We start from the raw sequence: 67883 nt of genomic DNA on the forward strand, positions 1-67883 counted from the left end.
CTACAACAGGTCTGTACAGAGCTAGCTAGTAAATATTTTTGGTTTTGTTGGCCATAAGGCTTCATAGCCATGACTCACCTATACTATTTATAGCCAGAATACACCAGAGTGCTGATGTTAACAAATGGAGGTGGCTCTATGCCAATAAAACTTTTATTTACCCATGCACAAATGTGAATGTCATATAATTTTTACGTGTTGTAAAAGTCTTCTCCCCCACAACTATTTAAAAATGTAAAAACCATTCTAAGCTGTACCAAAACAACAGCAGAGGGATGGGATCTGAAGGCTGATGACAAGTCGGCAACATTTGAATGTTTTGCTCAAACGTGTCACCGTTCTAATCAGAAAGTATATATATTAGGGCGCCTGAGTGGCTCAGTTGGTTGGGCGACTGCCTTCGGCTCAGGTCATGATCCTGGAGTCCCGGGATCGAGTCCCACGTCGGGCTCCCTGCTCAGCAGGGAGTCTGCTTCTCCCTCTGACCCTCCCCCCTCTCATGTACTCTATCTCATTCTCTCTCTCAAATAAATAAATAAAATATTAAAAAAAGAAGTATATATATATTATATACGTATACACAGTATTTTAAGACTGGAGTCAGAGGGGTACCTGGGTGGCTCAGTCGTTAAGCGTCTGCCTTCAGCTCAGGTCATGGTCCCAGGGTCCTGGGATTGAGCCCCACATCGGGCTCCCTGCTCCGCGGGAAGCCTGCTTCTCCCTCTCCCACTCCCCCTGCTTGTGTTCCCTCTCTTGCTGTGTCTCTGTCAAATAAATAAATAAAATCTTAAAAAAAAAAAAGACTGGAGTCAGATACATCCCTCCCGGTATCCTCTCTGCTGTGACTTGCTGTGCACCCTCAAGTCACTTTCCCTCTCTGATTCCAGGTTGTGACGTGCAGAAGTCGCAGCACACACTCGGGCCTCTCACAAAGAGTGGACACAAGGAAAGACCACGTGTCACTCATTCACCAACAGGAGCAGTGGTTAGTCCATTTGGGAGAAGAGGAAGCTGAAGCTGGAACAGAAACTGTTTGGCTAAGTTGCCAGCCAGACGGTACTGTGCCCATGGCTACTTTCTGGGATGCAGTCCAAGTTGCGTGTAGGTGACTGCTGGGAGGTCCCTTATGCCAGGGGACACTGAAACCACAGGGGAGGCTCTGAGCTGACCGCCCCCTCACTGCTTTCGCTGGGATCTGTGTGGGCAGCCACCTCTGAGAGTTCCCCAGCGTCTCCGCTTTCTGCTCTTCCTGGCTCTGTGAGATCCCTGCCCTCGTGTGCCTGGCCATGGTGAAGGGATGTCGCTTCTGTGATCAGGTCTCAAACAATTCTGACATTGCAGACTCTCTTGCTGGCTCTGATGAAGCATGCTGTCACGTTGGGGAGGGCCCTCCCGCCAACGGTCCCAAAGGAACTGGGTGCCACCAACAGCCAGTGAATGGGCTTGGAAGCAGATCCTTCCCTAGAGGAACCCTCAAAGGCACCCCCATAACTGGCTGGCCTCCTGACAGTGGCATTCTGTCAGGAGAGAGGGCGTGAAACAGGACCCAGCTAAGGGATAAGAAACGTGTGTTGTCTGAAGTGGCCACCTTTGGGGTCACTTGTTAGACAGCAATAGCTAACAAATATAACCTGCCTTCTGTCTCAGGCAGGGCATTCCGGGGTATCGCTTAAATTGGGTGACATTTAGCGAGTGCCATCTGCATAGGCTGCACCGGGCGCCTTCCGCGCGGCGGCCGCTAGAGGCCCCCGGGTCCACCGCGCAGTCAGCCCCCGGGACCGCCCCTCCGGCCTGCGGCCAGCCCCGCCCCCGGCCCCGCCCCCGGCCCCACCCCCGGCCCAGAAGGCCTCGCAGGGACAAGGCCCGCGCGTCGCGAGCCGAGTCCCGGCGCGCGTTACAGCCGCAGCATGAGCGCCCCCGCCGCGCCCCCCATCTTCGCCCCCGGCGAGAACTGCAGCCCCGCGTGGCAGGCGGCGCCCGCGGCCTACGACGCGGCGGACATGCACCTGCAGATCCTCGGCAAGCCGGTGATGGAACGCTGGGAGACCCCCTACATGCACGCGTTGGCGGCCGCCGCCTCCTCCAAAGGTAGCCGGGCGCGCAGGGGTAAACTGAGGCCGAAGGTCGCTCAGATCCGGGGTCCAGCCCGCTCTCCAGCTGAGGTGCACCCGAGCCTCCCGTGCCTCTGTTTTCCCGCCTGCAAAATGAGGCTAGCGGGGGGCAACGGGGAAATAAAAGTGGGTGCTGCAGGCAGGGGCTTGCACACAGCATGCGCCTCAAGTATCGGAACTTCCTATCCAGGGGTAACGGGCCCCCACCCCGCAGATGGGGACAGGCTCTCCGACGATGACCTCGCGTGGAGCTCGACCGCTATCCCCGCATGAGGCCGGGGAGGTGGTGTCGGCCCGAGCGGGGGGCGCTGCCCAGGCACACGCGGGAAATGTTCCTGCCCCGGAGTCCCCGGAAGCCCCGCCCGGGCTAAGAATAGCTCCGGGAAAGCTGAGGCTGGGAAACAGCTGTAGGGGTGGCCCTGTGCCTAGGTCAGAGCCTGCGGGGTGCCCCAGGGGCGGGGCGGAGGTCCTCCCGGCGGCCGAGTTTCTACCTGGCCAATGAGCGTACCCAGCGTCCCTGCATAGTTGAGGTGTCCCCCTCGCCTGTCTTTGGGCCAGTGGGAACCCACCTCCTTCCCAGGTGTTCCAGGCCCCAGGCCTCAAACCCACCCCCCGTTTCACTGTAGCAAGGAGGGTAGAGAAAAGTAACCAACTCAAGAGATAAGCACCACCAGGACTCAAAGTCCAGGGTCTGACCTCCCCACCGGGGCCAGGCCTCAGATCAGCTGCCCGCACGTCCCTGGCCAGAGCCCACGCCGTTCCTGCTCAGGGCTCCTGTGTTCCAAACCACCCTCCGCCCCCGCCCCACTTGTGGCCTCCCGGCCTTGTGGCAAACGTTTCTCTCTGCAAAGGCCCTGTCCCTTGCGCTTCCTCCTCCAGGCAGCTTCCCAGCCCCAGCCTGGCGTGTGATACTGGGTTCTTTGTGTGACCAGGGGGCCGGGTGCTGGAGGTGGGCTTTGGCATGGCGATCGCGGCCTCCAAGGTGCAGGAGGCCCCCATTGATGAGCACTGGATCATTGAGTGCAATGACAGCGTCTTCCAGAGGCTCCAGGACTGGGCCCAGCGGCAGCCACACAAGGTGCCCACCTCTGCCTGCCCTGCCCTCCGGGGGCGGGGCTGGAGCCACCAAGATGGAGGAAGTGGTCTTCTCCCCTGGGAACTCCTCTGCCCTCTCCCTTACAGCAGGTGGGGAGAGCCTGGACACCTGGGACCCTCAACCTTCTCTTTTCTCCCGGGCCCCTAGGTGGTTCCCTTGAAAGGCCTGTGGGAGGACGTAACACCTACCCTGCCAGATGGCCACTTTGATGGTGAGGGGGGCGCTGGGAGCTGGGGGAGGGGGAGCCTCTGCCTGAGTTTCCACCACTAGCTCCCGTCCTTGGCTTGCAGAGGGACCTTGTAGGGAACACACAGCAGTGCTGCACTGGGGGGGCGTGGCAGACCCCGGAGGAACAGATGTGGGGGATGCTTCGCTGCTGTCCCCGGAGGAGGCAGCATGCTATGAGCTCTGGGCAGGGCCCGTCTCCACGTGCACACACCGCTGAGCTCCAGCCCCCACCCCGCTTCCTGTGCAGGGATCCTGTATGACACGTACCCGCTGTCCGAGGAGACCTGGCACACACACCAGTTCAACTTCATCAGGGTAGGACCTGCTTGGGGGGACGGTCACCCCCAGGGGTGAGTGCAGGTGGCTGCCATCCACACATGGAGCACCTCTCCTTCCTGTTTCTCCGTCCTGCTGGGGGGTGGGAGGCCCCCTGGGCAGTGGCTTCTGTCCATACCCCAGACCTCTGTCCTGACCACTGTCCCTGCCCAGGGCCATGCCTTTCGCCTGCTGAAGCCTGGAGGCATCCTCACCTACTGCAACCTCACGTCCTGGGGGGAGCTGATGAAGTCCAAGTACTCAGACATCACCACCATGTTCGAGGTGTGGCAGCCCGGGAGCTCCCTGTGGGTCCCACGCCCCAGCCCCAAGCCAGGAAGCAACTTTGGGGCAGAGGCAGGAGTAGCCTGTGACCTGGGGAGGGTCCCTGGCCTCAGGAGCTGGTCTCCTGGGTGGACTGTGAGTCTCCACTTACAAGTCAGGTAAGGTCTCTCGGCTCAACGGCCTTCCGTGGCTCCCCGGTGCCCTCAGGACACAGGGATCCAGTCCAGGCTCTGCACCCAGGCATCCCGCCTCACTCTGCCCTCCTCCACCAAACAGGTCTATAGGTTTAGGCATGCCGTCCCTGCTGCTGGATGTGCGGTGGGCAGCCTACTGGTGCCCCGCGAGAGTCTGGACATTGCTACCTGAGTTTAGACACCTGGAGGATGCCCACCCCAACTCGGGCTTCCTGGTTCTGTCAGTCAGCAGTCGGGCTGCCGTGTCCAGCTCCCAGGGGCCTTGGCAATTGTGAATGCCATTCTACGAAGGGTGGGCGCTGTGGGTGTCTCGTGAGGCCCCAGGGCCCTGCAAGCGACCTGGCGCTCCCCCCCCCTCCCCCAGGAGACACAGGTGCCAGCCCTGCTGGAGGCGGGCTTCAGGCGGGAGAACATCCGCATGGAGTTGATGGAGCTGGTCCCCCCTGCTGAGTGCCGCTACTACGCCTTCCCGCGGATGATCACGCCCCTGGTCACCAAGCACTGAGCCCACCCAGGCCTCTGGCTCAACTACTGATGTCCCTGTGCCCCCACTCAGTGCCTCTGCAGCCGGGAGTGCAGGCTCTGGGCTCTCAGCCCTGGGTTCGAGTCCGGCCACACCCACAGTGGGACAGAGGGTAAACGTCCCCAACCGTCCCTGCAATGGGAATACCATGACCTCCCTGTCCCCATCCTTGAGGACAAAATAAATGCTGACCCTGGGCTTGCCCAATTAGCAGGACCGTGTGCTTTCACTGACTTCTGCTCCTCCAAAAAGTAAAAAAAACAAAACACTATCTGTTAAACGGGCCCCCGGGAGACAGGGGGCCACTCCGCACCACTAGCTCTGAGCTGGCACGTGACCCCACACGCGATCCGCCCTGTGCCCACAGCAGACCCACAGGGCCAGTGGATCATAGCGGACAACTCGTCAACCTCCTCCCTCAGCTGGCTGCTGGGGTACAGAGAGGGTGGCGCTCGTCAGGGCCACATGGCCACTGAGTCTCTGGTCCCACCCGGTCAGGTCAGGCTGAGAGCCTTGAAACAAAGCAAAACCTTTAAACCCAGCCGTGCTCCGCAGGACCCCCGCCTCACCCCTGGACATGGTGTTGCTCTTCTCACCACAGGCTCTTGGGCCCGTCCACTCCCCTCCTTCAGGGCCTCAGTGTCTCCGTGCACAAAAGAAAGGGCTGGGCCTGCCCAGGACAGCACTGACCTCTCACACCCCCAGAGCCCCACTACCCACCGGTCGCGCAGGGAGGGGGACGGGGAGGCCAGCTGGGTCTATCAGTTTATTGACCATCCTGAGGGGTGCTGCAGGGGCCGGAGGGGGCCGGCACTACCTGCGGTACCAGATCCTCAGCTTCTTCTCCCGCTTGATCTTCTTCTGCAGCTGCAGGATGCCGTACAGCAGGGCCTCGGCTGTGGGTGGGCAGCCTGTGGGTGGGACTGTGCCTCAGTTTCCCTGCTGGCAGGGAGGGGGCGGAGCTCCTCCCGGACCCTGGGAGGGCAGCCAAGGCCCCCCCAGATTCTGGGACCTGTGCCTGTCCTCCCTGCTGGGGCCACGGACCGACCCCCTGCCACTTGGCAAAGGGTGCCTTGGTCAGGATGGTCAAAGGGCGCAGCTAGGCGCAGCAGCTGGAGGCCAGATGGGGCCCTGGGACGAGGAGGGGGCAGCAGCGCCACGTCTGCTGCGGGCCCCTCTCCAGCACCTCTAGCTTGTACTGCCCAGGCTGGGGGTTTGGCTCATCACAGGGAAGGAGCCGCCGAGTTCCTGACCCCGGCAGTCAAGCCTCGGGCACGGGGAGGACTAGGCTGCCCATCCTGGGCCCAGCTGCCCTGTCCGCTACCCCCAATGACCTGGCTCAGGACCTCCGGAGGACAAGGGCGCGTGGCCCTTGTGGCGGTGGGCCCTTGGAAAGCAGGGAGGGAGGGGGGAGTTGAGGGGGCAGAGCAGCCAGGCTGGGCAGGGAGGCCCACATGGCCACGGGAGGGGAAGCCCTGGAGAAATGCTCCCCTACAGTCCCCGTCCCCACCACCCTGCCAGAAGAAGTAGACAGACAGGTCACCACCCAGGGGACCTGCCCAGGACCCGAGGGGCCTGGAAGAGCAACCACAAGCACGTGCGGCCCTGGGCCCAGCACCCAGCAGTACCGCCCCAGTACCGCCCCAGTACCGCCCCGGTACCGCCCCAGTACCACCCCAGCACCCGGCAGTACTGCCCCAGCACCGCCCCAGCACCCGGCAGCACCACCCCAGCACCCGGCAGCACCGCCCCAGCACCGCCCCAGCACCGCCCCAGCACCCGACAGTACCGCCCCAGCACCGCCCCAGCACCCGACAGTATCGCCTCAGCACCGCCCCAGTACCGCCCCAGCACCCGGCAGTACCGCCCCAGCACCGCCCCAGCACCCGGCAGCACCGCCCCAGCACCGCCCCAGCACCCGGCAGTACCGCCCCAGCACCGCCCCAGCACCGCCCCAGCACCCGGCAGTACCACCCCAGCAACCGGCAGCACCGCCCCAGTACCGCCCCAGCAACCAGCAGCACCGCCCCAGTACCGCCCCAGCACCGCCCCAGCACCCGGCAGTACCGCCCCAGCACCGCGCCAGCACCGCGCCAGCACCGCCCCAGCACCCAACAGTACCGCCCCAGCACCGCCCCAGTATCGCCCCAGCACCCGGCAGCACCGCCCCAGCACCGCCCCAGCACCGCCCCAGCACCCGACAGTATCGCCCCAGCACCGCCCCAGTACCGCCCCAGCACCCGGCAGCACCGCCCCAGCACCGCCCCAGCACCCGGCAGCACCGCCCCAGCACCGCCCCAGCACCCGGCAGTACCGCCCCAGCACCGCCCCAGCACCCGGCAGTACCGCCCCAGCACCCGGCAGTACCGCCCCAGTACCGCCCCAGCACCGCCCCAGCACCCGGCAGTACCGCCCCAGCACCGCCCCAGCACCGCGCCAGCACCGCCCCAGCACCCGGCAGTACCGCCCCAGCACCGCCCCAGCACTGCCCCAGCACCCGGCAGTACCGCCCCAGCACCGCCCCAGCACCCGGCAGTACCGCCCCAGCACCGCCCCAGCACTGCCCCAGCACCCGGCAGCACCACCCCAGCACCCGGCAGCACCGCCCCGGCACCGCCTCGGCACCGCCCCGGCACCACCCCGGTACCGCCTGATGGAGGGGCCGGGGCCCTGCGGAGATCTGCCCCCCGGGGGCACACACCCCGAAGGCAGCTGAGCAGGGCCTGGTCTCACTCTGCAGGGTGGAGTCCCAGGTGCCCTCCCGGACCAGGGCCCTGGCCCCCCACAGCGGGGATGGGCCTGTGGCCTGGCGGTGTCTAAGGCCCTCAGGAAATATCCGTAGAACGCTAAACAAATCACCACCATCCAATGTCCTTTTGAAGGGCACCAGAACGTGACCTAAACTTTCCTGGGCAACCTGGACTCAGGGTCTTGAGTGTCCTCTGCTCTCCGGGCCTCAGGTTGGGCTTTCCACGGGGCACTGAGAGCCCAAGAACATGGGGCCTTCATCTGCAGGCTAAGCACCACCCGCTGACCCCTGACCTCTGACACAGTGTGGGCAGAGGCCCTGGGGCCCGAGGGTGGCCAGCCGAACACGGGCTTCAGACAGACGATCGGTACTTATCCAGTATGAACGGGTCGCAAACATTCCTTGCTTTCCGGACAGAAGTAACTGGGGACCCTGCATTTTTATTTGCACAGTCTGACCACCCTGGTGATCTGGGGTCCAAGGCAGGCCCCGTGCACACCGGTCCTGGTCTCCAAGAACCAGTCTGTTTTTTAACTGTGTTGTGTGGGTTTTGTGTCTATTAGGTGGAACCCTGTGAAGCGTGGTTTAAAGAAAGCCGAGGACCCGCAGCCCCATGCAGCTCAGGCTAAGCCTTCGGCACCAGCCTGGGCCCACGTCTGCATAAAACCCAAGACTCTTCAGCAGGGGAGACCTTCAGGGGACAAGGGAGGAGGAGGCTGGGGCTTCACTCTTCTGCTTGGACCTACATCTGTTCATCCTGAGAAGGGGGGGAGCCCACCGCCTCTGTGGGGCGCGGGGGCCTGCGACATGGGAGGGGCGGGCTCACCTGGGACGTAGATGTCCACGGGCACGATGCGGTCACAGCCCCTCACGACAGAGTACGAGTAGTGGTAATAACCTCCTCCGTTGGCACAGCTGGGGGGGGGAGCATGTGAGGGCCACACTGGCCACCCCCAGCCCTGCCCCCAACGCACACCTGCCTTCAGGTTCAAACAGGTGCCAGGAATGGGCAGGAATGGGACGTGGAGTCCCAGAGAAGAGAACGAGGGCTTCTGTGGGATCAGGGAGAGCGGAACCAAATGGACGGACCCCGAGCCCACGACACTCAGATACTCGGGGAGGGAGCCAGACACAGAAGGCCACACGGGGTGTGAGTCCACGTGGATGACACTCCCAGAACAGGCTCATCCGCGGACGGGAAGGGGGCTCTCGGGGGCAGGGGCTTGGGGGAGGGTGACAGCTGATCGGGGCAGGGTTTTCTTGGAGGGTGATGGAATGTTCTGGGACTACGGGCTACAGCTGACAGCACCGTGACTACATGGACCATCACGGAACTGCACACTTGAACAGGGTGGACTCTGTGGCCCGAGTTCTACCTCAGAACAGTGAGGTGAGGAAGCAGCTGCTGGTGGCGTGGGGAAGGGACTGGGCGCCGGGAGGCCGAGGAGCGTGCAGACAGCCCACAGAGCAGGGCACCACTTACATCCATGAAGCAGGAACAGGGACAGAACAGGGGCGACGCTGAGTGGCACGGGGGGGTGACCTGGGGGAGGTGCCGCCCTGGGGAGGGGCCGCAGGGTGTCCTGAGGGCACAGATGCCCCCTGTGACCGCGGCAGAGGGAGCGGAGGTGGGCAGGAGGCGCGCCAGCGTGTCGCGGGCACTCACCTCCCCATGGACACAACATAGCGCGGCTCTGGCATCTGGTCATACACCTGGAAGAGACGGCGGGGTCTGGGTGCGGCTCGAGGCTGGGGGCGGGTGGCGGGTCTCGGGGCCGGGCCTACCTTGCGGAGCGCCGGGGCCATCTTGTTGGTGAGCGTGCCGGCCACGATCATCACGTCGGACTGGCGCGGGCTGGCGCGGAAGACCACGCCAAAGCGGTCCATGTCATAGCGGGGCGCGGCCATGTGCATCATTTCCACAGCACAACACGCCAGGCCAAAGGTCATGGGCCACAGGGAGCTCTGCGGGGGCAGGGTGCTCAGCCCGGGGGGGATGGTATCTGCCCCAGCTCAAAGCCCATCAGTCAGGCCTTCCCACGGCAGCCAAACCACTTCCAGGCCCCGAAGGGCCCTCAGATGGTGTCACGGCCCAGTGTGCTCAACAGGAAGGTAAAGCAAGCTACACCTGTGGGTCAACACTTCCCAGCAGCCACGTTACCAAAAAAGTAAAGAACCCAGGCCCAGGTGAAATGAGCTTTACTGACATCGTTCACATAACCCAGCATGTCCTAGATCCCATCCTTCAGACACAGGCACGTGCCGCTCCCAGTGCCTGGAAAGCCACATGTGGTACAGGTTTAGACCCTGGGGCTCAGCCCCTGCAAGGGGCTCCTTCCCAACACTTCCTAATGTCCAGGGACTCCCAATGCCTATTCCTCCAGGAAGGCCTCCTGGATGCCTCTGGCTGCCCTCTGACCACTGCCTCCATCCATCCAGTGGCTCCTTTCTCCTGCTGAACGCCTCTGCCAGAGCCTTCTCTGCTCTCTCTCTCCGCCTAGTCGGGGACCTGGAATGGGTCCTGCCTGCCCCACGTTGTGCTAATGCGGGCCACCGGGCTTGGGCTACACAGGGGGCTGACCCTGACAGCCTCTCAGATGTGCAGTTAGGACCACCACTGCAGGGGACACCCGGCGGGACGCTCGCCATGGCCCCATCAGTTACAGAGACACACAGGAACGGCCTGCTCCTGGGCACCCCCAGCACACCAAGAGGAGCCACTGCCCTGTGAATCGGGGGGAGACAGACGTGCACACAACACACAGACCGTCCCCAGTGAGCACTGGGGGTGGGGGAGTGTGTTCGGGTTTTTCCCAGGAAGGAGCCACTGTTCTAGGTACACACTACTTTCCCAGTTAAAATCACTTCTGCATCAAAAGAGAATAAACAGACACAGGAGATCCGCAGAGGGGAGGCAGGGCATCTTCCCTGGGGGTGGAGGGAGAGACCAGGAAGCACGGCACGGGCACGGAGAGGGCATCAGGGCCAGCAGCGGACAGGGGCAGGTGTGCACGTGTGTGAGCATGTGTGAGCATGCGGCAGGAGGCCTGAATGACGCGGGAGGGGTCAGGGGCTCACCCGGCGGGCCCAGTTGATGAGGTCATCCAGCTTGGCCACCACATACTCGCCTCGGCTGCTGGGAAGTGCGGAGGATTTGGGGGCCAGGGCTCCAGCCGTGGACGCAGCGGGCTGGGTGCTGGTAAGAACACATGGCAAGGGGAGGGGGGGCATTAGCCAGGCAGGCACCTCAACACCCCCCACCGCACGTCTGAGCCCAGAGCCCCCTCTCAGAGGGCAGCAGCAAGCTGCGGCATGAGCTGCTCTGAGGAAGCACTGGTAGGAGCTGGGCTGCCAGGGTCAGAACAAGAATGAACTTTTGACGGCTGCCCTGCTGTGGCCCCAGCTGGCCTCTGTCCCCGAGGAAACTTGGCCTCCCCATGCGGAAAGCAGGAGCTCTGCTGAGACACTATCAACGGCCCTTCTGGTCTAGGGACGTGCAGCCGTTGCCTTGGACATGCAGGAGGGGGCTGGGCAAAGCTCCGAGGGCAGGGACCCATGCTGCATCACCCTGATGGCGGAGGGAGGGCCCTGGAGTCACCGGGGCTGCTGCGGTGCCAAAGGGAGGCTTTAGGGTGCGCAGGATCCCAGGAAGGCTGGCCTCACCTGCTGGGGCTGTCAGCAGCCACGCCTGAGTGGACGCCACGCACCTGTGTAGCCACGGCCACGCCGGAGCTGCAGGGGGAGGGGGTGCAGGTGAAGAGGAGCCTGGGGTGCCCTGACACGTTGTGACAGAGGCTACACTGGAGCAGGGATGGGGAAATTTCACCCAGGGGGCCAAATCTGGCCCTCTGCCTGTTGTTGTAAATAAAGTTTTATTGACATGCAACCACATCCACCCGTTTCTGCCTATCTCAGCTGTTTTCACAAAGGCAGAGCTGAGTAGTCTCCACAGAGCCAATCTGGCCCTTCACGGAAGGTCTGCTGAGCCCTGTCCAGAAGGAGTCTGGTTTTCATCTAGTTCTCTCATTTCGCCTTTATTTTACAGTGACTGCGTTTGATTCCTAGAGAAAAGGTCTTCTCAAAACGAGGCAGAGTCAGTCCAAACCCAAGCGCTCCCCGAAGCCTCCCATCTCCCCTCCATCAGGAAGACCCTCTCCTGAGCTCTGCCATGTCCTCATGACGCTGGAGATTTCATTTCTGGGCTCTGTCCACTGAGAGGGCACGGTGACTACCTGCCTCCCTGTCCTGAGGAGGCCTACTTGAGGCCGCCACCTGAGCAAAGGCACCAACCGCCTTCCTGCAACACGTGAGTGAGTTGTGAGGGAAGGAGGGCAGGCAGGCATGGTCTGAACGCAGGCTTTACCACCGCCTGGACCGTCCCCGCGGGGAGGCCTGACCACCACCTGCAAGACTGCTGGACTATGTGACCTTCAGCAGGCGGGCCCCCGCCTAATGCTGCTGAAGGGCTCCCCAGCTCCGCGGTGCTCTGATGCACCCCCACCCCGCACCGAGCCCTCCCCGGCAGGGCCGTGTGGTGGGGGAGACGCAGACGCTCACCGCAGAGCAAGGATCCGGAAGAGCAGGCCCGGAGCTGCTGAGAGAACCACACGGTGCAGGCAGTGAGTTGCAGGCGACAAACCCTGGTGGGGCCCAGCCCCCAGGAGTTTGCCCATGAGCCCTACGCCTGGCACGTCCTTCCGCTTACCCTTGGTCTATCTAAATTCCACTTAACCTGGTAAAAAGGGGTCTTTCAGGATGTGCCCCACACAGTGTCCCTACCCTGCTTAATATCCCACACCCTGAAAAAAAGGCCACACCACACCCGGGCCATCCTCCCTTTCCTCCTGCATGTCAGGGTCGCTCCTGCCTCAGGGCCTTTGCACTCGCAGTCCCCGCTGCCTGGAGCACCCTGCCCCACGCGGGCACATGCCAGCCCTTCTTACGGGCAGGTTTCGGTCAGTACCACCCATCCCCCGGGCTCTCTGGATGCGGTCACCCGGCTGCACCTCCATCTCTGTGCTGTGCGGTGCCTGTCTCTCCCAAGATGCTAGGGCCTCGCTGGGGTCCCCGGGGTCCTCTGCTGTGCCTGGCGCGCTCCCGGCCCTGGGCTGGCGTTGACAACCAAGTTCCCGGCCGGGCCCCGCTCCGGTGCGCGCCGCCCGTCCCTCCCGGTGCCTCGGGCGGAAATCCAGGTCTGGGGGTGCGCTCGCTGCACAGTCAGCGCCCTTCCCCTCGGACGAGCCGCTGGGTCTCGCCGCCCCGGACCCCGACGGCGGTCCCCCCCAGCACCCCCAGCACCCCCAGCCCTCGTACTCCGTGCGTTTAACCGCGCATCGGCGACGGCAGGTCGCCGCCGCACGCCGCGCTGGGAGCCCCGGAGGCCTCAGTTTCCCCGCCGCGGCCGCCCCGCTCACCCGCCGGCGCCGCCATGTCCGCCTCGGCCTTCAAACAACCTCTGCGGTCCGTCCGCCTCAGCGCTCCGGGTCCCCAGGCCCGGCTGCCAAAGCGGCTCGGCTGCTGCGCGGAGCCCGGGCCCCGGCCCTGGGACGTTCCGCCTCGGTGGACTGCCCGCTGCCGCGCGCCCCCGGACACCCCCTCCCCGGGGCGCGCTGGCCTGGGGGTGCGCGCGGAGCGTCCCGGCATGAAGCGGGGGCGCCCGGGGGCGCCCGGGGGCGCCGCTCGCCCCCTCCTTACCTCAGGAACAAAAGTTCAAAACAGCGTCCCTGGGTGGGCTCGAACCACCAACCTTTCGGTTAACAGCCGAACGCGCTAACCGATTGCGCCACAGAGACGGCGCTGCCGCTCGGCGCCCCCTGAGCTTCTATGAGGCGTGCGCCGCCGAGAGGCCAGGCGCAAGCTGCGGCGGCGCGCGGGCGGCGCGGCCCGAGCCGGACTCGGGGCGACGGCAGCCCCCTGCCGCCCAGCCGAAATAGCTCAGTTGGGAGAGCGTTAGACTGAAGATCTAAAGGTCCCTGGTTCGATCCCGGGTTTCGGCAGCTGTTTTGGCGCTCCGGCTCCCGGCCTTTCCTTCCCCAGCATGCCACCCACTCCGCAGACGAGGGGCGGGGCCGCTGACTCAGGCCCACGTCGGGGAGGAACGGAGCCCTCAAACCCCTGTCTCCACCCCCAGACCGTGATTCCGGCCCCAACGTGGACTCCAGCCCGATTCCCACTACTTCTTACGCGGTAGGATTAGAACAAGCGCTAATTGTTAAGAGTTCGCAAGAACACCTGCCGCTTGTAGGCCCCCTCATTCTTGCAATCCTGCTGGATTTTACACTTGGGGGAAACTGAGGCTCACACAGGCAAGCGCAGGCGAGCGGCAGGCCGGCCTCCTGGCAGGACCACTCCGGCCCCTGAACCCCTGCACAGCCCACCTGGTCTCGCTCCCGGGGATCTCCAGGTCCCGGGTGGGAGGTGAGGGGCCCCTTCCCCTTTCCTTCCCGCTCCCCGCTAGCCTGTGGAGCTGGATTTTGTAACTTACTTAACTAAACTTTGCATTTTCACAGAAAAGTTGCCGACATAGTAGAGTTCCTGTGTGCCCAGCACCCAGTTCCCTACTGTTAGCAGCTTACACGGCTGGGCACGTTTGTTGCAATTCATGAACCAAAGTGGATGTTACTGAAGTCTGAGCTTTATGCAAGTTTTCTGTTCGCCCATAAGGTCCTTGCCCTGTGAGTGAGGGACCCTGGACTGAGACCCCAGCCCCAGCTGAACTTTCAGATGACGCAGCCCTGGTGACATTCGACTGGCACCTCATGAGACCTGAGTCACCCAGCCGGGCTGCTCAGTGACTTTCCAATCCCACCAGAACCACGAGAGAGCGTCTTCTCCAGCTGCTAGGTCACAAGAGAGAACGCTGCGAGGGGCCAATGGGCCCGGTCAAGGCTGCTTGACCGAGGGGAGGGGAGGTGGACGGCGAGGTCAGGGAGGTCTGAGCCAGCCTCCTGGGAGAGCCCTGCAGTGGGAGGCCGGCTGGGGGAGTGAGCCCGGGAGCGGAGCAGAGGGTTGGGGAGGGAGTGGGGAGGGGAGCAGAGTAGGGAGGAAGGACAGCATGCACCAGGCACCCGGCTCAGGAACCAGGCCAGTGGGGGCCGTGATTCAGGAACTGGGGGTGGGAGGGATGGACTATTTCTTGTGCAGGTGTGCTTCCCTGAGGTTTCAGATTCTTACCATATAGTGAATTACTTTTTTTTTTTAACGATTTTATTTGAGAGAGCGAGCACACGTGTGCGGGCATGGGGGTGGCACGGAGGGAGAAGCAGACTCCCCATTGAGCAGGGGCCCGACTGGGAACTCCATCCCAGGACCCCGAGATCACGACCTGAGCCAAAGTCAGACGGCCAACCGAGTCACCCACATATCCTGTGAATTGTTTTTTTTTTCTTTAAAGATTTTATTTTTTAAAGATTTTATTTGGCAGAGATCAAGCGAGCACAAGCAGCCCAACTGGAGGCTCAATCCCAGGACCCCGGGATCATGACCAAAGCCAGAGGCAGATGCTTCACTGAGCCACCCAAGCACCCCTAGATTTTATTTTTAAAACAATTCTATGTCCAACATGGGGCTCTTACAACCCCAAGATCAAGAGTCAAACGGTTCACCAACTGAGCCAGCCAGGCACCACCCCTACCCCCCCCACCCCTGCCCTGTGACTTTTTTAAAAATCAGTTTTTTAGATAAGCAATAGGGCTTGAAGAGGGGCCAAGGCGTGTGCAATGACAATCCCCCTCTCGGACAGCGGGGCTGCTGTGTGGTGACCACAGGTACAAGGGGTGGGACCCTTCCTTTGCGTCGGCGTCGGGCTGGAGTGAGAAAAGCAAACCAACTTGACGAGCAGCTTCTGCAGGGCCTTGGGGTCTGGATGGGCAGCAGTTCTGAGAAGGGGTGGGCTGGGGGCGGTGGGAGGAGGGGAGGGCAGAGGGTCAAGGGGTCAGCAGGGAGGCCACACGGAGGCCAGCGAGCTAGAGCCCAGAGGGAAGGGGCAGAGGTGGGGCAGGGGAAGGAGGCAAGATGGTCATGGATTTGGGGGGGGCTCCTGGCATTGAGGGGTGGGGTCCAGGATGCTGTCCGACCCCCTGCAGCACCCAGGACGGCCGTCGGAGAATGACCCGGCCTGGCGTCTGCAGCGCCGAGGGGGAGACTGGAGCAGGGGTGAGGGGTGAGGGCTGACAGAAGCCTCGCGGTGGAGAACAGGACGCTCTGCTGGGGGCAGTCTGTGTCTCAGAGGCTTGTGCGGTGCGTGCCTCTCCACGGGCCCCCATGGGGCCGCCAGCTGCCGGGCCCCGCGCCCCTCACACCTGCCCGGCGGCCTTAGGACGAGCACCCTCAGGATCCCCCCAACAGGGGGGGCAGGCCCGGTTGCAGGTGGGGCTCCGGCGGGCATTTAACACGGGTCTGGACAGGCTGACTGCCGGCGGCCCACCTCAGCCACCGCATCGAGCACGTCCAGGGGTGGACGGAGCCATCAGGCTCTCCCAGAAAGGGGCACGGCCTGCTTTGGAGACAATGTCGGGCTGTTCTCTGTGGGGGAAGCGACCAAGCGGCCTGGCCTCAGGCTCCATGGTGGATGGGAACCACAGACCGTCTGTGGTTCCAGCCCCGTGGTCCCAGGCCAGGCTCGCCCCCCTCTCCACCAGGAGGATTCTGGGGCCATCTCCCGACCTCTCCCGCTGCACACCTGACCCGTGGTTTTGTGTACGGCCTGGGCCTCTGCCTGCTCAGACGGCCCCTTCTCAGGGCCCGAGCCCGCCCGCCTCCCAACAGGCTCTCCGTCTAAGCCCCCGATGTAAGGGTTGCTGACCCCGCCCAGGGCCTCGAGCTGAACCTCCTGACCGTGTACCCACACTGCGCACTCTCCCAGCAGCTTAGGATGAAGAGTTCATTTGAGCATGGCTTTGGCAGGCCACAGAATTTCTGTGACTGGGTCAGGACAGGCCACGGCAGGTCTCCCAAGGCCAGGGCTCGTGCTGGGAACCCTCCGGCACCAGGGTGACCCACCAGCTGCCTCCTTTTCTGGGCCTGGGCAGGAACGTGAGCCCGGCCTCCAGGCAAAGGCCTTGCTCCTGCAGGAGCCGGTCCCCACCGCCACCCCACGGCCGCACACACAGTGACTGAGGTGGCCACGGGTGGGGGGTCCTGCCCTCCGGGGAGACCGCGCTCAGCACTGGTCCAGATGCGGCCACACGTGAACATCCACACGGGACCAGGGGGTGGGTGGGAAGCGGTCGCTGGAGGGTCCCGCCGCACGTGTTCTCCGGCATGGGGAAGGTCAGCAGAGCTGAAACGCGAGGAAACGAGTGCGGCACCGTGGCCTCAAGAGGAGGGAAACGCGGAAACACACGCGTGTTCTGGAGGAATGCATTCACAGAGGCTTTCTTAAAACTCCTGTTTAATATTGGATACAATGCTTTTTAACATAAAAAAACAGATGTGCACCTTTTATTAAACAATACAGTCACAAGTAATGATATGCAATAAAATAAAACACATTTTCGTTTCAAAATCAGGAACTCTACCTTCCACAAAAGCCAGGAAAGGAGCACCCACAGATGAGAAGGAGCACATTCCGGGCCCCCGTCCTGCAGACTGCACTCGCCCCAGCCACGGGACCCGCGGCGGCCCCTCCAGCATCAGCACCGCTGACTCCTCTCTTCTAGGAGCTGGTTATCAAATATTTCTTTTTCCCTTCAGAAAGCAAAAGGAGAGAACCTCATTTAGTAATTCATCTTGTCTTAGAATATGAAACAGACAAGTCCGTGCTTCGTGAGGACAGAGTCTCCGTGTGGGGAGATGGGACCTTCTGGAGACGGAGGGTGGGGGTGGCCGCAGGGCCATGCGAGTGTGCCTCATGCCACTGAGCTGCGCACTTAGAGACGATTACGATAGGACATTTTACATCATGTGCATTTTACCACAATTTATAAAAAAAATTTAACAACTTTTTAAGGAGTGTGAACTTTCAAATCGTCCTCATTAAGCGACTCCTTGACGATAAGAATTACATTAACGGGTGTTTGGGGCACCCCCCTCCCCAGCGTTGACGACAGTAACAAAGAACACAGACTGGGACAGCAGATAGCTCAGGCGAACACGAGGCCACTTGGCGGGTACCCCCAACACGTCACCACAAGCTGAGGGCAGGGGCCGGCCGGCTGGCACTCAATTAGAGGCCAGGTCCCTGGAGTCCAGAGCAGGTGGCCCGTGCCATCATTGGCACAGCCATCATGCCCACAGGGCACCCGACGCGTCCATGGCTGGTCAAGAGCAGCGGCAGTGCGTGAAGACAGACAATCGTCCTCACAGGCACAGGCCAGCCCCTCGGACGTGGAGGAGGAAATCGCTGGTGGGGAGACAGGTACCGGCTCCGACCCTGCTCCCCCAACACTATTCTGTACTTGTGTCGAGGGCACCGCACTGGACCACCCAGATCCAGGGACAGAAACACCAAGTCTCCCTGCTGCCAAGGCCCCTCATGCTCTACTGACCCATCTGGGCCAACACTCCTGCACACAGAGCCAGACGGGCTCTTCTGTGGCCAGCTTGGCAGCCGGCCGCCCCACCCCAAGGCCTGGCCTCCCGGCATGCCGCGGGGCACCCCCGGGGACGGAGTGCGGCCTCCTGGGAGCCGTCTTCGCTGTCCGGCGTCCGTGACAGTGGGCCTGGGCGGCCCTGGACAGAGACCCTGGCCTGTGACTCTAGTTGAGTCTTCAGCCTGTCACTGCCACGCGGGCCCAGCCTGTTCCCAGCAAGCCTGGCAGCAAGCCCAGAGACGGGATTAGGGGCTCTGGGGCCAAAAATCCCAGGGCGGCTAACCTCACCAACGGAAGAGAAACATCTTGATCACGGCATTCTTCTGACCAGCTAGGAAAGGCCCGGGCGACTGCTGCCGTGTAATCTTACTGTGTTTTTTCAAACGGCCACTGCACTGGGGCAAGGGGAGAAAGCTTGAAATGCAAACAGGAGCCCATGCGAAACGCAATTAGGCACAGCAGGCCCGGCACGCGCCCAGGGAGCAGCCCCGGTGGACTGCCTGGGGGCTGTGGCACAGGCCGGGCTGGGGGCCAGCTCCACCTGCTCAGACCGGCTCAGGGACGCGCCTGAGGACAACGTCCACTGCTGGCTTCACTGGGTCCCTCTGACAACTCCTGGCCAAGGGCTAATGTGCACTTCCAACCGTAGGCACTTCATTCACCTGGCGGACACCTGGACCAGCGTGTCGGCAAGAGGGGCCTTGAGCCCCAGCCACCAGCACGAGGGAGCGTGAGCCCTTCTAGACACACTTCTGCTGGTTGGGGAGCAGCGCCCTGAGCAGCCTACCGGTAGCTGAGGGACGGTCCTCTGAGGTACTTCTCCTCAGCCGTCTTGTAATCCACAGCATCCACTGCCGCGATGGCGCAGATGATGGCCTGCAAGAGGACAGAGGGCGCTCAGCCGCAGGCTGCGGGCCCGTGCCGCCCGTGGAGCGGGAGGGGTGCACGTGGGGCCCGGTGCAGCTTCCGAACAGCCTCCACAAACACGCACGGATCCGTGAGATCTCTGCAGCGACACTCCCGCATCACGTGAAGGACACGGTCTTTTGGACGAGACACGAGAGTTCGTGTCACTAAAGGCAGAGAATGAGGCAGGACCAAAACCAACAAACCCATCTGTGAAAATTTGTAAGTTTACTGTTCAAACAACAGGAAAAAATAACAGCGATCATCCAAGCACACGGCGTGTCTGACGTTGAGAAATCCTTCTCCGTTTCTTTAGAAGAAATAGCAGAACAGTGGTTACAAGAAAAGTATTTTATTTTTTTATTTTTTATTTATTTTTTTTAAAGATTTTATTTATTTATTTGAGAGAGAGAATGAGAGATAGAGAGCACGAGAGGGGAGAGGGTCAGAGGGAGAAGCAGACTCCCCGCCGAGCAGGGAGCCCGATGCGGGACTCGATCCCGCGACTCCAGGATCCTGACCTGAGCCGAGGGCAGTCGCTTAGCCAACTGAGCCACCCAGGCGCCCCGAAAAGTGTTTTATTTTTTTAGAAAGTATTCATTTGAGGGGGAGGAGGGGCAGAGGGAGAGGAAGCAGCAGACTCCCCGAGGAGCAGGGAGCACAATGCGGGGCTCCATCCCAGGACCCCGGGATCATGACCTGAGCCGAAGGCAGATGCTTCACCGACAGTGGCCCAGGCGCCCCTGGAAACTGTTTTTAAAGAGCCTGTGTGGGGCGCGTGGCCGGCTCGGTTGGGAGCGCTTGCGACTCTTGGTCCCACGCTGGGGATAGAGATTACTTAAAAATAAAATCCTAAAAATCGAACAAACAGAGCCTTTATGGTCTAGAACAGGGCTCCCCCAACCCCCCTGGGCACTGCTGACATCGGGAAGGTCACTCTCGGGGAGGCACCCAGGCACTGTGGGGGTCCAGCGTCATCCTGACACCTCCCCCCATGAGAACCACAGCCGTCTCCACACGGGGACCAGAACCACCCCTTCCTTAAAGACACACACTGGAGTACTTAAGCATAAAAAAAAGTTTGGGGAACCCCCCCATAGTTACTTGCAGGGAGGGAGCTAGAGGTACAAACAGAGCGAAGTCACTGTTCCAACTGGGTGTTGGGCACACAGCTCCCTGACGCTATTTTCACTTCGTACGTATTTGAAAGCTTCCAGGTATAAAGCTAAAAATCTTTGAGCTTGGCAACTTTTCCCACACATGCTCACACGTGCCCAGCAGAGCCCCCTCTGACCTTCAAAACGAGTGTGCTCCTGCCCAGCCAAACCCCAGCGGGCGCGTCCAGGACAATTACAGCTCCCTTCCACAAGCAACGTCTACTCTGGAAACGCGTTCATGTGCACAGGGGGATAAAGCACGTGGCTCTCATCCCCTGGCACTGGCCATGGGGTCTACACATCGTCCCAGGGTGGGCACCGGGCTCCATGCTGTTGTGGCCTCCTGGGCAGACTTCTGGAGAATGCCATCCCAACACCAAATCCCAGCCCCGCGTGGCTGGTAGTCCGGTTCCTGGGCCGTGGCCACAGACCCCCCACCCGTCAGCGTGCACGAGGGCCCTGGCATCCACTCACTTCAGGCAGAAGAACGTCCAGGATGAAGCGGATCCGGTCGCCGTTGACCCGCGCCAGCGTCCTGCTGCCCATCTCCTGGTACACCCCCTGTAAGTACTTCACCACCAGGTCCAGCTGCTCCTCGTCCTCCAGGTACGTCTCCACGCATGTCATGTACTGACCCGAATTCAGAAACGTCTTCAGCCACCGCGACGGCTTCCTGTTCTTCAGGATGGCCCGCAGGTGGCCCTCGGCGCCCCTCGCTTTCACGATGTACTCCACCAGCTTCTGGTTGGCCCGGTCCCGGGCAGCCCGGGACCGGTCAGGGAGGACCTTCCTGTAGGGCCGCCTCCTCCCCTGGGGGCCCCCCGCCACAGGTTCCTCGGGGTCCCCCGTGCTCAACTGCGGGAACCTGGTCCCCAAGACGTCCTGCTGGATGGACTTGCGGACGGGATAACCTGCAGACGAACGACACGTCCGTGGGACCGCCGGCCTGTGTGGCACGGCTCCCTCCTCCTCCCTTCACTGTGCTGTCTGGGGGCTCTGCGGGAGAGGCCCCCCCCCCCGGGGCCCCCAGGCACAACCGCCCCGGTCCCAAGGGCTCCTCCTCTGATGGGACCCGTCTCTTCCCAGCTCAGCCCGATGCCAGCGTAGCCCCAATGAGCAGAGCCCCTGGGGTACGGTGGGACTCTCCGTTCACCCCAAACTCGGGCACCAGGGAAGGCAGGAGGAGAGGCCAGGTGCCCGGTGGACAACGGGGGCAGGCGGCTGTTCCTGGCAATCTAGGGTCAGGCTCGGGACAGGGCGCAGCCTCCACCCAGACGCATCCCCTCCCGAGCTTCAGACACAGAAGACGGCTGCTTCACGCCTCTGAAGAGGAGTCGGCGGGCTTACTTATATCGGCGGCGTAATACTCCAGGAAAGAGCCCGCGAAAGAACCACAGCCTGCAGAGGCGGCAGAACAAGAGCCACATCATACCATCAGAGGCAGCGCTCGGGAGCAGCCCGAGGGACACGGGGTCAGCCCTGCCCGGACCCCAACACCAGCGCTGCCGGCAGGGTGCCACCGCCCCGGGGGCACCCAGAAAGGCTACCGTCTGAAGATTCCCAACGGCCAGACGTCGGGTGGACAGAGACCAACTCTCTGATTCAGAGCAAACCCCGCATTCCATTCACACCCAGGCTTCGCCCCGTGTCTGCCCACCTGCCCTCGTTGGGCACAAGACTGCCATGGCCCCAGGCCGGGCAGCCATAGGAAACAGGCCTGCACTCTGCCCCCAGCTCAGTCCCTTTGTCCAAGGGCGTGCAGGCCCACGTACCAAGCCGGACCCTGTAGTCGGTGATCAGGGAGACGCACCAGCCAATGGCCTGGTCGAAGTCCTCCTTGGCTTCGTTCTGCAACGAGACCCAGGCAGCAGCTTCAGCAGGAGACCACAGGCGCTCTGCCACCCCTCTCTGTGTCCGCAGCTCCCGCATCCACAATGCAGAGCCAGCAGATGCCCCCGCGCAGGGCTGCTGAGGCCGCATGGGGAAACACACACGGAGGCCCAGGTCTGGGGCCAGGGCTGCTCAGGAAGTGGGTCATGGGAGAGCTGAGCACTCTGGGAGAGGAGAGCTGGGGGCTCTAAGCAGAGGAAGGTGCCAAGCACCCCAACATGCGGCTGATGTCGCCCAAACGAGATTTGACAGTCGTACAAATCCTTTTAAGAGTCGTCCCTGCACCCTTGGCTTAGAATGGTGTCGGCTCAGTCGGGAGGAAGGACACTTAGCCACCCGTGGGGATGCTCACCGAGGCCTCAAGGTCCTTATTTGCAAACCGAGGACAATGCCCCCCCACCCCCACGAGGACGCCTGAGCTGGGACGATGGCCCACTACCCGAGGTCCACGTCCTGTTACCGCCATCTCAGCCTGGCCCTCTCCCCACGGCTGCCGCACGTAGCAGGCGTGAGAAGGGACAGCAGGTGGTGCTGCTCCTTGCTCAGGAAAGCAGAGCTCAAGACCACGACCGCGACACCAGGGCCGGTCCATCAACACAGCCCGCGACAGTCCAAACTAGCTCCAGGAGGCTGTGCTCCTGCCACCTATACAGCCCCTCCGTGACCCCGTGCACCCCACTTCACAAGCGGGCCTGGCTTTGCTCTGGGAGCAGGAAGATGGGCAACAGGCATCGTCTCAGCGTCTGGATTACATGAGGCCATGCATCGTCTTTGCCACAAAACACAAGTCTGCGTTTGCGGTACATAGACCTCAAAGCAAGATTCCTGCTCCCCTTTTTGACACTGCCCCCCATTTTGGGAAAACTATCTGGATCCCCGAGAGTGGCCCTGGGATCAGAGCTGGCCCCTGGCCTGGAAGGTGGGGCACCCGGCTCCCCGCACTCGTGGGCTTATGCTTCAGGGAGTGTGGAAGCTCCTGAGGCCGTGGCCGGCCCTCTTCCAGAACCGGGCCCCGCCAACGGGCACCCTGACGGAGACTGGGCGCCCAGAGAAGGCCACTCTCAGAAGCTGTGGTGACCACACTCACCACAGGAAGGAGCACGACTACGTCGCGGGGACACACACGAGTGGAAGGAAGAGAAGGCTGGGGTCCGGTGTGGGCGCTCCCCTTCCCAACCCCCGCCCCCACCGCAGCCTGGGCTGCCTGCACTCAGGGGGACAGCGAAGGGCAGAAGGCTCCCCGGGGCCTCCCCTCCGAGCTCCCTGGCAGTCCACGCAGACAGGAAGCCTGGGACATGGAGCCAGGAACCTGCTCACCAGGCTGGGACAGGAACCGCACTGGGGTGGGGGGGGCTGACGGACCCCCCCCCCTCAGCTGGGTTTGTGTTGGGGTAGCTGGTGTCACACACACAGCACCGCAGGGCGGACAGACTGTGTGTGGAACGGATAAGTGCCTCACGGCTCGTGGGCTCGGTGTACAATCAAGAACTGATGATAACACTTTGTGGGGCTCAGCCACTGGCAAGGCCAGGAAGCCCCGTGGGGCGCCACCACAGCCGAGCCCTCGAGCCCCCCACGCACACGCGCAGGGACAGCCTCTGAACCAACGCCTGCGTCAGGACGCTGGCCTCGCACCCGGGCACACCGTCCTCTTTGCTGGACAACGGGGGGACGGCCAGCAACCTCCCAGGGCGGTGGTGGTCCCCGCCAGAACGGCCAGAGCTGGGCCCAGCAGACCACCGTCACACGGGAGCGCACTGCTCCCCATGCACGGCGGCTGCTTCCGGGGCACGAGAGCACAGTCCGCCTACCAGAAGCGCCTGTTTCTCTTTGCAGTCAAAGTGCTTCAGTCTCTTGAGAGATACCGTGATCCTGGAAGCAGAGAGACGAAAGTTAACAGGGAGCTCCATCTCCTGAGTCAGGACAACAGTTCCCTCTCCTCCGATGGAACTAGCGGGGACCGTGGGGGCCCCCTCCAGCACCAGCTGCCCAAGGAAGCCCCAGACGCAGGCCCTAGGGGACGTGGCTGGGGCCGCCATGCAGGACGCTCACCCCCCGGCCACCCGTGGGAGGTGGAGGCAGGGTCGCTGCCCACAGCACCTGCAACGACTGGAGTATAGTTTGTGGGGAACGGGCAGGATCGGCCAAGTGTCTAACTGGCTGCCCTTCAAAGCCGGCAATCAGAGCTTGGGACACCGGACTGTCTGAGCAGTCCCTTTCAACACAGCTTCCATCTGGATTCATCTTCTGGGGAGCTGGAGTGCAGGGGCATGAGACCATCCCAGCCCTGGACCCCAGCCCCCTCCCCACCATCCTGGCACCCCCGAGCCGGCAGGCCTTCACCCAGGAAGCATTTGCAGAGAGCAGACAGCTGGGTTACCCTCTCCCTTTGGGGTCCATGTGCCCCTCGATAAAGAGCACACTGGCTTTCTTATCTCTTCGCCGGACACTCTTGACCTGTTGGCAAATCCAAGAAAATAAAGCATCAAGAACCCAAAAGAGGCCATGGGTTTGAATTACCTTCCTGACCTCTTTTAACCATGCAGGTTGGCACATGGCTGGCGTGTGACAAGGAACGCCGCTGGCCGGGGGGACCAAGGCCAAGCCCCCAGTCGGAGGCTCAGACACCACCCCGTCTGCTGCATGCACTACTCAGTGCTCACAGATGAGCAGGACCAGGCAGCACTTTGCTCTGTTCTCCTAACACAAAGACCCAAGCCTACACTACCTGCCACCTCTGCAGACGGCCACACGATTCTCTCCTGACTCAGCAGGACAGGCTCATTCTCGTTTTCGGGATGAGCAAAGTGAGCTCAGGCGGGTTGGGACCTGCTGAGGACACAGAGGTGGTGGTGCCTCCTCCCTGCCCAGTGCCTGTCTGTGTCCCCAGCTCAGCCGTAAACCAAGAGCTCACCCCAGGAACCTGTGACCTTGGAGATCCATGACCCAGCAAGGTCCCCAGGGACCTGGTGAAAATGAGGAGAGGTCCAGGAAAAGGGTACCAGTTGCGTGGGGGGGGGGGGGGGCGTCACACGAGCGTCTGCCACAAAGCAAATATTGAAGAGAGGCCGAGGGGCCCTGATAAACGACCCCCAACAATGGTGCAGAGACACTGCGTGGAGACCCCCCATTTCATCTGCATATCTGTTCAAGCTCCCCTTCTGCCCAGCAAACGCTGCACGGATGTCAACCCTACTGTTCCTACAACCGGTCCACCCCACGCACGGAGACCATGCTGCCCGCTGGAGGTCAGCCTCACAGCAACAACAGGAGTGTCTCCAGCTCCTGCAAACACCTTTCCAGGTTCAACGTCACCGTTTCTCACTACAAGTTAAAGCCCTAGAGCTGGAGCCGTCGGAATGCCGTCTACACTGGACGGGGAGGAAGGACACCGGATAAAGGCGGGGGAGCCGGCATGCTGCCCTGACCTAAAAAGTAAACGCACACCCTGCACCGTCCAGGCTCAGCGCACGGAGAAAGCAGAGCCAGGAATTTCACTGCGCTGAGGCCCATCCACCGCATATGCACAGCCGATCTGTACCCTGAAATCTGAGCAATTTAAAAGCTCCAAACGAGAAACTCTCAAGCGCACGGCATTTGAAATCAGCAAGTTGCCGATTTTTTTACGCAGCTTTTCAGGTTTTCCTGAGCCTGCTCGGTCAAGACTGGACCCAGGACCCTCACGCTCAACTGTGCCAAAATGATCATGTTCCCCTTACTCAGGTAACCATCTCCAGCAACCCTGCTTAGATTCGTTAAGGCCATCGGCTTCTCCCAATAAAGAAATCTCCAGAGGTCCAGCCGACATGAATGGGGGGCAAGGGAGAAGCGGGGGGTTTCAGCGGGGTGCCCCCAATGCTTACCACTGCTGGCCAGAAGGGGTATTTCTGGTGTTTAAGCCAGACCAGCATTCCTACTTCAAATGAGCGTGGTTCTAAAATTAGAAAGATAAAGAGATAAACAGTAAGAGCCACATCAGGCACCAAATGCAACTGAAAAAAAAATGCGTCTGTTGGAGGTCGCTTAAACCTGATGCTCCAACTCTCGTCAGAGATCCCCACGGTTTGCAAGGTAGTCTCACAACAATGCCTGAGTGCAGGGGACGCACGCGCTGCTGAGCGGGGACAAGCTGGGGCCGACTCTGTACCGCCTTGGCTGCTACTCTGTAATCTCAAATTATTCCAGATTCAAACATCTTTTTAAAAAGAGTGTGGCTCAGAAACCCCAACAAAAGCAGCAAATCCCTAGGAAGCTCATCAGTCTGAAAAACTGAGCTTTATCTTCAAAGGGAGAAAAAAAATGAACCAAAATCATCATCCAGTGACCACACAATTACCTCTAAACAAAATTTAACAAGACTTCCAACCAAACACAAAACTCCAGAACGGAAAATGTAAATGTTGAAACAGTGAGGTAAGGAAAGCTTGCAGACGCGAGAGGCGGCCAAGCGCAGCCACGAGGCAAGGTCTGCGGGCAGGCAAAGGGCTGTCATCCAACTGGCGAGAAGCGTTTGGTTTTTAAGAGAACCGTCAGGGCCCCGGGAGGACAAATAGGTCTCGGGAAACACCCAGACAGACATCAGGCTGCGGGGGGCTGGGGACAAGACAAAATCAAACAGAAGCCAAAACCAGGGGGTTTCTCTGGGCTGTGGTGACCTGGCCCCCTGCTGGCAGCAGTGGATGAAAATGGCCTTCTGGAAGAATCTGAAAGAATCTGGAAGAAGGTGCGTGGTCCCTACTCTGGCCGAGTTCCGCTCCCAGGAGCGAAGCTGACAGAGCTCTTTCCCAGAGGCACACACCAGGCACAGCTTAGCCCCCAGGCGTGGAACCATCTAGGCACCTGAGGGTGGGGGTAGGGCTTGGTAAGGAACAAGCGTGGCTGCGAAGAGTCGTCAGAAGACCACGAGCAAGCGTAAGGTGTGTCTGAATTACCATCAGCACAGATAGGGAGAAGCGCACTGCGGCGTGGCCGACAGGAGCCGAGTCCAAGGGCATGCCCTGCCCGCCGCGCCGGTGTTCGCCTCCCCAGGCGCAGGGTGTCGCCCTTGGAGTAGAGGTTCCCCCCCGCCCCCCTCCACGTATTATTTTTCCAACATCTCGTGAATCTATAGTTCCTTCATAACGAGAAGGCTAAAAAACACCAGGATACGTTAAAACTAACGAATGGATAAATCTAAAAACGAAATTCATTCTAAATGATTTACTCCACAGAACAGACTAAACTGCTGTTGGTTGTCGGTTTGGGATCTTGGGTCTCTATTTCAGGTCCTTCCACAAAGAAGGCCAAGGGCACGCATCTGCGCCTGTTTGCTCCGGTGCGGCCAGCACATGCGGTGGGAGGGGGTCCCGGGGCCCCCGCTGCCTCGGGCCAGAGACCCTGCCTCTCTGGACAGAAAGCAATCGCTGTCCCCAAAGGCCTAGGAGGCAGCGCCAGGCCACACCCGCACGGTGGCGACGGGACCCGGCTGCCCACGGAGCGGACACAAAGGAGAGATGTGCTGGCAGGGTCGCCCTCTTCCCTTAGGACCGCCGCAGAAAACACGCTCTCGGCACGCCGCCGGCGCAGGAGCAACAGCAGCCTCCTCCGCCCGGGGGCTCAGCGTGAGCGGAAGCGCGCTCTCCGGCTGCTTCCCCGGACTCACCGTGGTACAAAAGGATTCTGGGGGGCTCCTCGTCGTCATCCTCTTCCTCCAGGACGGGATGAAGGGGACTGAAGTCGACTGACGCTCCGGAAGACTGACGGTCTGCCAACGATGTCAGATTACACTGTCACTGTCAGCGTCTCAGGGACTCAGCCCCAGACACACATTTCGTGATACGTGACCGTCCACGCAAACGTAAGCGCTCCCACGCGGCCAGACGCAAGGTGGGTACTCTGACTAAGGCACACTCACAGGAAACAAACGAGAGACGGCATGGGGGAGGGCGGCCTCCGCGCCTCAACGAGGGGCAGGCACACAAGCAGCAACCTAAGCAGACTGAGGGCCTGGCCGGGGAGACCGTCCCTCCAGGGCCCAGGCAGGCGGGCAGACGCAGGGACAGGCTGCGGCTCACCTCCCTGCCACCTCGGACGAGCCGCACACCAAGTTTAAACACATGACGCTTAAACTCAAGGCAGAAACCCGAGTACGTGTGTCGCCAGGGAGTGTGGAGGCACGGAAGCCCAGAGAAAATAACAGTTCTCAATCAGCGGCTCAAAAACAAGACGGGACACCGCCATGTTCAAAGGAAACGAGCCACTGCGTGACACGGCCGCCACACAAAAGTACGTCTCCACAGGAATTGTGAACAAGTCAGGAGCCTTCTGAGTGAGTTCTTCACTTCTGAGATTCCTTCCCGTTCAGGGGGAGTGCGCTGCACTCCCGTGCATCTGTCAGAGCCCAGCCCCAGGGCTGCACTCCCGGGGTGCAGCCGCAGCCTTCCTGCAGCCACCAGGCTCACCTCCGTGCCCCCTGCCCTCTCCCGTTCAGAACAAAAGACACAAGTCAGAATTACAACCCAGTGGGAGACATAGACAGAAAGGAATCGGGCAATATCGGCTCTGCTTCTGTTTTGATACGACCTCATTAAGATCAGGTTAAAAAACACACAAGTGAGGGGTGTCTGTGTGGCTCAGTCGTTAAGCGTCTGCCTTCGGCTCAGGTCATGATCCACGGTCCTGGGATGGAGCCCCGCATCAGACTCCCTGCTCCGCGGGGAGTCTGCTTCTCCCTCTCCCACTCCCCCTGCTTGTGTTCCCTCTCTGGCTATGTCAAATAAATAAATAAAATCTTAAAAAAAAAAAAAAAACCCACACAGGTGCCTGACCCGCATCGGCCCCTAGGAGAACCCAGATCCGCCCTCTGCCAGCACAAGACCTTATCGGCCACAGACCTTTACCTTCCTCCACCAGGATGCGAGGATTTCTTGTCTCCTCCGGGGAAGCATGGGGGCCAGGCAGGCTGAGTTTGGCAGTGCTGCGCAAAGTCATGCATCCCCTAGGCCTCTGCCTGGGCACTGCCCCTGGCTCCAGCTGTGGGGTGGGCAGCCTCTGGCTGCCTTCTGGGTGCAGACGCTTGGCAGGGCGGCCTCGGGCATCTGGGCAGGCGGGGCGCCCCGGGGTCGGGAGCACAGTGGGGCCACGCAGAGGCAAACCCGGGTCTCGCCCTTTGGCCCACAGACCCCCCTCCCTAAAGTTGGGAGGTGAGCCGGGGGCTGGAGGTCTGCTGTCTTTTTCACCATCTCCCTCTGAGAGTGAAGGTACTCTCCGACACAAGCTAGGCTCCTGTGCTAAATTTCTTCCCCTTTTACTCAGGGTCGTCTGCTTTCTGCAGCACGTTCTTGATCCACCGGCGTCCTGAGAACCCCCTCTGGCTGAGGGGACCACCAAGGCCCGTGCACTTTCACTTTTCCCGAGCTCCTTCTTGTGGTCTTTGCACTTGGGGTCCTTTCTACAAGAGGGTGAACCCGACAGCCTTGGGTGTACACATTCCCTCCTCTGAGGTCCAGAACTGCTCAGCACGTCTTCCTGGAGACCAGAAGAGCTGGGGTCACAGAGCGAGGAGGCCAGTTCCATGGGCTTCTCTCCTGAAGACAGAGCAGTTCTTTCTTCCCTTGAAGAGCTTTCTTGAGGCAAACTGGTTCTTTGGTTCAAAACATCCAGAGCCACTCGAAGCGAGCGTCTGTAGGCCAGCTCCTCCAGGGGTTCAGCAGGAACCTTGTTCTGGGAGGCTGTAGGGGTGAGAAGCACACAAAGCCTGTGACGCCCAGGTGCCTGGCACTGCCGTCAGAGCATGGCCACTGAGGGCTGACACGGGCTGTCACACCTGAAGAGGGGGGACGGACCCTGCTCAGCTCCGTCTTTCCCAGAGCAGGACAAGGCCACAGAACGACAGCTATTGTTCGGGGCCACAGGGCTCTGCTTTTCCAAAAACAAACTGACTGACCCCAACCTGATTGGGTTACAGGGATAAATCCCTCCAGGTCACAAAAAAAATACTGCCAGCAAAACGTACTCAGACACTTCCCACATCTTCCCAGCCTCACAGTTTCAACTTCAATCAGGCTCAATAAAAACCCTCGCCAACTCCATAAAGAACTCTGCCGGCAACGTGTTCTTGGGTGGCGGTGGGGGTGAGGGGCAGCCCATGAAAGGGACCCATTGTGGGCTGGTGGATTTTCCGTGCTTCCGTACGAGGGCGTTTCCAAGCCGGAAAAGAGCATCACGGACCGGGAGGTTTCAGCCTGACCTCCTCGCTGCTCCAGTTGTATTTATTCATTCCGACCCACAGATACAGCACCATTCATGTGAACGAGGTGACGGATACAGTATCGCAACTCGGCGGGCACGACCCCTCCCGCAGAGTCTCTTCCCGGGTTACTCGTAAAGGCTCCTACAGACCCCCAGCCCCCACATGACCCGGGCAAACGAAGAGCGTCCAGGAGGCGGTGGCTGACGCTGCCTAAGGTGTGCCGGGTGGATGCCGCTTTGAACCAAAGCGGTTCTTCCAAACGCAGACGAAAACGGATCCTACTTTATACACACCACTGGAAGGATTCCTGGTCAATCTTTCCATAAGGCTCACAGCGCTTGGTACAGGGGGTGTGCACCCCCCACTCTGAGGCGGCAGAAAACACTTCTGCTTAGGTTTGCCGAGCTGCCAGCAGGCAAGCGCACCATCAGCCCCAGCACCGTGGGGCTCGGGCCCTCCCTCCCACCAGGAAAGGCAAAGGGGGTGGGTGTCGGCGAGGAGAGTCCCGGCAGACCATGGGCACCCAACAGCGACGCTGGTCACACAGTCCTTTCTCCCTGGAGCTTGGCTGTGGAATTTAAATACACACACCCCTGCTCTCAAAGCCCGGGCAGGGAATGAACCAGCATCGAAACCAGTTTGAGTCTTACTGTGGGATGGGGGTGGTGGGGAAGGAAGCATCTTGCCCCATCTCCTCATGGAGGCAAATGCACACCGTAGGCCATGGATGTGACCAGCAGATCTCAATGCCCACGGCAGGCCACACTGGGAGTCAAGAACAGGATTGATTCTGGGGTAAATTCTACAAAGGTTTAAGAAATCAGATCCATTTCCTCCTTCTCCTTGGCTCAGGGTTACCTGGGGGGCAGGGTCTTTCCTCTCCCACACAGTCTCTTTGTTATTTAGAGATGTGTTCTCACCCAGGGAGGAGGCGATCCGTTCGATGTGGGCCGTCTTCAGGATTTCCACATCTGTGCTTCTCACCTCAATCCTGCAGGGACAGAAACACCCGTTATCCGTTACCAGCCAAGGCCACGAAAACATTTTCAAATGTGTTTTTCCTTAGATGACAAAAAAATTCGATTTCTTCCTTCTCAACCTTCCACTTAAACCAAAGTCACAGCCAACTAGGAATTCATGTGCCTGAGGTGAGAGGCAGCAAAGACCCTAGTGAATTTTTTTTTTCTTTTAAGACAGAAAAGGTCGGCCGGATTTAAGAGTAAAAATGAATTCAAATTGTGATTTTTATGAGGCAAATCCTACTTTCAAATGCACAAATAACTCCTTTGTTAGATTTTCAGAGTAGACTGTAATGTCACAAAAGACTGTTTACAGCCCAGCAGGTGTGTTTTAGTTTAAAAGGATGTGCTTTCCTTTTAAACTCGAGTATTCAATTACCTTCCGAGCCGCAGGGAAAGTGTGAGCTGGGGACTAAGCAAGCTTAGGAGGCCGCTCTGAAGAGGGATGGGGACCTGGGGAAGCTGTAACTGGAGCTGAGGAGGTTTTCTTTCTGAATTGGGAATTCTTCCCTTAGACACAGCAATACCACAATCATACGTGATCTGGGCCTTTTAATCATCCTGGGTAATATGTTTTCCCATCTCCGGATAATCAAGAGCAAAAGAGTAACGTGCTTCCACATAGTATGTGCCTACTGAATGCTAAACAGTAGCTTCTAAATGGATGGACAGGCTGAAACATCAAACAGTTCAAAACTGATGGGCCTGTCACACAAGTTTGAGAAAAAGACACAAATCTGCAGGAAGGAATCATCCCTACGAGAACCCCAACAAGAGTTTCCCTTGTGTATAATTTATATTTATTCGACTTCTCTGCCCATCTCTCACACAGTGGACCTCATGTGGATCTTCAATTTACAGACGAACATGAAAAAAAAAAGTGTTTTCCTCTTAAGATTACAAGCACAAGTCCTTTACAGTAACTGAAAAATAAACCCTGAAGAGTAGACTTCACCTTTGGGGGGGGGGGGGCGGGCGGGAGGTGCAGTATCAGAAATCCCATTCAGAAAAAAGTAATATTTAACAAACCCACAACACTTAACTTTTCATCTAGGGAGAGGATTTGAACACTTAGAAAAAATTCCTTTTTTCTCTTATTTTTTGTTGACATCTCAGTTCTGGCCAACACCTATGATGAAGAAAAAAAAAAAAAAAACCGTCATTACCAAGATGCAAGCAACAGTGACCACAAAGGAACGCTAACGTGTAGATGCAAACGCAGCAACTTCATTCTTTGAAGGCGTTCGGCCCGGGACGTCAGCAATACCCTGTCTCATCCTGGGCCTTCGCGGGCGAGGGAAACCAAGGAACGTCCGGGGTGAGTGGCAGACGCAGGCAGGGAGCCGGGTCTCGGCCTTGCAGTCGGGCACTCTCCGGGGCCTGCTGCTGGAAAGTCTCCCCAGGGCACTGCCCTCATTTACTAGCACGGGGCTCCCCTCCAGACATCCCCTCGAGGGACGCGCTGCCTTACACGCCTTTCTAAAGCTCAGTCGGCTCGTTTCTTCCTAACTGTAGGGAAAAGACCCTCCCGGAAGGGAAACCCCGTCAGGCGGGGAACGAGGACGGCCGCCCGCTCGCCTCCGTTTCTTCGCCCCAGGACCTCCCAGGTCCGCCCCGATGGAGATTTTACTCGTCACCCCTGGGCCCTGCGCAGGCCCCGGGACCACAGACCGAAGGCTGTCACCTTGGCAGGCCACAGTCGCTTCTCCCATCTGCACAGGACATACTGGACGTCCGTCATGACTCGGACTCCTGTGGCAAGTGGGAACGACTGGGCACCGCCGGGCGCGGGCAGCTCCGACGCGGGGCGCCCTGCAACACAAGCGGCACAGCGGTTCCGGAGCCGTGCGCGGGCGGCTGGGCCGCGGCGGGCACCGAGGCGCCGCCCGGCCCGGCGCCCGCGCTCCCGCCGACGACGGGCAAACGGCTCCCGAACAGCCCGTCCCCGCGCCCGAGGCCCGCCCCGCCCCGCGCTCACTCCCCTCCCCGCGCGGGGCCTCGGCCGCGCAGCCCAGGGGAGCGCGCCTGCCGTGGCGGCGGCGCTCAGCGCACGGGGACAGCTGCACGGCTGTCCTGCCGGGCCGGCCGCCCACGGGCACCGCCGCGGGAGGGTCCGGGCCCGGCCCGGGCTCGGGGGGCGGCCGGGGGGCGGCGGAGAGGACGCACGCGGCAGGGCGGGGCCGCGGCGAGCCGGGCAGGGCGCGCACGCGGCGCGGGACGGCTCGAGCCCCCGGGGGCCCTCCTCTCGGGGTCCGCCCCTCCCCCCAGGCCCGGCGCGGCTGCCCCAGGCCCCGCCGGCCGACCCGCGGGACGCAGCCCGCAGGGCTCACCGGGCGCCCGGCCTCCGCAGCGCGGCGTCCCCGAGCCCGGCGCGGAGGACGAGGAGGCCGCGGCGGCCCAACGGCGTCAGCACCCGCGCCTTCCCAGCCGCCGCCCGCGCCCGCGCCCGCGCTCACCGCCGCCGCCGCCGCCGCCGCCGCCCCCCCCCCCGCGGGCTAGGGGCGGGGCCAACCGCGCGGCGCAGCCAAGCCCTACCCCCGCCGCCGGCCAATGGGGCGCGCGAGTCCGCCCCGGGACCCGCCCCTTCCGCCCGGGCGGGCGTGCGCGCGGCTGACTGATAGGCGCCGGGCGCGCGGGCGGTTGATTGACGGGCGCTGGGAGAACGGCGCGAAGCCGAGGGGCGACGGCGGGCCGCGACGACAGGCGGCCTCCGCCCGGGCCGGCCCCGCTCTCTTTGTGAGCCCGCCTCCGGGCGCCGCGGCCGGGCGAAGGAGCCCACGCCGCCTCCCCGCCCCCCCCACGGCCCGAGAGAACCTTCCAGAGCCTTCCAGAACCTTCACGTTCCTGAGGCGCCACGTGCTGCTGCGGTGCCCTCGGCGGAGGCACTGAGCGCGGCCCGGGAAGGAGGTACCAGCGCGTGGGCCGAGCTCCGGGGTCGCGTCGCCTCTTTTCAGCCTAATCCCCCGGCGGCGGCCAGGCGTGGGCCTCAGCAGGCGGGTGCAGGCCCGGCTTGGGGCCGGGGGTCGGCCGGGGCGTGGGGGAGCGGGCGCCCGCGGCGGCGGGCGGGAGGATGGAGGAACTGCGGGAGCGGGGGCGCCGACGCCCGGGGGCGGAGGGGGCGGGGAGGTCTGATGCCCGCGGGGGGGCGGCGGGGGGGCGGACACCAGGGGAGAGGAGGGGCGGGGGCGCGGGGGGCGCGGGGCTGACGCCCGGGTGAGGAGGGGCGGGGGAGAAGGGGCAGGGGAGCGGTGGGGCTGACGCCCGGGGCGGGGGCTGAGGAGGGGGTCGACGCCCGCGGTGAGGAGGGGCAGGGGGCGGGGGGGCGCGGGGCCTGTGCCTGGGAGGTGGGGGAGCAGGGACTGAGACGGGGGGGGCCGGGACGGCGGCAGGAGGGCCCGGGGGCTGATGCCCGGAGGGCGGGGGGCCGGGGGGCGCGGGGGCTGCTGCGGGGGGACGGGGGTCCCGGGGGCCCGGGGGCTGGTGCCCGGAGGGCGGGGGGCCGGGGGGCGCGGGGGCTGCTGCGGGGGGACGGGGGGCCCGGGGGCCCGGGGGCTGGTGCCCGGAGGGCGGGGGGCCGGGGGGCGCGGGGGCTGCTGCGGGGGGACGGGGGGCCCGGGGGCTGATGCCCGGAGGGCGGGGGGGCGGGGGTGGGGCCGACTCGTGGACGTTGGCGCCCAGGGCGGGCGGGGGGAGGGCCGCTGACGCCCGTAGGTGGGGGGGAGGGGGCGGAGCTGACGCCCTGGGAAAGCGGGGGCGGGAGAGCAGGCCCGGCGCTGCGAGCTGCGCCCGCCTGCGGGTGTCGGCGGTGCCCGCGGCTCTGGGCCTGGGCACGGTGCCCGCTGAGGTCCCCCTGGGGCCCTGCTCGGGGAGTGGGATGGACTCAGACGGCGCTGGAGTCAGAGTTCGGAGGCGGGTTTGCAGAACGCGGGTTCAGCGCTGGTTTGGACCGACTCGCCCTCGGGGTGTGTGTGAGTTTGGACGTTGGCTGCCGTCGTCATGGTTACCGGCGGCGGAAGCAGCCCGGCCTGGCCCTCCGCACGCAGGGCTGCGGGGGAGCGCGAACGGGCAGCTTGACCTCGTCCGCCCCCCCGCCGGGCCTTCGGGCGGTCGGAGCCCCAGCCCCGCAGCCTCCCCTCCGTCCGGTGTGCCCCGAGACCGGTCCCGTACGCCGCGCGCAGACTCGAGTCCCCCGAGGTTGCAGCAGCGCAGACCCGCTTGGCTGCGAGCCGACGGAGCCCCTCCTAGAGGCGCTCGCGGGCCGGGGGTGGTTCAGCCTGGACTGGTTCCCAGAAGGGGGTGTCTTGTTAAAGGCTGTTCTCTTGGCAGTTGTGCCGGTCCTTCCGCAGCGGAGCCTTTCGCGCAGCTGCGCGTCTCGGGGTCTGGGATGGTCAGCAAGCATTTGAGGGCGTGCCGTGCTGAGGACAGTGGCCCGCGGGGAGCTCAGTCTGAGGGAGAAGACGGGTCGAGTGGTGACAGCAACGTCCCAGCGCTTTACACTACCCAGCCTCGTTTAGCGCAGGAACCGCAGAAGGCCGGGGTCTGATTACTCCGTTATTTTGGTTACAACAGCGCAAAGTCTGTTAGCCAAACGCTTCCTGCGTCCTGCAGCCTGACCTGGCTTCAGCCTGGTGCTGCCCGTGCTCCCTAGCAGTCCCGTGTGTGCTGGCTTCAGCTGGAGGGTCCGCTGGCGCGGGGGGCTGGTGCCTCTGCCCGTGCGCTCCGGGCTTCTCCGCCCTCCGTGGAGTCGTGGGGTCGCTGCACGCGCTTGCTCCAACAGCGTCGCCGGCTTCTGACTTGGCTGCTCAAGGTTCCCAAGAGCACAACCCATTTTACAGGCGAGGAAACCCACAGAGAAGAAGGTTGACTCATTTGTCCAAAGCAGAGCTGAGATTTTATTTTTAAGATTTGTTATTTATTCCAGGAAGACAGCATGGGGGGGGGGGGGACGGTAGAGGGAGAAGCAGACTCCCCGCTGAGCAGGGAGCCAGACTGACTCTAGGCTCCATCCCAGGCCCTTGGGATCATGCATGACCTGAGCTGAAGGCAGGTGCTTCACTGACTGAGCCACCCAGGTGCCCCTAGAACTGAGATTTGATAGGAAAGTAGCTCCAAAGCTCCATGAAATACTGATAAAGCTAATACAGGAGAAGTTCAGGAAACCAAGAGAGTAACAGACAATTTTGTTTGTGGTCAGGGGTGGAGGGGATCGTGGAAATGACATTTAGCCTGAAATCCTGATGTCTGAATGGCCTGGGGACTGGGGGAGAGTGTTCAGAGCTTAGGGGCCATGCAAAGGTCCTGGGGTGGTGGAAGGTCCTACTTGTAAGAGAAAGTAAGTGATGCCTAGTGAGGCTAAGAACAAGGGTCAGGGAAGCAGAGGGAGCTCCTCAGGCTTAGGTGTGTTTTTGGTTTTGTTTCTAATTTATTTTATAATAATTACAAATCCACAGAAGTTTGCAGAAGTAGTCCAGAGAGGAACCTTGTACCTGTTCCTCCATTTCCCCCTGTGGTTGTATCCTGTATATCTGTAATACAATATCACAACCAGGACCCTGAGATGATAAAGTGGTGTGTGGAGCTCTGAGCCATTGTATGATGCATAGATTTGTGTACCCACCACCCTAGTCAAGACACAGGACCTTCCCCTAGCCACAGAGATCTCCCTCCAGCTGCCCCGACAGACCCCCACAGGCGCCCCACTGCCATCCCTCGTCCCTGGGCACCGCAAGTCTGTTCTCCATGTCTCATTCCCTGTGAATGCTCTAAATGCAACCATACAGCACATAACCTTTGGAGACCTCTTCTCACTCAGCACAGTACTCCGGAGAGGCATTCAAACTCTCCCGTGTGTTAGGAGTTCTTCCTTTTTGTCTTGAGTAGTGTTCCATGCGGTGCACGTGCCGGATAATCTCCCTCTTTTAAGGTCCCTGCTGTTAACCGTACGTATACATAGTTTCCAGGGATCAGAGTGTGGACATCGTCCCCATCTATCCCACAGGATCAAGGAGTGGAGGGCATGATCTAGACGCTGGCACGCCACGTCTGCCCTGTGTTCCCAGATTCAAGCACACCCATACAGCTGCAGGCAGGCCAGGAAAGTTGTCTCCGTTCTAGGAGCCACTTGCCCCATCGTAAGGGAGGTTCGCGGAGGAGAAGGGACATCTGAGGACAGCTAGCAAACCCTCATTGGAGCCTGTCCGCATTTCAACCCAGGGGTGGTTGAGAGGATTCACCAGGCCCTTGCCTGTGAGTGTCTTGTAGGCTGCCTGGCACCCCACAGCTGGGGCCCTGGTGGGCACAGAGCAGTTAATATCAGGGAGGCAGGTGCTGTGGGGTGGACAGAAGACGTGCTCCTTGGGCACGTCGCCTCCGCCTCAGTTTACCCACTGTGAATTAGGGGAGACTGCATTGGGTATCTCCCCTGTGATCCTGCTGCCTCTTACCTGTAGTCACAGTGGTAGAGAAGGCTGGTTTGTCTTGTTCCCCACCCAGCCTGGGGGAGAAGCCTGGCCTTCCCTCCAGTGTTTGGGGGGCCTGGAGCCTTGGAGTGCAGTCCAGGATTGAGTGACTGAGTGAGTGATCAAGTGGGCAGATGCGTCCCTGTGGGGCCGCCCAGTGGACTGTGCCAGGAAGCCCCACGTAGACCAGAGCAGAGTCTGTGGCACTCAGGACCCTTATCTCCGTAGCATGTAAAATAGAGGGAAGGCTGCATCTGTGACTCTGGGGGGCTGAGAAGAAACCCCAAAGAGAAAGGCCCCCACACATCCTAGGCCTCTCCTGCCTAGACCTAGGTAGCAGCAGCCCCACGGTGAGTGAGCTCTTCTCTTACCTGCCTCCTGTGGGCTGCTCCTGGCCCACGCTGTCGCCCCTCTGTGTCTTTGATGGTGTGGCAGGCAGAACCCTAAGATAGTCCCCAGTGGCTCACGACCTTGTGTCATGCCCTCCCCTTGAGTGTGAGTAGAATTTGCAGTGTGATGGGTGTCACATCTCTGATTATATGTTTTATGTGGAGGTGAAAGGATTTTCTGGATGGAATTAAGGTCCTTTAATCAGTTGACTTTTAGGGGCGCCTGAGTGGCTCAGTAGGTTATGCGTCTGCCTTCGGCTCAGGTCATGATCCCGGGGTCCTGGGATCAAGCCCCACATCAGGCTCCCTGCTCAGCGGGGAGCCTGCTTCTCCCTCTCCCTCTGCTGCCCCCCGTGCTCGTGCTCTGTCTCTGTCAAATAAATAGAATCTTTAAAAAGAAAATCAGTTGATCTTTAGTTAATGAAAAAGGAGATTATTTTGGTGGGCCTGACCTAATCTGGGGAGCCCTTTAGAAGAGGGACTGGGGGTCCTCCTGAGGTCAGAGGGACTCTCCTGTGTCCGTGGAAAAGCAGGACACTGCAAGGTATGCAGCAGCCCGGAAGGAATTGTGCCAACAGCCCTGTGAGCTTGGAAGGGGCCCCGCCTCCCTCAGGGCAGCACAGGCCCAGCCAACCCCTGGACCGCCACCGCAGAGACCCTGAGCAGAACACCCAGCCCTGTGTTCCCCGGGCTCCCGACCCACAGAAACTTGCAGATGAGCGTTGTTTTAAGCCTCTAAGTTTGTGACCAGTTACACGTTGCAGTAGAAGACAGATGGCGTTCCTCCGTCCGCCATGGTGGAGTTCCCAAGCTCCCTCTCCTGCCTTCCTCGCTTGTTGTTTCCGTGGTCTCCCTGGCCACCTCCAGAGGCCCAGGTCAAGGTTCAGCTGCTTCAGGGAACCCTCCCTGGGAGCCCGCAGCCGGCCTGTACCTACGACGTGGTGGTCACTGGTGGGGTTCCTGTCTGTTCCGTTCTTCCTCCTGACACGTGGCACAGGGGGACTCGCACTTGCTGCCCCCGCCAGCGCGGGCATGGCTGTGGCACACGGGTGCCAGCGGGAGAAACGTGAGCAGGGCACTGTGGCCAGCGAGCGTTTGCCCTCCTCCTCCGCTTCCTGCTTGCCCCAGGAGCCGGTTCTGCTCTGGGTGCTGGCTGCCCCCCACCCCCTCCGCCCTGGCCAGGCCCAAGAACAAGGAGGGTGGTGACACAGTTGAGCCCCACCGACCATAGTGGATGACTGGGGTAGGAGTTTCTTTAGCTGCCATAACGAAACAGTGTCATCTGGTGCCTTAAAACAATAGTTATTTATGATCTTGTGCTTTTGGGGAAGTCGGAGATCCAGGCATAGGCAGAACTGGTTCCCTCAGGGGCTCTGAGGGAGCGGCAGTCCCACGTCTGTCTCCCGGCTCCTGGGGGCTCTGGCAGTCCGCCTCCGTCTTCACATGGACTCCTTCCCTCCCTTGTGTCCCTGTCTCCCTTTGTTTAAAAAGATCATCTATTTATTTATCTGACAGAGGCACCGCGAGAGAGGGAACACAAGCAGGGGGAGTGGGAGAGGGAGAAGCAGAGAGCAGGGAGCCCGATGCGGGGCTCGATCCCAGGACCCTGGGATCATGACCTGAGCCGAAAGCAGATGCTTAACGATGGAGCCCCCCGGACGCCCCGTCTCTCTTTATAAGGACACCAGTCACTGGAGTTAGGGCCCACCCTACTCCGTTATAATCTCCTTAGTTTCAGCAAAGACCCTATTCATGAGGTTCTGAGGTTCTCGGTGGACGTGAATTTGGGGGGGGACAGTATTCAACGCACTCCCCGTAGCAGGTGAGAGAAATGAACCTTTGTTGTTTACAGACTCTTGAGCCGCAGGGTGTTTGTTATATCGCGTAGTGTCGCTGATTTACACTGTAATGTAATTATTTGTCTGCATACTTGTTTTCACCTGGACACTGACCTCCTGCCAATGGGAGGTGGCCTATCATTCGTTATTGTACTGTACAGGTTGGAGAAGAATTAGTTTTACCAGCTGACACCAGAACATACTTTAGAGAGGCAGGTGGGCTTGTTTAGGAGAATACCTTAATTAGTACTGGGGACCGGTCAGGGCAGCCCTTACGATGTGAGGTGAAAGGGTGCACAGAGAAGCCGCTAAGCTTCCCAGCAGAAGGAGATTGCCACCATTTGAGAGGAGAGGGAGAGGAGGGGCTGCCTGAGGTCGGTGGAGAAGGCAGAGCCTGTGGACGTCACGGCACCCAGCAGCACCCCATCCGGGGGCCCTGTGCTGCAGAACAGGAGTTGGCCACACCCTCCCTGAGCTGGGGCTGCTCGGCTGAAGCAGAGGACAAGCTGCCAGCCAGTGGCACGCTGTGCGGTCCACCGAGAGCTCAGTGTGGACAAGGGGACTGGAAGGTGCGTGCAGGGTGCCGCGGAGACCACGCTCCCGGTTACAGCAGCCCTAGCCCTGAGCTCCTCATGCTGCCAAGGCCCAGAGTGTTGACCCAGCCACAGGGCTGTGCTGGCGCTGGCCGCCGGGTGGGTGCAGGGCAGTCCCGGAGGAGGCCATGGCCGGCACTCCATCGTGATCCTGAGTTTTGATGGGTTACCTTGGGCCTGCATTACCTCTGGCATGGTTTTTAGAAAAAGGTGACCGAAGAAGTAAAGTATTTTAAAACCACCTATGTTATGCTTCCCTGATGTGGGACTGGCTCCCTCCAGGCTGCTGGACTGACTGCTGTGTACCCCTTCCCAGCAGGCTGCCCCACCATCAGCGGTCCTGTGGGCCTGTCCGTGGCTTTGCTGACAGCTGTGAAGAAGCCGTAGGCCCCGCTTCGCAGCCCTGACCCCAGTCGTGGCACTGACGGGCTCTCATGCCCCAGCCTCTCCTCGGTAGTGCTGCCATTTACGGCCTTCCTGGGCACCACGGAGGCTTGAGCAGCATCCCTAGTCCCCACCCACTTGATGCCAGGAGCGCCCCTGGTCATGTCAGCCACAGACATCCTCGGACGTTGCCCAGTGTGCCCTGCGGGCAGGGTCCCCCGGATGAGGTCCATGGCCACAGACTAATTGCATCCCTGCCATCATTCCTGGAGGTAGCCTCGAATGGGTCAGCTTACGCCCTGGGATATCCTCGGGACAAGCTTGGCCCTTGCACCCAGTATGGGCTCACTGCCTGGTGTGTGAAGAAATGAAAGAAAAGACAGCCCTGACAGCACGAGGCTTTCTCCTCCAGAACTTCCTGCTGCCCATCAGGACTTCCCTTTGGGTGGTGGGCCACTGTGGGAGGAAGGAGAAGCCCCATCTTTGTCCTTCACCTCTCCTGGCGTGCTGAATCTGATTTTGGCCGTTTGCATTTAGCACGTCCGAGGTTCTTCCCCACAGGGCTCCTGACCTGGTGCGGTCCAGAGGGGCTGTCCTTTGGCATGTGCCCAGGATTAACAAATCAAGATGAAATGTGGACGGGACAGCTTGGGGTGCCTGGCGGGAGTTTCTGCACAGAGCATAGATCATATGTCTATTACTTTTTTAGGGCTGTTGTAACAAAGTACTACAAACAGAAATTTACTGTCTCCTAGTTAGGGAAACCAAAAATCCAAACTGAAGGTGTCACAGGGCCATGCTCCCTCTGGAGGCTCCTGGGGAACATCCTTCTTGCCTCTTCCAGCCTCTCATGGCCTTGGAATCTCTCGGTTTATGGATGCAGTCTTTTCTCTGTGTGTCTGTGTCCAAATTCCCTTCATCTTATAAGCACACTGCTCGTTGGATCTAGGTCCATTCCGATCCAGTATGACCTCATCTTAACTACTAACGTCTACAAAGACCCTATTTCCCAGTAAGGCCCCAGTCACGAGTTCCTGAGTGTTAGGACTTCAGCATAACCTTGGGAGACACATTCAACCCATAAAAACATCACACTTAACAAGTTCCTCACCATGTCACCTGTGCTCAGTGCTGTGAGCAGCAGTCTTACACATTACCATTTGCCAGGTGAAATACGGGATTAAATTATTAGGTATACATTAGGTGTAGATTATGGGGTACATGTTATATATGTAGAAAATGCTCGTTAGATACGTTACTAACATACAGTTGATCATTTAGTCAGGTTAACCATTAACATCCTAAAAATATATGTCATATATATAAATTTCAGTGATAACTGGGTGTTCTGTATTTTTATTTGGTAAATCTGGCAACCCTGTTTAATAATTGGATTTATAGACTTTTCTCCAAAGGGGCAAATGGAACTTCTAGGAACATAATATTGATTTTCCTATTTCTGCAAGAACCTTTGGTTTGTAGCAGTTGGAGTCTTGTCTTGAATAACGGGGATGCTTTCAACAGTGTGTGTATGAGTGTGTACAGAAGCCTCCAGAAACAGGAAAATTGGTTATGAGATACAGATTTTAAAACACGATGGGGCGGGCATCTGGGTGGCTCAGTTGGTTGAGCATCCGACTCTTGATTTCAGCTCAGATCATGCTCTCAGAGTCCTGAGATCGAGCCCCATGCAGGGCTCCCTGCTCAGCGGGGAGTCTGCTTGACATTCTCTTCCTCTCCCTCTGCCCCTGCCCCCACTCACATGTGCTCGCTCGCTCTCTCTCAAAATAAATAAATAAAATATTTTTAAAAACATGTTGGTAGCCCTTTTTAATCAAACATTTAAAACTAATTTTATTGTGGTTTTGTGCTGTTAAAATTTGTGTACAACGTACCCATTTAAAGTGTGCAATTCAGGGGCGCCTGGGTGGCTCAGATGGTTAAGCATCTGCCTTCGGCTCAGGTCGTGGTCCTGGGATCGAGTCCCACATCGGGCTCCTGGCTCATCGGGGAGCGTGCTTTCCCTCTCCCTCTGCCTCTCCCCTGCTCGTGCTCACTCTGTATCTCTGTGTCTCAAATGAATAAATTAAAAAATTAAAAAGTAATAAAGTGTGCGATCCAGTGATATTTATTCACAATGTTTGCAATCACTACCTCTGTCTAGTTCCAGAACATTCCATCACCCCAAAAGAAGCCCTGTCCCCATTAGCACTCACCGCCCCCTCAACCTGTTCCCCGGCCCCCACGAGCACCCTTCCTGTCCGCGGATGAGCCTGTTCTGGACGTGTCACCCGCGTGGACTCTCACCCCGTGTGGCCTTCTGTGTCTGGTTCCCTCTCTGAGCGTCGTGGGCTCGGGGTCCGTCCCCGGGGCCGTGCGTGTGGGCGCTCCACTGCTTTTCAAAGCCGAGTAACGGTCCCCGGTGTGGTGTGATAAGCTAAAATGGCCACAGAAAGACACCCATATCCTAATTCCTGGAACCTATGAACGTTGTCCAGCAGAAAAGGCATTTTAAGATATGATTAAGTTAAGGACCTTGACGGGAGATGATCCAGGATTATCTGAGTCCCGGTGTCATCGCAGGGGCCCTGATTTGGGGGGCGCGGATTTGACGCACACGTAAAGGAGAAGCCACGTGAAGCTGGAGGCAGAGACTGGAGGGATGCAGCCACAAGCCAAGGGCCCCCTGGGGCCCCCAGGAGCCAGAAGAGGCCGGAGGGACCCTCCCTGGAGCCTCCAGAGAGAGTGGCCTGGCGATTTTGACCCAGTGAACATGACTGGGGCCTTCTGACCTCTAGAGCTGTGAGATATAAATCTCCAGGGGGCGCCTGGGCAGCTCAGTCGTTTGGGCGTCTGCCTTTGGCTTGGGTCATGATCCTGGGGTCCTGGGATCGAATCCTAGATCATGCTCCTGAGCAAGGAGCCTGCTTTTCCCCCCTGCTTGTGGTCTCTCTCTCTCGCTGACAAATGAATAAATAAAATCTTAAAAAAAAAAAATCTATGTTTTAATCACCCAGCATGCAGTTAACTTGATTCTGCCGCCGTTCCGGGCTGAATTGTGTCCTCTCCAAATCCGAATGTTGAAGTCCTAATCCTCAGGATGTGACTGCATGTGGATACAGGATCTTTAAAGAGATCATTCCATTAGAATGAAGTCACGAGGGTGGGTCCTGACCCAGTAGGACTGGTGTCCTTATAAGAAGAGATTAGGACACAGGAGACCAGATGGCTGTCTACACAATGAGGGGAAACCAGCCCCGCCAACACCTTGACCTCAGACTTCCGGTTTCCAGAACTGGGAGAGAGGTGTCTAGCTCCCCCAGCGTGGTATTTCGTGACGGCAGGCTGAGCAGGCAGAGACAGCAGCCTTGGGTAACTGATACCAGCTTATATTTGTGCCCCCGCCACCACAACGACTCGGTGCCTGGTGCCCCTGCCACACGTGTGCCTGTCCTGGAATTACCCCCCGCCAGACCTGGCTGCTGGCTGAGCTGTGGGCGTGGAGGGAGAATGGTGCAGCTGCTGTGGAAACATGTCTGGCAGTTCCTCAAAAAGTTAAAAATAGAAGGATCATATGACCCGGCAATCCCACTCTGGGTATCTACCCAAAAACACTGAAAGCATCGAAATATCAAAAAGATAATCTGCACACCGCGTTCGCAGCAGGAGTATTTACAGTAGACAGAAGTTGGAAGCCCCCCGGTGTCCACCCACAGATGAAGGGTACACACGGCACGGTCCGTCCCCACGCGGGAACACGCTCCAGCCTCAGGAAGGAAGGGACCCTGACGCCTGCCACGACGTGGAGGGACCCCGAGGACCCCACTCCCAGGAGGTCCCCAGGAGTCCCGTCCCCACAGACAGAGAGGAGAGGGTGGGAGCCGGGGGTTGGGGCAGGGGGTGGGGAGTCCATGCTTCATGGGGACAGAGTCTCCGTGTGGGGAGATGGAAAGTTCTGGAGACGGAGGGTGGGGGTGGCTGCAGGACCGTGTGAGTGTGCCTCATGCCGCGGAACTGTGCACTTAGAGACGCTTAAGATGGTAAATTTTATGTGTATCATACAACATTAAGAAAAAAATTTTAAACCCCATTCCTACAAGCCAGGCATTTCCCACGCCGTGTGGGATGTTTCCTGACGTGTTCTCTGTTGGGGTCGGAGGGCGACAGACACCCCATCAGGAACATGACCCCGCAGCCGCGTCCTCTCTCCAGCGAGACACCTGCATTCCCAGACCAGGGAAGGGCGTGCTGCGCTGCAGTGTCTCTTCAACAAAGAGTCAAGGATTAGGCCCCGTTGAGTTCCCATCCTGTTTGCCTTTGATTTTTTTAAAAAAGCCTTTCATTTCCACTATTAGGCATTTCAGGGCAGGCTGTGCAGTGTCATCTGCATTTCAAACAAGTGCCGCTGGGGAGATTTGTTTCCTCCCTCTTTTCTGTTTCCTCGTTCTTCTCCCAGACGGGTAATCTGCAGCTGCTTTTATTGGTTTTCTTCAAGGTCCTCCATCATATTGTCCCACGTTGTTCCCAGACGGTCGCAGGGACACGGTGGCCAGCCCCCAACCCAGCGGCCACACTGCTCCTCTGGCACCCTCAGGGTCTCCCCGCCCTGTTTCGTCTCCACCCAAGACACTGAGTGGAAACGAGGATTTTCCTGTGTGTGTGAGTGTGTGAGTGACTGGAGCAGAGCAGGTGCGGGGTGCGACGTCCACTGCAGGTGTGCGGCATGTGGTTGGACAAGTCGGCAGGTTGTGCGGGGCTCGCCCGCGTGCAGCGGCAGCCCACGCCACGCAGCCCTCCTGCAGGATCCCTGCGGCGCCTTCCATCCCCGAGAGGGGAGTCTGCCTCCCTAAGTGCCCCGAGCCTCAGCTGCCACTCCTGGGCTCCGGGCTCGCGGCCAGCAGCTCGGTGCAGAGTCCCTAGAGCATGGACTGCCCCCGGGCTGGACCTGATGGCCTTGACCAGCGCCTCCACCCTGCCACCAGGTGCGCTTCTGTCTGCAGTTCCAATTTGGAGTGCGCTCCAGGGAATCGGGGGTTTCCATGCTCATTCTCACACAGGGCGATTTTTAAACGTGGTGGCAAAATACGTGTAACACAGAATGTCCTGTTGTGACCATCTCTAAGCACGCGGCTCCGCGGCATGAAGCACACTCACACGGTCTCGTGGCCACCCCCATCTGCCGTCTCCAGAACGTTCCCCGCACAGAGACTCTGTCCCTGGCAAGCGCCCAAATGCACCACCCCCACCCGCAGGAGCAGTTTGGAAACTTGGGCTCTACTTCTCACGTTCTTCTGCCTGTCGCCTCCGCGGGGCAGCTCCAGCGCAGGTCGGGCCAGAAATCAGAACTGCAAGCGTTTATTTGACGTGACTCCTGGTTTATCGTTGGCACAGCCTGTGTTACAAACTCTAGTGTATTAGGCTTTTCGGTTCTTTTAATAAGAACCAGATGAATTCACTCTACAGTCTTCCTAAAATGAAGTGCGGTGCCTGGTCAGGAGTGTTGGTCTCCTTATCGTCCAGAATTGCATTCTCAGAATGTGAAACTGATCAATAAAAATGTCTAAAAACCATAACCCCAGGGGTGCCCGGGTGGTGCAGTGGGTTGAGCCTCTGACTCTTGGTTTTGGCTCAGATTGTGATCTTGGGGTCCTGGGATGGAGAGCCCTATGTCTGGCTCTGCGCTCAGCGGAGAGTCTGCTGCTCCCTCTGCCTCTGCCCCCCACCGCTTGGGCACGTGTGTGTGCACTCTCTCCAAAATAAATCTTAAAAGAAAACCACATAACTCTGCATTAGAGTGACAGAAGGTGAAGAAACTGAAATTTCCAAAATGACAATGAGAATGTCAGGAAGAGAAAGGGGGTGTCTGCAGTCCCCCATGTGCTGTGGGTACAGCCACCATAGGGTCTGTTGGCTGAACATCCATCCCGTCATTTGAGGTCCTCCATCCGTGTTAGGATGTTGGATGGGAACACGGACGCTCTGGCTGGCTGCTGGGTTACCTGCATATCACCGCTCACCGGCTCTCATCCTCTCTCCTGGTACAGTATGGCCAGAGATGTGTCCGTGCACACTCCCTCTCTTTCTTGGTTGTAGGAAAACCCTAGACTCTGACACCTGCTTTCAGCAGCACGATACATCAGAACATAAGGCATCAAGGGAAACGCCAGAAAAAATAATGGAAGTAAAGCTCTCTGGGGACACAGCGTACATTTGCCGCACCCCAAGTCATAGCTGGGCTGACGCTGTGTGCTGGTTCAGGAGTTTGCCTTGTTGGGCGCCTGGGTGGCTCGGTTAAGCGACTGCCTTCGGCTCAGGTCATGATCCTGGAGTCCCCGGATCGAGTCCCACATCTGGCTCCCTGCTCGCTGGGGAGTCTGCTTCTCCCTCTGACCCTCTTCCCTCTCGTGCTCTCTCTCTCTCAAATAAATAAAATCTTAAAAAAAAAAAAAAAAAAAAAAGGAGTTTGCCTTGCCCCCCGAGCACGCGCGGCAGAGGCGGCTCCCGACTCTCGGGATGGAAGGCGGCACCCTATGACCTGACTGGACGGGGTGCACGTCAAGTGGGCACTGGACTTCCCCGTATGTTTCTCTCTGCCTTTCGGTAACTTTCAAAGTAAAACATTTAAAAATACACGTAAAAAACCAAGATAAGAGGGGCGCCTGGGTGGCTCAGTCGTTGGGCGTCTCCTCGGCTCAGGTCATGGTCCCAGGATCCTGGGATCGAGCCCCGCATCTGCTTCCTGCTCGGCAGGGAGCCTGCTTCTCCCTCTCCCACTGCCCACCTGTCTGCCTGCTTGTGCGCTCTCTCTCTCTCTCTCTGACAAATAAATGAATAAAATATTAAAACAGAAAAACAAGATAAGATAAGTGTTCCAGAAATCCGTCCCCTGCCCAGACTGGCAGGGCTGCACTGTGGACAGAGGTGAACAGGCACCGGTGAGACCACAGCACCACGTGGAGGGCTTTGGCACCACCCACGGCAGGGCAGGGAGTGAGGTGAGGCCGGCAGGTCTTTCCCGTTTGGAGAGCTGCCCCGTTCTGTGTCCCCCTGTGCACAGCCCATTCAGGTGCCAGCGAACTCCTGTCTGGGGGGCTGGGGAGGACTCGGAGCAGCCCTGGCTACCCGGCCAGAGACCCCTCCCAGCCAAACTATTCCCAGAACGTTGGCCTCTGCCCAGACACAGCAAGTGACAAGCCCAGAGGACAGGCTGTGGTTCACTGATGGGGCCCCCCCACTCATCAGGGACAGAAGCCTTGCGAAGTATTTAAAAACCCCACAGGAGGCGCCTGACTGGCTCTGTTGGGACGGGGAAGGGGGTTCAACTCTTGAACTCAGGGTCCTGAGTTCGAGCCCCACCTTGGGTGTAGCGATTACTAAAAAAAAATAATAAAAAAAAAACCCAATCCACAGAACATTGTGTTTCTTTCTTTTTTTTTAAGATTTTATTTATTTGACAGAGACTGCGAGAGAGGGAGCACAAGCAGGGGGAGCAAGAGAGGGAGAAACATGTTCCCTGCAAGCAGGGAGCCTGATGCGGGGCTCGGTCCTAGGACCCTGGGATCATGACCTGAGCCGAAGGCAGATGCTTAACAACTGAGCCTCCCAGGCGCCCCGAACATTGTGTTTCTGCAAACCCGTGTCAAGGCCAGAGTCTGCTACACAGGAGACAGACTTCCTGTGTCCTTGTTAGAAGAAAGGAGGGTGTTCCTTTCTACTAGACAAACAAAGTTTCCGGAAGCATCGGGAAAATGCTGTTTGTCCTGAAATGCAGACTTAATGGAACCCACAGTCCAGGTGAGAGGAGGTGACAGCTGAGAGGGGCCATGGCTTAAAACGAGGTCCCCCTGAGCTCGCGGCACCCCGGATCCAGGGGGTCCTGCAGCTGCCACACCCCACGCTCATTTGGGGGGCCTGGGAATTGCAAAGCATCAGGCAGCAGTGGGGTGGCTCCCTGAAGGAGCTGTCTCTGTCCCGGGGTGGGGGGAGGGGGAGACAGGACAGGTAGCAGGCACCAGGCCTAGGTCATGGCAGGACTGTGCCCTCCAAGAACTCCGGGTCCTTCCTGGCTCTTGGCACAGTACCGTTCCCGGGCTGGAGGTGGTGAATTGGAAGGAAGCCTTTTGGCCTTGTACCCTCCTCCCGAAGTGAGTGGTCCTCACCCAGAGATGCACCAGGAGATAGGACTGGGCTCTGAAAGACCTTGACCCAGAAGACGAGCTGGGCACAGGGGCAGGGCCGGCCACACCAAGAGACAGTGGGTTTGGGGCTCCAGCTGAGACCTCTGAGTTCAGAGGTTGGACTCCTAGACCTCAGAATGGGACTCTGTTTGGGAATAGGGTGTAATTAGCTCAGATGAACTCCTGCTGGAGCATGGGGGGCCCCTAATCCAATGAGTATTTTTATAAAAAAGGGGAAATCTGGGTGCAGATGCACACGGGGGACGCTCAGTCGGCCTCACAGTGCTGCTATTCAGAGTCCCGGGCCCCCACCCCTCTGTGGTCCCGATGACCACAGCTGTCCCAGATTCTGTCCCTGCAGCAAGACTGCTCCCGGAGCACCACTGCTTTGGGCACATCTCCACTAAGGGGTCTCGGCAGATGTCCTGCCTTTTCCAGCTAAAAAGAACATAGTTTCTTTTTAAAAGGTCCTAAAAAAAAAAAAAAAATCGTCCTTGAGAGAAGCCACCAGCTGTTGAAAGTATTTACTTCTGAAATTTCAGAAAGGACGTACATTTAAAAGTCTCTATATGAATGACCAGAACATTTGAGTGTATGTTTAAGGACACAAAGATGTTACTTTTTGTTTTTAGATTCTGAGATCTGAGGTTTTCCTTTGTTTTTTCGGAGTATGATTCCCTTTATTTGAAGTTGAAAACCAGGGCAAAGTAGACATTTCATTTAGGATTACAGACACGGGGGCGATATCCTTTGATTTTTAAAGGTCATAAATATGAGTAAAGCACAAAGCTCCAAAACCGAATAACTTTAGAAAACCAAAGAGCCTCCATTATCAGCAGAAGTGCTGGGTGTGTCCTCACACCCTCCCTAACCCCAGGACCTAAATCCAGCCAAGCAGCTTGGGTGCCCCGAGAAGTTCCCAGAAGAACCCACAGAAACAGGTGTGGACCAAGGATCCCCCCCAAAGCCCCCTCCCCAGTGTAACCACGAGGGAAATACCCGCCGAGCCCCAGCAGAGGGGCATTCTACAGAGCTCCGCACTGGTCCTCCGCACGGCTGCCCAGGGCACCCAAATCAAGAAAGGCTGAGAGGCTGTCTCAGCCCAGAGGAGCCGAAGGAGGTACGAGCACTGAATGCTGCACGGGCCCCGTCAGGAGGAGAGGAGATAGGACGCCGGGGTGGCGTCGATACTGACTTGTTAACCGTGACAAGCGCACCAGTAATGCCAGGCATCAGGAACAGGGAAGACTGGGTGCAGGGGACACGGGACCGCGCTCTCCTGTCTTCACGATTCTCCTTCCGTGGAAAACCACTGCAAGACTCAGCATTTACCACAAAGCAACAAGAAAAGCGAATGTGGCTTTGAGGAAGGGCTTTGGAGGGGTGAGGACGGGGGCCGAAGGGAAGCCGTGGGGAAGTGAGTGTGAAGGGCCATGTGCCGGCCCCGCGTGTCCAACCACACCACCACCCCTGCAAGGGGGGCAGGGGCGGCTGACCTCAGAGGCCCCCCAAGAGAGGCTGGGTTCTTGGAGCTGAGCTCAGTTCTCCTTTTGGGGAACCTGTCGGGCAGTGCATGGCATTTGTAAAGGGGCAAGCAGCTTTTGCGCTGTCACGTGGTGTCCGTGGTGGGTCATTCCCTCCCAGGGCTGGTTTGCAGGAATGTTCTTTCTTTAGCTCCTGTGAAGGGCCTTCCACTGGTTGCAGAGGGCCAGGCCGGGGTCAGAGGCTCTGCACAGCTGCATCCTCAGGGCCCGGCTCCCAGCACCTCCGTGTGCTCCTGCACCCCAAGCTGTTGGTAGTGTGCACTCTGCCCGGGGTTTTCGCTCTGACTTGGTGAGAGTTTGACTGGGTCCCAGGAGCGTGTCTGTCTTCTACGAGAATAATAAAAATCAATAACCTGTGCTAGTTAAGCGAGGGCAGCCGTCACGAGGTACCCCCCGACCTGGTGGCCGAAACAGCACAGTCATGTACCCTCTCCAGGCTCCAGAGCCAGAAGTCCAAGGTCAAGGCGTCGCAGGGCTGGTTCCTGCTGAGGGAGACCCTGTACCGGGGTCCCCAGCTTCACGGCAGCTGGGGGGGGGTCAGCGGCAATGACAACCCCACATTGTCAAATACCTCTTTTAAGTGCCAGAACGGGTGCTGCTGCATTGCTGGTAGGTGCTCACGGTTCCCGCGAGAGACGGGCCGTGCGACCGGGCTGGGCGCCGACTGACGGGCTGGAACGCCCACCCCGAACCACACGCTGGACGGCAGTTCGAATGGCACACTCTACCACTGTTCTCAAAAAATGAGAGAACATCCTAAAAACAATTGAATTGTATATGTATACTATGTGAATTATATCTCAAAGAAGTTTCTGAAAAAACATACAGTCTTAATTTTTTTAAGTATATATTTTATTTTTGAAAACGTGTATGCAGGGGCGCCCGGGTGGCACAGTCGGGTGAGTATCAGACTCATGGATTCTGCTCAGGTCCTGATCTCGGGGTCATGAGATCGAGCCCCACATGGGGCTCTGCGCTCATCGGGGAGTCTGCTTGAGATTCTCTCTCCCTCCGCCCCTCCCCCTGCTTGTGTGTGCTCTCTCTAAAATAAACAAATCTTTAAATATATACGTATGCAAAAAAGCGTGTGTGTGTGCATATGTGTATAATTGGCTTAGTGGATATTTACTGTTTTTTCTCAGTTTTGTTCCCTCAAAAATTTTCATCGTTTTAAGAATTTTGTAATTTGAAAAATGCTTTATGGACCCTCAATATGTATGATATGTTGATCTTCCTCCCAAAACCTGTTATCCAGCCTGACCGTGAGGGAAACTGCAGACGCCAGGAGAGCGGCTGCCTGTGAACGCACCGACCAGCTCTCCTCCAAACGGGCCAGGTCACAAAACGCAGGGCAACTCTAAGCAACCGTCCCAGCCCAGAGGGGCCTAAGGGGATGTCGCGTGGGATTCTGGCAGGTCCTGGGACGGAGGGGGTCACCAGGGGTCACTGAGGACGTGTGAGTGGAGTCAGGATCCGGGCAGCACCTGTGCCCCGCTGGAGAAGAGGTGCTAATGAGGATGCCCCCACGGGCCCGCGGCTGGCCAGGGACTCTGTGCGGCTTTTCCGTACCCACAGAAAATAAGACTGTCCTCAAAATGAGTTACTTAAAATAGTACTTATCACGAAAGATCGGAAGATGCTTTAAAAGCGTGGCATTCCTTGGCCTGTGAAGCAGGGGGCCCTGTTGGTCCCTGGGGGCCGCTGACGGGTCACTTTGGGACATGCTGTGGTCACAGAGCTGAGGGCTTACACTGGACAACGAGTCTCCCAGAACCATGAGCCACCTGCTTCTCCCTGCCCTGTCTTCGCAGGTGACTAGCCACGTGGGGCCATGGCACGCTGGGCATGGGGGTCGTGGCCCCATGCCACAGGCAACAGTGATGCGTCCCAGGCCCCGGGCAGCACATGGATGTCCATCTCCCTGTCACCCAGCAATTTTGAGACTGTTTACATTTTCACCTCCGGGCATTCGATTTGGGAAGCAGGTTTCTCTGATGCCCTTTGCGTACGTGGGTCCATCCTGGGTGGGCCAGGAGCCTGGTTCTCCCAGGAGTGTGCAAACACTTTGTGGACACAGGTGTTCTCTGCACCACAGCCACTGGGGAGCTCCTCCCGCGGGCAGTGGCCAGCCTTCCACAGGCCAGGGTCTTCGGGTGCAGCGCCCCCCACCCCAGCCGGTGCACAGAGAATGCGGCCGGCCAAGGCTCACGCCCGCACCTTCCCAGATAACGTCCAGCAGAGCAAGAGTAACCCCCCAGGAAGGGCCCCCAGCCTCCAGCAACTGAGACCAGGCCCCCGGGGCACAGACTCGAGCCGGGAGGGCCCCACAGTGAGCAGAGCCCCAACCTCGGAGCAGGCAGGCTGCCTACTGTGGTGGGGAGGAACCCGGGACACTGAGCAGACCGTGAATTCCAGATAAACGACAGATCACCTTTAGTGTGAGTATGTGCCATGCGGTATTTGGGACCTCCTTATGCAAAGAAACCCTTCACAAGCACAGAGTGTGTGATTCCACTGATGTGAAATGTCTGGAACAGGCCAGGCCGGAGAGACAGAAAGTGGGTTAGTGGGTGCCACAGGCTGGGGAGGGGGAGGGGGAGTGCCGGCTGAGACAGTCGGCTCTCCTTCTGGGGCGGTGGAATGTTCTGGAACTAGAGGTGCCTGTGGCATGGCCTCCTGGATGTACTAAGTGCCGCTGAATCGTCACTTTAAAAGGATTGTTATGTAAATTTCACCTGGCTTTGAAGAAAACTTCAGGGACCACTTTATTTTTTTAAAGATTTTATTTATTTGACAGAGAGAGACACAGAGAGAGAGGGAACACAAGCAGGGGGAGTGGGAGAGGGAGAGGGAGAAGCAGGCTCCTGGCCGAGCAGGGAGCCCGATGTGGGGCTTGAACCCAGGACCCTGGGATCATAACCTGAGCTGAAGGCAGATGCTTAACAACTGAGCCACCAGGGCATCTCTTCAGGGACCACTTTAGAGGGGAATTTGTCCCAGGAGCCAAGGCATTCAACAGGATCGGGGACACTAGCCGCCCTCCCAAAGCCCTGTTTGGCCAGGCTGGAGGATGTCCTCCAGGTGGGGCGATCTGGGGTCCAGGCGGGGGCCATGACACCCCTGCCCAGGACTTTGCAGCCAACAGGGACCACTCCGGGTGTGAACACAGCCCCTTCCAGGCACCCCCACCACCATTCAGCACTGAAATCCATCTTGCTGGCGAGCGGGGCCCACGCACCCGGCGTCTCTCCTCCAGCCCCGCACGCCGGGTTGGATGAAGCATGCAGGTGCCCTGAGGCAGAGGAACACGGCCTGGCCCACGGGGGGCACGGGGTGGCCAGATCCCTAACGTACCATATACCTGTCAGACCCACCCGAGTGAGGATGGGCTGGAGGAGCAACAGATGGTTGATTGTTGCTGAGGATCACAGTTTTGCTCTGATTATGCATTCCCCGCGGGAGAGGAAACGCTGGTGTGGGGCCGTGAGTTTCGTTCATGGCTCTGGGCTCTGTGTGACTATTACAGGTTCTATAGCAGAAAGCCTCCCGCAGCAGCAGCCGCTGAGAAGTGCTGGCTGCCTGTGGTCACCGCGCTTGCGGGCCTGCTATAGGGGTCGGGGAGGGATGGCCCAAGGCACTCCTGCAGGGCGCCGACATCCGCCCTCGGTTCTGCCCCCCACAGCAGCTCTGGCTGAGAAATGTGCAAACCCTGGTGCTTTCGGGACCTGGCTGACGGGGCAGGGGGCAGCTGCTTTTTTAGATGAGATACCCGATCCAGCAAATTGCTGCCTGTGAGTCTTCGCCCTGGACAGTCCCGCAAGCCGCGTCTGCCAGTCGGCTGGACGCCGCCACGTTTTCCATCATTTTGCATCCGGCAGCCCCAAGGGGACGGCCCTGAGCTGGGCTGCGGGTTCCTGAGCCATCTCCCTCCTGACCCCCGTCGGGCCAGCTGGTCTGCGGCTCCTGGATACCTGCCAGCATTTCTACCTCTTGCCCCTCAGCCCGAGACCGTCTCCTGCGTCCAGCCGCGCTCGTAGCTGGTCACTCGGCGTTGAGGGAGAGCCCCTGACCCCACGGGGAAGCAGACACTGGTCACAGTTCAGGATTCTGCCAGGCAGGACAGCCAGAACGGGACGGAGAGCCTGCGACGGGGTGCCGTGGTGCAAGGACAGGAGCTGGCCCCTTTCTCCCCAGAGAGCCCGCAAGTGCCCAGATGCCGTTGGCGAGAGCTGCTGCCCGGCCTTGTCCAGAGGCTGGAAAGGAAAGTGGCCCCTATTGTCTCCCACAAAACAGGGACAAAGACAGCTTGCCTGGAAGGGCTCTCTGCCCCCGGTTTGCACAGTGGCCCTGGGGACGCAGAAGACAGGGCAGGGGCAGCAGAAAACGTGGGACGACAGCCGGCTTTGTGTGCCGTCGCCTCACCGCGAGAGGGGCCGGGGCCTTCTGCAGCCGTGTCCATCCAATTTCAGGAGAACCGGGCCATGGGAGGGTTCAGCGGGCCCATTGTGCCCCTGCCTTGCCCCCCCCCAGCACCCTCCAGGACTCCTGGGGCCCATCAACCCTGCGGGCAGTCTTACGGCATTTTGGGAGAAGGCCCCGCTGAGCGTCGGGCCCTGTCGCTGCCCTGGCCTGAGGCAGCTCAGGGTGCCGAAGGCAACCGCCCCGTGAGCTCCTGGGCTTGCATGTTGTCACCGGCAACCCGCCTCAGGTCATCCCATGTCACCCTCCTGACTTCAACCCGCTCCTCCTGCCAGGTGTCTGCCCCCCGTCAGCACGGGCACGGGGGAGGCCCTGCCTGCTTCCTGCGGGGTACCGTGCAGAGGGTTTGTTGGGGCTTTTGGTCCTTGGTTTTAAGACTTTAATATCGTTGGCAGGGGAACATTTCTAGAAGGGCAAAGAAAGCAGGATTTTGCTTGGAGCCAAAGGGAAAAAAACCTCAGAACAAGATGCGGTATTTCCTGCCTGTAGGAGGAGTGGGCAAGCGGTTCTCTGGCCTGGGGCGGGGCAGGCAGCCAACGCGCGCCTCTATCCCCTGGCTGCCTGTTCCCTCCACTTCCAACACGGGCCATGTCTGCCCCCAGCGTCCAGGGCAATCCTCGACCCCAGGAGAGCGCTGCCCCCACAATCTGTGGTGGCTGGATGCGAGCCCCACGCCTCCAGCGCCCCGAACCACAGCACACGCAGCGCGGGATGACCTCGTGGGACGCAAGAGCCCGACCCGGCCCAGGAGACAGGACGCAAAGAGCCCGGGCGGGTAGCAGTTGACAGAGGAAGACCCAGGGACCACGAAGCACCTGGGGAGAGAGAGAGCTCAGCGTGACGAAAATCACTTGCCACTTAGATTCACAGCCTGCCTTTGGGAACTTTTAAATCGGCCCCGGTGGAGAACGCATCACCCCAGGCCTGTCCAAGCGCAGCTCCATTTCCCTGTGGCCAGCGCGTCACCTCAGCGAGCGGCAGCAAGGTGACATCTGTCCGGAGCTCACCCTGGGGGCGGCGAACGCAAAGCAGGGCCCCGTCTGGGAGGAGGACAGTGTGCCCAGGGGGGATGGGGTGTGGGGTGCAGGTGCGCGTGAGGGAAGGAGGGAGAGAAGCAGTGAAGCGTGTGCACACGGGCTCGCACGCTCGGGGAGCCTCGGCGCCCGTGCGGGCTTGGGGTGAACACCGCTGTGTGGCGGTTTCGCGGGGCAGGTTTCTGTGTTTCTCACATTTCCTGCGATGCCCAAGGCGCGCTCTGCAGGGAGTGGCCGGGCACGCGGGGGCTTGGGAGGCCGAAGGGCAGGTGTCCGGGAGCCCGCCCCGGCCCCGGCCGGCTCTGACACTAATCTGCTGTCAGAGCTGGGTTAGTGCTGCCCTTCTGTGACCCTCAGGAACGGTGACAACTGTGAAATCACGGACTGTCGGCTAACGACACCACAGCTAATGACGCGACCAGCCGTCCATTCAGCACACCGAGAATCCGACCGTCTTCCAAAATCTAGGCCTCTGTCCTCCAAAAACGTTCAACTGCTCTTTTGTGTTGTAAGAATACGTCCTCCTTAAAAACAATTGCTTTAAGTTCTCCCTGTGCCCCACGCGGGGCTCAAACTCACGACCCCGAGATCAAGAGCCACAGGGTCCACCGACGGAGCCGGCCGGACACCCTGAAAAAAACTGTTTAATTCCGGAAATGGACAAAGGGAAAGAGGCCAGGGACCTGTGTCAGCATCCCGCAGACATCCTCGGGGACCTTGTGCTTTTATACAAATGGCATCTTTTTTTATGCTGCTTACAGTTTTTTTTAATTTCACTCTTTATTTAGAAATAGTGACAGATTCACAGGAACTTGCAAAGCTGGGGCAGGGAAGTCGCCGTGCCTGTCCCCCCGGCGGGTCGCTCCGTGTGTCCGTGTAGGGCAGTCACGAAGCCGGTGCGGACACTCGCAGGCGGCGTGAAGACCTGTGTGCCCTGCCCCCGGGCCAGATGCGGGGCTTCCCGCCAGCACAGAGCGCTCCCTCCAGCGACCCCACGGCCGTCCCGCACCCCTGCACGCCTCAGACCGCTGTCCGTCTCCGTAAGTCACCGTGAGAATGTTCTCTCTGTGTCTTTGGAGAACAACACCCGCAGGTCCAGCCAGTGTGTCGGCCCTGCCATAGTTTCTTCCTTTGTCTTGCCAACTAATATTCTGCGGTGCACGGACCAGCTGGTGTCCTGAGGGGCTCATGGGCCGGGTCCCATCCGGGGCTGTCGCGCATAAAGCGGCCCGGCACGTCCGTGCTCGGGTTCTGAGCGGACACAAATCTTCGCCTCTCTGGGAGGAAGGCCAGGGATGAACATGGCAACTGCGGGGTCGTGTCCTAAGTGTTTCACACGCTGCCTGGTGGGCTGTTTCTGCCCCTCGTCGCTGGATGTGGACGCGCACCCCCATTTGGGGTGGCTTCTCAGGATTCCTCCGGCTGCGTTGGCTGCTGCAGGGGACGCCGCGCCCGGCACATGGCACGTCCCTGAATGCAGTGCCCCTTGGATGACGTGTTTCCAGAAGTAGAGCCACGGGGCGCTGGGCCTCGGGGAACACGGGCATCTGCGTGCACGGCCGCCTGCCTTCCGATGCGTTTGAACTTTCTTTGATGTGGCCTTTTTGTGCAAAGTGAGATATAATCGATCTATCGCACCGTATTCGTTTCAGGCATAAACATAAAGACTCCGTGTCTGCATGCATTGAGAGCGATCTCGGCAGGTGGGGTCGACGCTCATCACCACGCGCCTTTACCCGTCTCCTCCCCCTGGGAAGCCCGCACTGAGCCGCCCAGCAGCATCAGCAGGACCGCGCTTCACGCCCCAAGCACTTGCTCTCGGTATAACCAGACGATGCCCCTCGGATGCGTCACCCGCGCCCCTGCCTCTGGGAGCCGCCGGTCTGTCCTCTGGACCCACGAGCTCGGCTTCTGGCATCGGTTGCACGCAGGAGCGAGGTCACATGTGTTTGCCCGTCTCTGCCTGACTCGTTTCATCCCATAGTGTCAGACTTCAAAAGAGGTTTATAGGGGCCACTGGTGAAAAGTTGTTTGTTTTCACCAGTGTGTCTCTCCTAGATGCTCTGTACGCAGGACGTATACACATGGCAGCCCGACCAAACTCCGCCAGGCCCGCGGCCCCCGCCCCCGAAACCGACCCCAGCTCCGTGCAGGTGAATCCTCTGCTCACCGGTGCCGCCCGTCACATTGCACCTGCAGAGAACCGTGTTTTCACCGACTCCGCTCGCATTCTGTCCGGGGCTGCTGGTCTTTGTTGGCTCACAAGACGAGTCATATGTGAAGGACGTTTGCTGTGCGTCCCTGTGTGTGGTGTGTTTTGGATTCTCAGTGCTCAGATCTCGGACGCCTCTTTTCTTTATGGTTTCTGGCTTCTAGAGTGCGGTGAGAAAGCATTCCCTCACCCTGGGATTTAAAAAATATTTATGTGGGGGCGTCTGGGTGTCTCAGTCGTTAAGCGTCTGCCTTCGGCTCAGGTCATGATCTCAGGGTCCTGGGATCGAGCCCTGCATCGGGCTCCCTGCTCCCCGGGAAGCCTGCTTCTCCCTCTCTCTCTACCCCTCTCCCCTGCTTGTGTTCTCTCTCTCTGTCTCTCTGCCAAATAAATAAAATCTTTAAAAAAAAAAAAAAAAGAATCTGGGGGCATCTGGGTGGCTCAGTCGTTAAGCGTCTGCCTTCGGCTCAGGTCGTGGTCCCGGGGTCCTGGGATCGAGCCCCGCATCGGGCTCCCTGCTCAGCGGGAAGCCTGCTTCTCCCTCTCCCACTCCCCCTGCTTGTGTTCCTGCTGTCGTTGTCTCTCTCTGTCAAGTAAATAAAATCTTTAAAAAAAATAAAAAAAATCTGGGCGCCTGGGTGGCTCAGTTGGTTAAGCGACTGCCTTCGGCCCAGGTCATGATCCTGGAGTCCCGGGATCGAGTCCCACATCGGGCTCCCTGCTCGGCGGGGAGTCTGCTTCTCCCTCTGACCCTCCCCCCTCTCGTGCTCTCTGTCTCTCATTCTCTCTCTCAAATAAATAAATTTAAAAAAATAAAATTAAAAATTAAAAAAAAAGAATCTGGATTTTTTTCTCCCAGTGGCGTTTACGTGAATTATTTCTAATCTCTAGAAGGCGGGTTTTCTCATCCCTCAGTGTTGTGGGTTCAGTTGTGTCCCCCAAAAGATAGGTCCCCACATGTCCCAACGCCTGGAACTCGTGAATGGGGCCTTATTTGGAAATAGGGCCTTTGCAGATGTGATTAGTTAAGATGAGGTCACACTGGAGTAGGTGGCCCCGAATCCTCACGAGAGAGAGATGTGGAAGCAGACGCACAGGGAGAAGCCGCGTGTCCACGGAGATGCAGACTGGAGTCACGGAGGGGCCCACGAGCCAAGGGACACCGAGCATTGCCAGCAAGCCACCAGCCTCTGGAGGAGGCCCAGAGGATCAGCCCCCATGGGCTTCGGAGAGAGAGCAGCCCTGTGACACCCTGATGTTGGACTTTTGGCTTCCAGGACTGGAGAACTGAGAGGGAATAAATTTCTGTTGTTTGAAGCCATCCTGAGTGTGGTCATTCGCTTTCCCAGCCCCAGGGAACGCTCAGTGGCTCAGAACAGACCTGGGTGCAGAGCTCCAGGAAGACCACGGGGTCAGGGACACTGACCTGCTGGGTCGTTCGAGAGGCAGCCTCCGAAACGCTGCCTCAGAGCTCACCCCATGCAGGTATCTCTCCAGTTGGGCTCTCTTGCAGAGGGAGACACCACTGCAGGCCAGGGCCCCATGGCTACGCTTGTCAGAAGAACAGTCGACACGGGCTCAGCAACCAAACATGGTGTCTCTTCGACAAAGCCCAGCGCTCCGTCCAAAACCAGACCTCATGCACAGACGGGCCGCATGAACTGGGCCAGGACTGTACGCAGCTGCTGGGCAGTTCCCCAGAGGTGAACAGAATTCTGATGCTGGGTCTACACCCCAGGGAGCTGGAAGCAGGGACTCCAACAGGTACCTGCAACGCCGTGCTCACAGCTGCATGAGTCACAGCGGCTTGAAGGGGGAAGCCCCCCAGTGTCCACCCACAGATGAGGGGTACACACGGCGCGGTCCGTCCCCACGCGGGAACACGCTCCAGCCTCAGGAAGAAAGGGACCCTGACACCTGCCACGACGTGGAGGGACCCCGAGGACACCGGGCTCAGTGAGAGGAGCCAGACCCAGAAGGACACATCCCGCAGGAGGACCCCACTCCCAGGAGGTCCCCAGAGGAGTCCCGTCCCCACAGACAGAGAGGAGAGGGTGGGAGCCGGGGCTGGGGCAGGGGGTGGGGACAGAGTCTCCGTGGGGGGAGACGGAACGTTCTGGAGACGGAGGGTGGGGGTGGCTGCAGGACCGAGTGAGCGGGCTTCATGCCGCAGAGCTGTGCACTTAGAGACGGTTATGATGGTGAATAGAAGAAAGATGCTGCAGCTGGTGCTCACCCATGGGTCCAGGGTTGGCCAGCTGCTCATCCAGGCTGAGGCTTCCTGTGTTCCCAGCCACACAGGCAGCCAACGTGGACCCAAGAACACACAGTTGCCTCATTCTCTTCTCTGGTCCCACAGGCCACGTGCAGAATCCCAGGAGCTGTGGAAACCCCAGCACCACAGCAAAGCCCTGGGTGACATGAGTGTCCTATGTCGTCCCAACACTAAGATCGGGGTGGTGGCCAAGAATCTGGGCCCCTGGAAGTTGAGAAGGGCCAAGTCCAGGCCCACTAACTAGACAGGGCCATGGAGCCTTCTGAAACGTCGTGGCTGCAGGTCACCGCACCCCTGGAGACCCAGGCCTGCAGGCCTGGCCTCTCTCTGCTCAGCCAGGCGACCCCTGCAAAGATTTGTCCATGTTATAAGCCCTGGAAACTGTGAATTTGAGCTTACTTATAAAAAGGGTTTTTGCAGATGTTATGAAGAATCTCAAGGTGAGCTCATCCTGATTCGGGTGGGTCCTAAATTCAATGACAAGTGTCTTTTCCAAGAGACAGGAGGAGACCACCCCTGACCCCAGAGGCAGAGACTGGAGGGATGTGGCCACAGGCCAAAGAATGGTGGCACCCCCAGGAGGTGGGGGAGGCAAGAGGGACCCTCCCTGGAGTGTGGCCCCACTGACCCGATTTCCAGGAACTGAGCACAAGGCCAACACATAGTGGGAGCTCAGTAAACCTCTGAAAACCAGCTGCATGTCTGCCCAAATCCACCTGCTGGCCCACAAGCCCTGCCACGGCTAGCGCCCCCAGGACAGCCTGGGGCAGTAACCCAGACAGCTGTGGCTCTGAACACCACCCTCTGGGGCCCTCACTCCCTGGGGCATCCCCGTCCGCCCAGGTGGTGAGTCCCGTCAGCCTTCGGGACCCTGATCCAACACAGGCTTTCAAGAAAAGTTATCTTTCTGGGCGCCTGGGTGGCTCAGTCATTAATTGTCTGTCTTCGGCTCAGGTCACAATCCCAGGGTCCTGGGATCGAGCCCCGCATCGGGCTCCCTGCTCCGCGGGAAGCCTGCTTCTCCCTCTGCCCCTCCCCCTGCTTGTGAGCTCTCTTTCTCTCTGAGAAAATAATAAAAAAAAAAAGTTTTCTATAGCCACACACGGGAACACTACTCGGCCACGAGCAGGGGCCAGGCGCCCACGCGCGCGGCCCCAGGGACGGACCCCGAGCCCACGACGCTCAGGGAGGGAACCAGACACAGAAGGCCACATGGCGGGTGAGTCCACGTGGGTGACACGTCCGGAACGGGCTCATCTGCGGACGGGAAGGGGGCCCGCGGGGGCCGGGGGAGGATGGGGGGTGAGGGTGACGGCTGATGGGGACGGGGTTTCCTTCTGAGGTGACAGAATGTTCCGGAATTGGATAGAGGCAGTGGTTGCCGTTCTCTGTGAATGTACTAACTGCCATTGAATTGCTCAGCTAAAAATGATTAATTGTATGTTGTGTGAATTTCTTCTCAAGAAGTTACCTTCCTCATTCTGTTCTTCATGGGGACAGGGACATGTGGCCACCGTCCACTACAGCAGGAGGAGACGCTGGGGCGGACGGTGAATAACGAGCCGGTGTTCAGATCGCCCTCCGGGGACAGAGGTGTAGATGATGCCATTCTCGTGGAACCGCTGAGAAGCTGAGTCAGCCCAGCCCGTGGTCCCCAGAGCTGATGGTGGCTTGCATCCGGCCTCCTGCTGGCCGTGGGGGCCCTCAGATCCCGCAGGCGGAGCAGTGGCCACTGACCAGGGCCTCAGGCCCATGCGCTCCCTTCCGGGGCTTCTCTGTCGGGATCACTGCCCCCACGTCTGCAAATCTGAGCTTCCGCCCTGGTTCGGACCCACAGGGGCTGCTGGGTCCCTGGCCCCGGGCTCCAGGAAGGGGCGCAGGCGATGCTGACCTCTTCGGCACTGCCGTGGGCATGCTGTGGGCAGTGAGATGGGGGGATTCTGGCCAAGCCCCCGGCCCCTCCCTGCCCAGCCTGCGCCCCCAAGAGGACCCAGGACTCTGCAGGTGACCCCAACACCAGACCAGCCAGGGGGTCCCTGCCTCCGTGTGGACGCTGTTCCCATCCCACAGCCAGGAACACTGAGGCTCACAGTGACCGCAGCTGGGCCCCAGACCCAGGCAGGGCAGGACCAAGATCTGCCCCCGGCCCCCAAGCCCCCGAGCCTGGGCCCAGGCCCCTCGAACGGGCGGGGGAGGAGAAGCTCTGTTCTTCTTAAGCCTCCATCTTTAAGCCCGCTGTTGCCTCGGCAACGGGCTGCTGCTGACCTTCGTGCAGAAAAAAAGGGTGACCTTCCCAGTGCAGGCCCCCCTCCCCATCGCTGTCCATCTCCCCCCACTCCGGCCCCCCCACCCGCAGAGCAGTTTAAAGGCATCTGTCTAAACAATGCATTATGGATTTCTCCACTGGCCTCGCACAGCCGGAGAATTTCAATCCAGACAGTTCAGCTTTCCTAAACTTGAGAAAAGGCGAGCGTCCTGGGAGAGGGGGTTAGACATGCATATTCCAGGGCCAAGGGGTGTCCGATGGCAGCCCTAGTGATCACCTGGCTTAGTTTCCCCGTCTGTCAGGTAGAGCACTGCAAGGGCCCAGCAGGTGGGGTGACCAGCCAGCATAAGCTGACCGGGCTGGGGCCAGGGGCGGGCCGTTTGCTGAGCCCGGAGTCACTGCCACTCCACTGTGGGGACCGCACCGCACTCTCCTGCCTGGGAGTGAGAAGGAGCGACCCGAGGGGGCCTGCCAAGGCTGCCCCACACAGCTGGACGCTTGCCCAGGCCCCAGCTTGCCACCGTGCCCGGGTTGCAGGGGGGACGAGGCTGGTTGGCTGGTGGGCGGTCCCCACCAAGAGGGGGGCTGTGGGACCCTGGACCCCACCAGTCTGCCCTCCAGGTCGCTGCTCCACCATTGCTCGACCAGGCGGACACAGGCAAGGAGGACAGGAGAAGGGAATTTTCTCCCAGAACTGCGCTCGGCAGGATTTCTAGCCGGAGCCTCCCCCCTGCCTCTAGGCAGCGCTGCCTGCGTGGCCCTTCTGATGGGCACGCCACGTGATCATGTCCCTCCCCGCTGTGGCTCCCCACTGCCAAGCTCCTCCCCCGCCTCCCCCTGCTCAGCGACCCTGGCCACTCCCCGGCCTCAGGACCTTTGCATGTGCTCTTCCTTCTGCCTAGATGCTCATCTTCCCCAGGAAAGTCCAGCTCTCTTTAGGGCTCAACTCCAGTGGCACCTCCTCTGAGAAGCCCTCCCTCCTTTCCCTTAGTACTTGACAAGTCAGAGAGAGAAGGACAGAGACAGACTGCTCCTTCGAGCTCATTGGCTTCCAGCTTCCGAAGGACAGGCACTAGACTTGCCTTCCTGTCTTATTTTCCCCTTTTCGGTTCCATGTCACTTTCAGACACAACGCGTGTTTATATTGTGCCATGCGCTGTCCCGGGCACTTTACAAACGTGCATTCACTGGACCCACAACCACCAGTTACCCCGATGTCAGAGGTGCAAACCGAGGCCAAGGGAGCAGGTCTGTTTTGCTCTTGCGCATCGGCACCCAGCTGTGGTACACCCTGTTGCGCGTCCCCGATCCACGCGCACAGGTTACACATCGTGCTCTCAGTCACTGGATCAGGGCCCACCCGAGCGACCTCGTGTTAACTGACCACATCTCCAAGGACTCTGTTTCCAAATAAGGTCCCGCTCAAGGGGTCAAGCCTCGGACACAATCCCACCCCGCAGCGGCGTGTCCGTGAGCCTGTGCCCTTCCCCCACCCCCCCACCCCCGTCCCCTGCACTGAGACCCTTGCTCCTCATCTGTCCCCACAGGGTCCCGGGAGATGCCGTCGCATTCTGAGGGCAGTGCCTCTGAGTGCCGGGGTCAGGCCAGGTGTCCCTTCCTGGGGTCCTGGGGTGCTCAGCTGTGGCAGATGCCATGGCGCCTGAACCCCTTCCCAGGTCTCCGTGGCCACACCACGTACACAAGCAGGTGCTTCCTGATGGGGCTACGGGAGCCACATGAGGCAGCCTCTGGGCCCCAGATCCCGACCTGGCGGCCTACGCTCACCCTCGAACCCACAACTAGAGCCAAGCGGCCTCCTGAGGACACAGAGCAGGCCAGGGTCAGCACGGATGTCGGGGTTCGAGGTGGAGGGCTCAGGAAGGCCAGGAAGGCCAGGACTGAGGCTGCTGGCCCCAAGACCTCATACACAGCCCTTCACCTGCCTCCTCCACCTGTCAGCCTCTGTGTCTCCCACCCGCCGGGTGACCTTTGGCCCTCTCTTGTCCAGTGGAGGGACGCGGGTCACTACGGGCCGGGGAGAGGGCAGGGCAGGGCAGTTTCCAGGGCGGGGTCTTGCCCCTGCCACCTGCCTCCCCCCCCAAAACTAGTGGACAAGGGGGCCTCAGAACCACCCGTCCGGCTGCAGGCCGGGGTGCGGATGGAGCCCCCTCCTACCCCACCGGCCGCCCCCCGCACCCCGCCGTCCAGCCCCATGCCATCCCACCCCCCACCCCGCCGTCCACCCCCATGCCATCCCACCCCCCACCCCGCCGTCCGCCCCCCCTCCATCTGGCCCCCAACCCCATCATCTGCTCCCCGCAGTAGTGGCGGGGTGGGAAGTCCTTGGGACCACGGGGGTGGGGTGGGGGTAGCTGTCTCCTGCGGGTCTGGCTGGACACAGCCCTCTTCACTCCTCGAGCCTGGCTTGCCCACCACCTCCATCGGAGGAAGGACCCGTCCGTGGGAGGCGGGGAGCAGGTGTGTCTGCAGTCGAGAAGGTGGGCGCGCGAGGCGCCGTGAGACACTCTGGCTGGTGGAGACGCGGCCGCCTGCCCGAGCACCCTGCGGGGGAGACCTCCAGCCCGCACCGCCAAGTCCATGAGGCTTCTCTCCCGTCCCCCCCACACCTCGAGCCCTGCATGGACTCGCACTTTGCTCTTGGCCTTGGCAGGTCCTGACCTTGTGTGAAGGTTTAACGCCCATGACGTGGGCAGATGACAGCGTTTTCAGGAATAGCACCCCTTCATACATGTCAAGAGGGGACACACCCAACTGCCTGCCAACGGGGGAATGGACACATGACGCGTCCCGCACGCACGGGAGCGTCCCGCGGCCACAGACAGGAGCGAGGCGCCCACACGCGCACCCCCGGGGACAGACCCCGAGCCCACGACGCTCAGGGAAGGAACCAGACACAGAAGGCCACACGGGGTGTGAGTCCACGTGGGTGACACGACCGGAACAGGCTCATCCGCGGACGGGAAGGGGGCTCGTGGGGGCCGGTGGCTGGGGGGATGGGGGGTGACAGCTGATGGGGACGGGCTTGCTTTTTGGGGAAGATGGAAGTGTTCTACAATCAATTGTGTTGATGGATATATAACTTTGTGAATGTACTAGAACAGATGAATTGTACACTTTAAAATGAATGAATGAGAAGGTAGGTGAGTATTTCAGTAAAGCTGTTTAAAAACATGACCTTCCTGGGGCGCCTGGGTGGCTCAGTCGTTAAGCGTCTGCCTTCGGCTCGGGTCATGGTCCCGGGGTCCTGGGATCGAGCCCCGCATCGGGCTCCCTGCTCCGCGGGAGGCCTGCTTCTCCCTCTCCCACTCCCCCTGCTTGTGTTCCCTCTCTCGCTGTGTCTCTCTCTGTCAAATAAATAAATAAAATCTTAAAAAATAAGAAAATAAAAATAAAAACATGACCTTCCTCCCTGCCCTGTGTCACCTTTCCTCCCTGACTCTGGAAGTCCACTCCCAGGTAAAATACAACTTCACCTCCACCTGGGGCCACATACAAGGAAGCCTGGAAGCCTTGTGAGTTAGTGAGGTTTCCGTCTCCAGAGGCATGCAAGCAGAGCACAGCAAGCCATGGGCAGGGCTACCTGCCCTGGCCTCTGCTAAAACTGCCCTGTGTCTTGAGCCCTCCTGCCAGGTGTTGGGGGGCCCTGAGGCGGTGCACTGTGCTGAGATGGCACACGGGGGCCAGCGCCTCGGGGGCTGCTGGGGCCTCTGCCACGGCTGGAGCATGGCATATGCACATATGTTCGCATGCACACATGTAACTGGGGATTTTTCCCCTTTTCTTCCAGTAAAGGGGCCTGTCATGGTCGCGGGGCATCGGTGACACCGTGGATTTCATGGTGCTTTCATCATCACCCGCCTGGCTCACAAAGGCGCCTCTAAGCCCTTCTCTATGTGGGAGCCTCCCCGCTTCCTAGTAACTTCAAACATCCCGATCCTATTATGGTGGGGGGTGGAGAAACAGCAGAGTGGAGGAGGTGGCCTTTATCCCCTGACCAGGGCTGGGCAGGGGCCCTAGGGACCCTCGTTAGGCTCCTGATGTTCCTGCGGGTCTCAGAGGGACCCTGACAACGTCCCACCCCACCTCGCTGCCGGCCCCGGGAGCCATGGAGGGACCGCTGGACGTCCTCACGGGCTCTTTGCTCCCAGGCAGGATCGCCGAGTGCGCAGTGGCGCATGGGCACCGAGCGGTCCCGCTGACATGGCTCCACGCAGCTGAGAACACGACTCACTGGAGCCCCTTCTTACATCTTGTACCCCGAGCCTGAGCACCCTTACCCAGGAAATGGGGACGATCCCACTTACTTCCCAGCCCCCCGCCTGTTGGAAGGAAGCATCCCGCCTTCCTTGCCAGGCTGGGACCCTCCTGAGGATCTCCCAGCCTGCGGCGTGGCCAGCAGGGACGTCGGTCATGGCCTGGAATTCGGACTAACATCAAGGGCCACAGGTTGCCACAGGAGGATTTAGGCTGGGGATGGTCACAGCCTGACCTTCGGTTTTGAAAAGTCCCTGGGTGCCCCGAGAAGGAGGGAGCTGGGGGCAGTTCCTGGGATGATGGCGGCGGGCACTGTGTTATTTGGTGTGGGACAGACAGGGAGTGGGGAGGAGGCAGATCCCGGGGGGACCCTAACCCCAGGGTGCTGGCCCAGAGGGAGGAAGCTCAGATCCAGCTGCCAGGCTCATCCGCGGACGGGAAGGGGGCTCGTGGAGGCGGGGGGCCGGAGAGGCAGTGGGGATGACGGCTGATGGACACAGCCTGCTCTCTTGGGCGTTAGAATGTTCTGGAATTGGGCGCCTGGGCGGCTCAGTCATCAGGAGTCTGCCTTCGGCTCAGGTCATGGTCCCGGGGTCCTGGGATCGAGCCCCGCGTCGGGCCCCCTGCTCCGCGGGAGGCCTGCTTCTCCCTCTCCCGCTCCCCCTGCTTGTGTTCCCTCTCTTGCTGGGGCTCTCTCTGTCAAATACATAAATAAAATCTTAAA

The 67883-nt window shown here is 59.7% G+C and overlaps 3 protein-coding genes and 2 non-coding genes across 7 annotated transcripts; 2 read left to right on the forward strand and 3 right to left on the reverse strand.

Moving 5' to 3' along the window:
- The first annotated feature begins 1853 nt into the window (after positions 1-1853).
- Positions 1854-4962, forward strand: GAMT (guanidinoacetate N-methyltransferase). The gene is made up of 6 exons (XM_028126152.2): positions 1854-2088; positions 3044-3189; positions 3355-3418; positions 3683-3750; positions 3925-4035; positions 4594-4962. The coding sequence occupies exons 1-6, from the start codon at positions 1908-1910 to the stop codon at positions 4732-4734; spliced, it is 711 nt and encodes a 236-aa protein (XP_027981953.1). The 5' UTR covers positions 1854-1907; the 3' UTR covers positions 4735-4962.
- A 543-nt stretch (positions 4963-5505) lies between these two features.
- Positions 5506-12988, reverse strand: NDUFS7 (NADH:ubiquinone oxidoreductase core subunit S7). Its single transcript, XM_028126163.2, has 8 exons — positions 12916-12988; positions 12059-12095; positions 11165-11233; positions 10580-10697; positions 9287-9466; positions 9168-9214; positions 8328-8416; positions 5506-5663 (listed from the first exon to the last, which is right to left on the reverse strand). Exons 1-8 carry the CDS (start codon positions 12929-12931, stop codon positions 5566-5568), a joined length of 654 nt encoding a protein of 217 aa, XP_027981964.1. The 5' UTR covers positions 12932-12988; the 3' UTR covers positions 5506-5565.
- Positions 12989-13219: 231 nt separating this feature from the next.
- Positions 13220-13293, reverse strand: TRNAN-GUU (transfer RNA asparagine (anticodon GUU)). The gene has a single exon. It is a non-coding gene; the product is annotated as a tRNA-Asn (tRNA).
- A 131-nt stretch (positions 13294-13424) lies between these two features.
- Positions 13425-13497, forward strand: TRNAF-GAA (transfer RNA phenylalanine (anticodon GAA)). Its single transcript has one exon. It is a non-coding gene; the product is annotated as a tRNA-Phe (tRNA).
- A 3375-nt stretch (positions 13498-16872) lies between these two features.
- Positions 16873-33606, reverse strand: PWWP3A (PWWP domain containing 3A, DNA repair factor). Of its 3 annotated transcripts, none has more exons than XM_088018471.1 (14): positions 33566-33606; positions 32920-33047; positions 32279-32364; positions 31137-31207; positions 28859-29695; positions 27628-27729; positions 25850-25920; positions 24367-24443; positions 23798-23858; positions 21869-21944; positions 21444-21494; positions 20571-21007; positions 18821-18909; positions 16873-17188 (listed from the first exon to the last, which is right to left on the reverse strand). In XM_088018471.1, the coding sequence occupies exons 2-14, from the start codon at positions 32974-32976 to the stop codon at positions 17134-17136; spliced, it is 2070 nt and encodes a 689-aa protein (XP_087874597.1). In that variant the 5' UTR covers positions 32977-33047; positions 33566-33606; the 3' UTR covers positions 16873-17133. The 3 variants fall into 3 exon arrangements, with proteins under 3 accessions (XP_087874597.1, XP_087874599.1, XP_027981902.1); XM_088018473.1 differs by having other exon boundaries at positions 28865-29695; positions 33566-33605; XM_028126101.2 differs by lacking the exons at positions 32920-33047; positions 33566-33606 and adding an exon at positions 32503-32907.
- Between the last annotated feature and the right edge of the window lie 34277 nt (positions 33607-67883).

This window comes from Eumetopias jubatus, unplaced genomic scaffold (genome assembly GCF_037043125.1).
Source record: "Eumetopias jubatus isolate StellerSeaLion01/CBP00866 unplaced genomic scaffold, mEumJub1_p1.0 scaffold_1, whole genome shotgun sequence".
NCBI lineage: Eukaryota > Metazoa > Chordata > Mammalia > Carnivora > Otariidae > Eumetopias > Eumetopias jubatus.

Coding starts and splice junctions, on each gene's coding strand:
- PWWP3A (XM_088018471.1), bottom strand. CDS start 32,976: ATGACGGACGTCCAGTATGTCCTGTGCAGATGGGAGAAGCGACTGTGG. Junction 31,208..32,278: donor ATCCTCTCCCTAGATGAAAA/GTTAAGTGTTGT, acceptor CTGTCCCTGCAG/GATTGAGGTGAGAAGCACAG. Junction 29,696..31,136: donor ACGGATCGCCTCCTCCCTGG/GTGAGAACACAT, acceptor TCACCCCTACAG/CCTCCCAGAACAAGGTTCCT.
- GAMT (XM_028126152.2), top strand. CDS start 1,908: ATGAGCGCCCCCGCCGCGCCCCCCATCTTCGCCCCCGGCGAGAACTGC. Junction 3,751..3,924: donor ACCAGTTCAACTTCATCAGG/GTAGGACCTGCT, acceptor GTCCCTGCCCAG/GGCCATGCCTTTCGCCTGCT. Junction 4,036..4,593: donor ACATCACCACCATGTTCGAG/GTGTGGCAGCCC, acceptor CCCCTCCCCCAG/GAGACACAGGTGCCAGCCCT.
- NDUFS7 (XM_028126163.2), bottom strand. Junction 9,467..10,579: donor TCATCAACTGGGCCCGCCGG/GTGAGCCCCTGA, acceptor CTGCCCCCGCAG/AGCTCCCTGTGGCCCATGAC. Junction 8,417..9,167: donor TATGTTGTGTCCATGGGGAG/GTGAGTGCCCGC, acceptor TCCCCCCCCCAG/CTGTGCCAACGGAGGAGGTT.